The sequence below is a fragment of the Convolutriloba macropyga genome, unplaced genomic scaffold, assembly GCF_964194025.1.
Source record: "Convolutriloba macropyga unplaced genomic scaffold, txConMacr16.3 SCAFFOLD_636, whole genome shotgun sequence".
Lineage (NCBI taxonomy): Eukaryota > Metazoa > Xenacoelomorpha > Acoela > Convolutidae > Convolutriloba > Convolutriloba macropyga.
Window position 1 is genome coordinate 12,150 of NW_027453151.1, and position 72,089 is coordinate 84,238.

General features: G+C 36.5%; 2 protein-coding genes across 6 annotated transcripts; both read right to left on the minus strand.

The window, feature by feature from the left end:
- Positions 1 to 4,435: 4,435 nt before the first annotated feature.
- LOC142358084 (uncharacterized) lies at positions 4,436 to 27,993 on the minus strand. 5 transcript variants are annotated; one of them, XM_075409553.1, is made up of 8 exons: positions 27,882 to 27,993; positions 27,252 to 27,604; positions 23,453 to 23,979; positions 18,408 to 18,533; positions 11,140 to 11,319; positions 7,212 to 7,423; positions 5,848 to 6,218; positions 4,436 to 4,827 (listed from the first exon to the last, which is right to left on the minus strand). In XM_075409553.1, exons 2-8 carry the CDS (start codon positions 27,588 to 27,590, stop codon positions 4,672 to 4,674), a joined length of 1,911 nt encoding a protein of 636 aa, XP_075265668.1. In that variant the 5' UTR covers positions 27,591 to 27,604; positions 27,882 to 27,993; the 3' UTR covers positions 4,436 to 4,671. The 5 variants fall into 5 exon arrangements, with proteins under 5 accessions (XP_075265668.1, XP_075265670.1, XP_075265669.1 ...); XM_075409555.1 differs by having other exon boundaries at positions 27,252 to 27,607; XM_075409554.1 differs by having other exon boundaries at positions 27,252 to 27,616.
- A 17,014-nt stretch (positions 27,994 to 45,007) lies between these two features.
- Positions 45,008 to 71,678, minus strand: LOC142358083 (transmembrane 9 superfamily member 2-like). The gene is made up of 7 exons (XM_075409551.1): positions 71,365 to 71,678; positions 69,055 to 69,235; positions 68,383 to 68,669; positions 54,115 to 54,399; positions 52,012 to 52,260; positions 51,122 to 51,519; positions 45,008 to 46,607 (listed from the first exon to the last, which is right to left on the minus strand). Exons 1-7 carry the CDS (start codon positions 71,596 to 71,598, stop codon positions 46,283 to 46,285), a joined length of 1,959 nt encoding a protein of 652 aa, XP_075265666.1. The 5' UTR covers positions 71,599 to 71,678; the 3' UTR covers positions 45,008 to 46,282.
- Between the last annotated feature and the right edge of the window lie 411 nt (positions 71,679 to 72,089).

The following is a 72,089-nucleotide window of genomic DNA, read 5'->3' on the forward strand; positions in this document are numbered from 1 at the left end:
CTTGGAGGCTAAAACAGAATTGAACAAACATAAAGAGGAGTAAAAATAATTGACTGTGAAAACAACTGATTGTCCCATCATCTTTATAGACCAGTTTGGGGCTAACTAAATTAGAATGAATTGGGTCTCATTTTATTGATTTGTTAAAATTTGTTGCAGTGATGGCTCTCCGCCACTTGAATTAGATTTTATACATAACACCGTTTTTTTTAATTTAAATACATCACAATTTTTTCTCTATAAGCCTAGTTTTTCATCAATAAAAAGGGAGGAAACTTAGATGTTCTAAATGAGATTTATTTTTTTTTGTGCCGCTAACCGAAAAAAGACGGCTCAACTGCTTTTGTTTTTTACTGTCGGTCAAGCTGTTACAATTCAAAATGTCTGATGTTTAAAGACAAAATACGAGAACAAGTATACTTAAAATCGAGATCTAGTACAAACCATTCATGCAAAATGTTTGAAAAAGATAACAAAATCAAATCGTCGCCAGGGTTGAATTGTTAATGATCGTCTAAGAAACTTGGAGGCTAAAACAGAATTGAACAAATATAAAGAGGAGTAAAAACAATTGACTGTGAAAACAACTGATTGTCCCATCATCTTTATAGACCAGTTTGGGGCTAACTAAATTAGAATGAATTGGGTCTCATTTTATTGATTTGTTAAAATTTGTTGCAGTGATGGCTCTCCGCCACTTGAATTAGATTTTATACATAATACCGTTTTTTTTAATTTAAATACATCACAATTTTTTCTCTATAAGCCTAGTTTTTCATCAATAGAAAGGTAGGAAACTTAGATGTTCTAAATGAGATTTATTTTTTTTTGTGCCGCTAACCGAAAAAAGACGGCTCAACTGCTTTTGTTTTTTTACTGTCGGTCAAGCTGTTACATTTCAAAATGTCTGATGTTTAAAGACAAAATACGAGAACAAGTATACTTAAAATCGAGATCTAGTACAAACCATTCATGCAAAATGTTTGAAAAAGATAACAAAATCAAATCGTCGCCAGGGTTGAATTGTTAATGATGGTCTAAGAAATGGAACAAAATTTCATGACAAAAACGCACAAAAATTGCAAATCGGAAAGTGGAGGTACCAAAAACATTTTTTTGGGAATATTTAGAGAAATAAGTCGGGAATTTGGTACAAAGATGTATTGACTCCTTGCTAGAAAACTAGTTTGAACTCAAAATGTTTTATGATGTTGTTGGCGCTTTTTTGAAAATTTTCAGTTGAAGGTTTTGGTATCATGGTGTAATTCCTAGGACTTAATTTTTCAATAGAAAAGGTTTTATAAATTTGAGACAGATATTAACAAGTAAATAAAATTTATCATGAAATAGAGAGAAATTTAAGGTTCTTGTATGGTAATTAAGAACCGACTTTTTTGCTCATATTGCCCAATATATATTGGTTATTGGGGTGCCACAGCCGATTTTGAAATAAATAAAAGCATCAATTTAATTTGAATATGCTCATGTCAATCAAGTTCATAGCTAAAAATCCATCACATGTGAAAAAACTGCCAGTATCACAGCTCATTTTAAAATAAGCTAACAAAAAATATCAATGGAAATGGCTCATTCCAGCTAAAAGCAGTGCAAGTTTTTTTGTTAGAAATCATTTCGAGAAATTTAAGCTGAAAAAGAAAATACATAAAGAAAACGAAAAAAACATCAACTTAAAACAAATTTTGATACGTACAAAAACCCATGAATTTGAGATAAGCGGTTTGGATACAATGACTTGACTTTACAAAAACAATTTTAGGTTGAATGCAAATGTAAACGAAAAGCAACTTGTCTGTTGTGTCCATAAATTCATTCTCTTGAAAATCTTAGTTTTTGGATTTCTCGTTTACAAATTTATCCGTAGTTTTGGAAACCGCAACGTTTTTGCTTATTTCTAACTTTGTTTTACTTTTTAATGTCTGACTTCGAAAATGACGCTCAAGAGTTTTATTAGCAGTTGTTGTCTCAAAAAAGTAAACAATTGCAGCAGTTGTCATCTGTATTAACTGCTTTTTTCTTTAGTTGCATTGTTTGAATATAATATCGAGAATTATATCAAGTCTTCCACGAAACAAACCTGTTACGTGAACGAAAAAATTTGTGGCTGCAAAAATAGATACCAATCAAAATAAAAGTAACGACTATGTGCACAAATTTGGAAACGATCAAGTGTTGACACGAGTATCTATTTAATTATTTTCTTTCAATCCACGAGCAACCAATTCCAACTTTTTTTAGCTCTGGTTTTCATTTTATGCAAAAAAATTTGAGATACTTCAAGGTCCTTCAGTAAAAATAACAACTAAATTTTGCAAATTAATTGTTACCAAAGTTAAATAGCATTAATAAATTGGAAACCAGCGCTAGAATTTCTTAGTTAAAAAAAATCTTATTAGAGAAAATTATTCAACAATTGTTTTTTGTGGATTTCTACTATTACCGTATTTAATAAAAATTCGAGTCTGAGTTTTATTAGATTGAGCTTCTAGGTCGTAACCTTCCAAAAAACGCAACAAGGGTCAATTGGCAAAGGTGGCTATTTGGAAAACGAAGAAAATGAAAAAAATCATCTCAATTGGCTGCAATTAGTCCATTTTTCAAGAACTAGTATTGCGTATGCTTCCCTTTAACGTTAATTTTTTTCGCAATTTTTCTCTCGCTCGTTCTTAGCATCTGAATTTTCGGTGCATAAAAACAGTTGAGATTTTTTGTGGATTCAATTGTGTTCCCATATGGTTTGAGTCAAAAAATGATTATTGTGTGTAAGTTTTTCCTTTTACTTATTGCCTCAGATGGCGCAATTTTCTGGTTTGAGGCAAAAATTGACTTAGAAAAATGTCCGGCAACATTTTCAAGCGATTTTGTTGCAACGATTTTGCAACACTGATACAGAATTTCGCTCCAACAAAAGGAAAAAAACATTGCGTTTTATTTTAGATTAAGTTAATATAGAAGGCGTTTTCCTTGCCAAATTTTGATTTAATTAACAATTAAATGATATACAAGTTTAATTTAAGAAATAAAAAAAATCAACAGACGTCGAGCTAATAGCTCTTTTAACTGCTGGCGAATGGTTAGTTTCGTCAGTAGCTCGCTGCGGCTTATGAAATTTAGCTTAAGCTTAATTGAGGCGAGATGGGCGTGGATGAGTTGCAGGGGGACAAGTGAGCAGAATCACTAATGGAATCAGATGGAGGGGAGGGTAGACGAAGAAGGAGTAAAGGGGTGGCCATTAACCACTTGAATTGATGTCTCCATAACAGTTTTTAGACCTCAATTTTGCTGATGAAGAAAATCAACAATAAAGTTAGACTCGATTACTCATTTTGAAAATCGATCAAGCAAGAAGTTATTAATTCACACTTTTTCAAGCGTCCCACTTTTTTAAGATTTCACGCTTCCTATCACACTAGATTTTGAACTTAATCAGTTTTTTGCTCACTTCTCACACTTGTCTCGAAGAATTCAACCTTACAAAATGGTATAAAATGAGCAATCAATTGAGCAAATTTCTTGGGAAAAGTTCCTGGAAGCCTTAAGGCATGTTTCTTGGAAAATTTTATTGGAAGCCCAACTTTTTTGCATGAGACGAAGCATATACTTTCAGAGATAATTAAAAGAGATAATTGAAAACAAGAAACAGTCACAAAATATAACAACCTCGGCAAAAAAGACTTTTTAGGTCAATAATTCAGGCAAAATAAAGAAATATTTTTATAAACTGCTAATTTTTCTAAAAACCTTAAAGAGTGACAATGAGAGTGACACAACAGAGCTGGCTGACGACCTCTGCGATTTATTTGCTCGTACAATAATATAAAGGAATTTAGAGAAAAAAATATTTGGGTTGAGCGATTATTCAATTGTTGGATTGATTCGCTGCACGAGAATTGCAATATTACTATAAATTTTAATTGAATCCTCTCTTTGAGTTTTGAACAACGAAATTGGGGTCTAAATAAGTTAGCGTATAGTTCTGGGAAGCCTTCGGCAATTCAAGCTCAGCATCGGCGTAAGCTCCATCGGCTTTGAGCTCTAATTGCCTTAGGATTTCCAGAACTATACTCTAACATATACTTTTTGCTTACTGTGAGTTATTTGCAAAACTTAAAGACTACTATGTCGTACGTCTCTGAGACAACTTCTCAGCTATTTATTGTCCTCTGCGGTCAACATACTTATCCCATATTTGAATACAAAAAGCAAAATGGTCTTTTGAAAAAAGCAACCAGAGAAAATGTCGGTAGTTCAAAAAATGCATATAAATGGCCAGCAGTACTATTACAATTGCTACAAACTGCGATTGAGAGTAATTAGTAAATTTCAGGGGATAGAAATAAAATAAACTGTTTTTGTAGCAATGGCGCTCTTACTCCTTTCGCGTTCAATCAATACTAAAGTATTTATTATAGCGCCTGCGTAATCACAGAAAATGTACTCGTTGTAACAGCAGAAATTCATAAAACGGAGGTATTTTTCTTAGCTGCTTTTCAATGAAATTATTTTTTTTCATAGTCAATATTATATCAATTTTATTGAAACGAATATTTTTTTATGCGTAACAAGCGTGCAAAGTGGAAAAGTTCATATGTTTGCCAATTTTTGTGCAACAATATTAAGAATAGGGCTGATATGAGAATTGGAGTTTTTTGCCTAAAATATTAGGCACTGATTGCTGAGGTGGTCAATCACTGTTAGCATTCCGTCCGCTGTTAATGCAATGGCTGTCACTTCGTCTCCCTCCTCCCCCATGGGGTGAACAGAAGTGATCAACATCATGTCCCGCGTGAACAAGTGCACGCGGCCGTTCTGTAAAGAAACTATTCGATGGCAAAAATGACAATAGATTTGTAGGCGTAATTTTTTCAAAATAAAAGCAATAAACTAAATTGATTTTTTTTCTATTTACTTCAACCGATCCGTGCACTTGAGCCTATTTTTGCGTTCAATTTCTGCCACGGACAGGATGCCTTTAACTTCCGCTACAAACGCCGGAATATTCAGAAAAATAGTCGATTAGACGGATTCTGGTTAAAAATTTTTCTAAATGAAATATTTATCGAGCAAATAACGAAAATCTTCGCGATTATGAATAATATGTATTTATTGATTTTATATATTTCATATTACAATTCGCACTAAGTTCGAAAAATAAATATGTTGCCTTGCTCCAAAATTTGTTTCCTTTTAATTCAAAGAAGTTGCGGGGTTGCGTGAACGAGGATGTCTGATTTCCACACTTAAATTACATAGCATCGTCAGTCGTCAATTTCGAAAGAAGCGGATAAAGGAATCTCAACTTAAAAACCGAAACTATTGAAACAGAAGAAATTCTTGAAGAACGCCATGAGAGGGCATACACTTCTAGAGGGCATACTTCTATTCTTCTAGAGGCATTCTTCATACTTCTAGAGGGATACTTCATACTTCTAGAGGGCATACTTCTAGAGGGCATACTCACGAGAGGGCATACTCACGAGAGGGCATACTCACGAGAGGGCATACTCACGAGAGGGCATACTCACGAGAGGGCATACTTCTACTATAATTTTTACTTTTAATTAAAATTATATCGAAAACGATGGTGGAATAAAGATGTGGGGATCTAGTGTCCAGATGAACTAACGCATACCGACAATTGAGAAGAACAACAGTCGTATCAATCCATGTTGGTTATTATCATGAAACCAGGGCTAATAAGTCTACTCTTGAAAACTGTTAATCTTAAAGTTAGATTGTTGAAGTTAGATTGTACATACTTCAAAACTGATCTATTATGTTAGCTGCAAATTTCAGTTTTTTAAATTGTGCCTATCCTTTTTGACTTACTTTGGCGTCGGCTATTGCAATGTTTCCGTCTCCGTCAGAACATATTGCGACAGGTCCGTTGAATTTGTTCAACCCCCTTCCACTGCCCCCAAACCTGCCCAGTCTCTTGCCTCTCTTGTCCACGATGTAGACAAAGTCATACCTAATATCCCCTATTAGCAATGTCTCATCCATAGTCCAGTGTATGGCCCAAGGACAGCCGTTATCTTCTGAATCGAGGGTAGTTGATGACGATGTGGCTGTCAGTGCAACTGATGTCTGAGAACTGCCCAAGTTGGCGGAGTTCCGTCTCTCTGAGTAATTGGGACCCACTTTGAATTTGAAGAGGAAGTCTCCGTTTGACCGATCAAATGCTTTCACTGTTTCGTCTCCTGAAAATGAAAACAAATTCATAGGGCCGAAAAAAATTGATGAAAAAATTGAGAACAACTGCACAATTTTAACTTTGTTATTCTTAAATCAATTCTTAAAAACCGAAGAAAAAGCTGGAGTTTACTGAATTATACTCTTCAATTAGCCGATTACAGTTCCCTGTTGATCTCTAAACTGTTTTGCAAAAATTGCTAAACATCACCTGAGAGATCATTGAAAAAGATTTTAAGATTTTAAGCGCCGTTTCGATGGGTCGTTCCTAGAATAGTAGCATGACGCTAATATTTTTTCCGCGAGCTTTCGTTATAGCACTTTAAGCTAATCCGGATCTCTCGTGTCGTTGCCTCCAGTATGTTATGCACTCCAGATATTAAATACACGCCATTCATAATGAAAATTATGTTAAACGTCAGCACGCGTGCTTCAGGATAGCAAATAATGATATGCACCTAATGAGCTGCAAGGTGGGAAACTGAAATGCTTACCAGAAATCATCAGTTGGATGTTTTGAGAAATACTGTTTTTTAGCTCGCCAAATCCCCGAAAATTTATGAAACACGGTTATTTTGTGAATAGAAAGCAAAAGTTTTGTTTTGAAAAACATGGGATTTTTTTTGTTGTAGCCCCACTCTTTTGAATTATGGAAAAGGTGCCGTGGAAGCATGAAGGAACACGCGGAACACATCAATCATGGAACTGTTGCCATTACATAGTAAATCATTTTGATATACTGCAACAAGCTCGCTGGGCGGCGGAAAAAATATGCACCCACTAAGCTGGCGGCAAAAAATTATTTCAATAAATTATTGGCATTCGGAAGTTTTTAGGCTTACCAGGCCTTTGTCAAGACATCGATTTAGAATTACTAAATCTTGCCCAAGACCTGAACAAGACTGACAGGTTAAAGCGTGACATGATCATAGGTCGGAAACAGAACTGATATTCAGACTTGCGATAATATTGCCTTGGCATTATATCAGCGATTAATTCACCTGCATCTGAGACATACACCCTGTCTGGGCTGATGGCAACTTTGCCCGGCCGTATCAGTTTATGTCCCCTTTCTAAAGTGTGGTTGGTCCAGAGTTGTAGAGTCTGACCAGAGAGGAGGTCAACTTCCCTCACAGTCTGGTTGAAACTGTCCACTATCCACAGATGGGAGTCCCCATTGGATAATTGGATATCTGTGACGTAAGGTGCACATCTGTGTTAACACAAAACATCTTTCGGTACAAATTAGGGAACTGAAATTAGAGAGCAAGGTGTTGTTGCACAGCTAATAGCTCACAAAGTGGGCCGGTTGCGCAAAAAAACCCACGGAAAAAACTCACTTCATTTTATATAGGAAATAAACCCCCAGGGAAATAAACTCCCACATAAATAAAACGCCACGGAAATAAATCCCCACTTTACTATTAAACAGCTGCGCATTTAGCGCGTTTGGCCATGCCTCGCGGGCTATGGCCATACCTCAGCGGCCCGTGGGACTTGATATGAAACTATCACAACCGAGCAAATTGTCACGACCAAAATTCAATTTTAAAGTGGGGGTTTATTTCCGTGGGGGTTTATTACCTATCTAAAGTTAAGTGGGCAAGCTATTTTCAGGCAAGTTAACTACAAGTTTAAATTTTATTTGACAACACTTTTCACACAAAATTGAGGACTTTTCGACTCTTCATAAGGCAAAAATCTTTGCCAAAAACATTGGCGGTATGAAGCGTAAAAAGCTCCTCATAAATTACAAATTGGTTACTATTTTAGGTACTACTCATTTAATCAGTAATTTTGAGTTTGTCTGGTTAAGTTTTATCAAAAACATATGCATATCAACGTGACGTGAGATTTACTGTTAATTTAAAAAAATATATGAACTTAAAAGAATCAACAACAATTTTGACTTATCTTCATATCAAATGAAGCTTTATTTCAAAGGCAAAATACTAAGAAGGAATGTTTTTTCAGATTGTAAAACATTGTCAAGATAGGGCGAAAATATTGAACGCTGTTTGGACTCAAAATCTCAAAAACTGTAAATACGAAATTAAAAGTAAGACATCAAAAAACAAATAGAAAAATTCTGAAGATATACAACTATTTCAAAAATACAAAACAGAAAACCACAAACATTTCAACGAGTCACCAAGGATTGATCTTTCAAATAAAATTGTTGAAAAGGTCACCTAGAATTTGCGAAATCAGAATCATCTTTTCTGCACGCGAACAAATTGTCTCACCAAGTTCAAAAAATTGCCTTCTCATCCTAAAAAAATTAAGTACGAAAAAATTACATAGGTGACTTTTTCTTGCTTTGGCGTGACAAAAACATCTAAAAAAAAGTATTTTCAGCGAAAATTACTTCCTAAAAGTATGAAAACATCTAATGAATTTCAAAAATGAATTATAATAGAATATTTAATTTAAATTGGAAAATAAACTCAAGTAGAGTTTGACTACTACAATAATTGTAACAAAATATCACTTTAGAAACAGCAAAGTCTGAAACAACATTGCTGCAGGCAAAAAAATCTGCCAAAATTCTGAGAACTGAATTGTGATTCTAAAATTTAGCAAAAATATAAGGAGTGAGAAAAATAAATTCTCTTTTTGCAGCATTTATTTAAAGCAAGTGATACGCAAAAATGAAAGTTATTGAAAAAATTTCTGTTGCCGAACACAGAAAGATATTATTTTGCTATTAAGCCCGTTTGGAATCTTTTATATTAACTTGCTTAGAATGGCACCTTTAAGCGACAAAAATGGATTTTTTCGCTATAACAACTGGGAAAAAATTTAGTGTTCAAAAACTGTTGGCAAAACAATTTTTCGAGATGAATTATAATTATAACACACTTTACTTACTCATTTTTCTAAAATATGGAATAGGGCATCTGATCAGAAGTTAAAAATTGTTACATTTCAAAGCAGATAAAAAGCAACTATTCGTGCTTCAAAAAGTGATCAAGTGAGTTTTAATCGATTTAGTATTTACAAAATTTTTTAATCTAAAAAGTTTACCGAAATTGGAATCAGAGAATCTCCGGAAATAACTCAGACTCTTGCAAAAAAACACAAAAGAACACTGTCTTTTTAAAATTTTGATCGAACAATTCTACGAGAAGAAATAAAAACTGTACAGAATAAGCTTTCCCAATTTAATTAGAGATTGAGTATGGGTCAAACTGATGTATGGATAGGGGCCAAACCGAAAAAAAAACAAAATTGGTCAGACTGAACAGCCCAACTCAACTATGGGCCAGAAGAAGCCGCGTGACGGAAATTTTGTCTAGGCTATATGCTCGGCCGGAGAGGACACACTTGTGGCGACACAAGTCGAGGGCCACATGTTGGGTTGCGCAGCTTTAAAAAAATGTCATCTGCTGTATACAATAACGCGCATCTTTTTGTGAACACTCTTGGTAGATATTCTAAAATCGTTTATGCTTTCATATAAGACATATCTTAGTTTGGTCTTGTAATATTAGTACAAAACCGCATGAGTTTTTGGATCAATATGACCTTTGACCGATCTTTGAATGATTGCTAAGGATCTTTGACCCCTAACCATTCTTTTCTGTGGCTTAATTTCAGAATCAGTGCTTCCCACGCATCACCAATGGAAGACTTAGTGGCTCTCCCACAGGGGAATCTTCTTCAGAGTTAGCATGTTAGAAAAGTGTCACCATTCGAAGCGAGTAAATTTCCATATGAACATTTTGGCAACTTCTTAGACGGGTATCGATTAAAAAAAAGAACTAAAGAACATAAGCGGACGTATTTAAGTGCTCAAAAATATATAATATTGACAGCATCGCAACAGCTTTCATTGATTTTTTTCTCTTTAAGAATCTTGATCGATCTGTTGTGACATTCTAGGTTACTCGTAGAACTTTTATATAAGAATTATAAAGACAACTAAGACATCAGATTATATTGTTTCAGAGGCTAAATAAGGGGTTTGGACCATTTTCATGGTCCGCTAACTTATGCTTAATCATCGTTTTATGTTTACTGCGGCCGCATTTACCATCTTATAATAAGTATGCTAAAAGGATTCCATAAAACAGTTTATGACTCAGGATGATTTTTATGAATCATATATGAACTTGTAAATGGTTACTGGGATATTTTATGTCCCCAAGTTTAGGTCCAGACCCAAATTGAGCTATGATCAGACTATGCAGACTGAAATGACCTCTGATCAGACTTTCCAGACCAAAGTTACCTCTGATCAGACATTCTCGACCAAAATAGTCTCTGATCAGACTTTCCAGACCAAAATGTCCTCTGATCAGACCGAACCCCGACCACTGTCCAGACTATAGTGCGCTTATGATCAGACCCAAATTCAGACCATTGTACAGACTATAAACAGACTACGATCAGACCATCTTCAGACCATGGTCCAGACTCAATTTCAGACCATTGCCCAGACCTTAATCAGACTATGATCAGACTCAAGTGCGCTCAAAATAGTCTGATCAGAGAAAGATTTTAATTATGAACAAATCTCTTAATTTTGTTATATATTCATTTAAAAAAAACTGGTGTTTGCAGTATTAAAATCATCTAAGGAAAAGCCAATTCTGAAAACATTGCTAATGAAAACATTGGCGGAGCCACCATCCCTCAATAAAAAAACAAAAAAAATGAAAAAATGATGCACTCGAAATCAGACCTTCCAGACCGAATTGACCTCTGATCAGACCGAAATCAGACCATGGTCCAGACTATTGTGCGCTCGAACCGCTTTCCAGACCCTGTAATTTCGGTCTGGGAACACAGGGGTGTGCGCTCGATTGGGTCTGATCATAGCTCAATTTGGGTCTGGACCAAAACCTGGGTTGTTCATTCCTGGACATAACTGCCCATGGCATCGCTATTGCTTCTTGGCTATCAAATAACAAATTATTTACTCACAGGGAGTTGTGATTGTTGTGGTTCTCGTCCACTAGAGGCAGACTCCTCTGGTATCTTTGGTTGCAGTCGAAGAACTTGAGTCGGCAGATGTCACTGTGGTTGTCAGCTACAATGACCTCCCCATTGCTCAAAGCAGCCACACAATCTGGCAACTCTGTCACCCTCAGTCGGTAGTGGAACCTGTTACAATTGCCCAATACTTTAGCCTGAACTCCGATTGAATTCAGATTTTCATCTCGAGAAATTAATAACAAAACGAGCAACCTTCACATGACAATAAAAATCGGTGAAAGCTATATTCAATTGGTTTGGTGATCTATTTTGTTCGCCCTCAGCCACAGTCCTAGATAACCAGTCTTTCACCAGAACTAATTGGTCATTAGAGATCATTTATATTAAAGATGATAATTTGCCGGAGTTAGTAAGAATAGACGGAATTTTGCTTTCGATTCTCGAAGATTCGGTAAAATCCATTGAAAAAATCCAAATGAAAAAAATTTAAATTAATCCATTTAAATGAAAAAAAGGTTAAAGCACGCATTATTCATTGTCTGCTTAAATAATAATAAACAAAGTTTCAGAATATGGGGGCCCAATCAACACGACGACAAATCGAATGGACAGATTTTTTTCAACTGGACAAAAATTGGATGCACCTTGTAACACATTGTAAAAAATTGCTAAAACATTTCTACTTATTTAGCACGTACCTCAGCCAGGAGCTGAGCTTTAAAAGTTACAGACAATCATTCTTTTTGACGAAAGTGGGTTGGGACTTTTGGAAGTGGATTGGGATGTGTTTGGGGTGCAGTCTCTTGTCACACCATTACACAAGAGAAGAAATACGATTGGATCTTTCCAAATGCATCCCCTTTCCCAACCAATAACTCCAAGTTCTAGACACTCGGGGAATTGGTCTGCAGACGCCCATTACATTATCTCTTAGGTACCCTGTATTCAAAGCAGTCTGCAAATAAACATTGATTTTGGTCAGGTTGTTTTTGTAAGAGATAGAGTGAAAACTATATGAAAGCGATCCAAGGTATTATTAGAACAACGAACTCATCTGGCTATATCACTGTACTGAGTCATCAAATTGGAACACCAGTTGAATGAACACCACACAATCTGACCGAAGATGTGATTGATCCCAGAGTGCTAAACCCTATTGTCGATGTAATAAATGCCAACAGCACTGGCCTGACACACAAATGGCCTAGTCGAGAATACAATTTAATTTTAACATTTCCAGGCTTAATTTTGATGAAGCTGATTAATTATACAAAGTTCACCTTGACGATTAATCCAAAATTCGATACATTGGTTGGAGTGCAGAAATCGATTTCTGGGCAAATTCCAAATCCATTTTGGTCTATTGGTGTTTCAAACGTCAATCGAGCAAATGAAAAAAAAAATCACCAATGAGTTGTCTGAGCAGATTCGCAATCTTTTCAATGATGAAGATGGTTCATTTTGCCTTGACAACAACCTTCCGGTGTTGAATGCATCCAACTAAAGCATTAAATTTTTCGCCAATCATTCAATTGAATAGAAATGGACAGTTTATAGAAGAGCCGCAAGATTACTTGAACTGGAAAAAAATATTTTCTGCGGCCAAATGCATCTTACGAATAAGCAACATGTCGTAAAAAGCATAAGAGAAACAACGACCAGAAAAAGAATAGCTGGAATAGAGTGTTAAAATTGCGGAGATTTTGATGGTTTATGACTAGAGGCCTCATCTGTTAACAATTTGATTCGAGTTGAAGACTTAAACTTAGTACTATTAGAAAGTTTAACTTACCAAATCAATCTGACAGAGGTAAATTGATTAAAGTCACCAATACTGATATATATGAATCTTCAAGAAATGGTGCTTTGAATCAATACTCGGTTCAAACTGATGCTTCTAGATAACTATTATTAGAGTTAGATTAATTGATGTAAAATCTTCCCAGCATGTATTAAATGATTATGATATCTCCGGAAGTGTGAATGAATTCTTAGAAAAGTGCAAATGCATTCCATTTATGGTTCCCTTTGCGACTGATTTGCAGAAGCAAACCATATTGGATAACCCTTGCGACCCCAACTATAAATCATGGTGCTAAGATTAGTTTTGTATCTTGACTTTTTCACACTGATAATGGGTCTATATACAGCTGATTTTTGAGTCCTTTTGATCACCAAAATCAAATCACCATCTTGATCTAATAATCAAATCTCTCCTGTAAATATCTAAATTCTACTGTAAAATATCATTCTTGTTATTCTCTCATTTTGAGAAATTATTTTTTTCTACTTAGTTAAAAAACGCTTTTTACTCTGCTTGCGAAAACCCATAACCCAACATCTTAAGGGCCCAGCAATTTTCTAAGTCTTAAAACTAATTTCTAAAACAAAACTAATTTGTTGACAGCCATAATCCTTTTCTGCTTAGTACCTTTTCTTTTCACAACTGTTTTGCCTGCTCAAACTACGGCTGATAAACAGACGGTGAAGCTGCTGACCTACACAGGAAAGGCACAGGACTTTCCAATCTGGAGCACAAGATTTGTGGCAATGATGCAGACGAAGGGACTCTACAAATCACTACTTGGGACAGAGGAGCAACCCAACCACCATGCACCACTAGCCAATGGGGCGAGCAATGATGAAAAGAAGAACCACAAGGTGCTGAAGGATGCATATGAGAAGGAAGTTACAGACATCAAGGAGAAACGGAACAATTTGTGGTGCCATCTGTCACTGACTCTAGATGCAACAACCCTCATGCTGATGAGAATTGACTGTGTGGGAGATGACGGCATCGGAGATGGAGCAAAGGCTTGGAAGCTTTTGCAAGAGAGATTTCAGAGTGTGGAGACGCCGACAGTGGTGACTTTGGTGGCACAGCTTGCTCAACTGCAGCTCGAGGTTGCTGAAGATTTGGATAGCTTCTTCATCAGAGGACAGGAGTTGCTCACAAGGCTGCAAGCAGCAGGTGAAGCAGTCTCAGAGACCCTCTTCAACGCCTTGGTCCTCAATGGTCTGCCAATGAGGTACGAAAGTTTTGTTATACTGGAAAGATTTAACCCGGCACGAACTTCACAGAGTTGAGGAAAAGGCTGCAGAACTTCCATGAGAGCACAACACAGAGGCACAAGAAGGGACAAAGTGGTTCAGTGGCACTGGCAGTGAAGCGTGACTTCAAAAAAGGAACTAAGAAAGGAAACTGCTTTGTGTGTGGGATCCCTGGACACTTTGCCAAGGACTGCAGGAGGAAGGAGACAGCACAATGCAGGAAAAGTGGTGAGAAAGGTCACCTAGACAGGGCATGCAAGAGACAAAGAGATGGAGGCAAACAGGAGTCAGTGGCAATGGGTCCAACATTGGCATTACCAGACGAGGAATACTGGGCAGCTCTTACGCAGTGGAAGACAGCAGGCATGCTAGTGGACAGTGGTTGTACTGATCACATAGTGACGAATACCGATGCGTTCCTGGATTCTGTGCCCATTCAATCAGTGGTCAGAAATCCCAACGGAGAGGCTTCAAGAGTGGTGGGCAGAGGCTGTGTGAGGATCAGCATACCCTCAAACAAAGATGAGAATTCCAATGCGAACTCAAAAATGTTTTGTGTGTGCCGGAATATTCTTCAAACTTCCTATCAGTCTCAAAATGAACGGAGTGGGGACATAGCTTCACGTTCGTAAACAGAAAAAGCTGAGTAAAACTCCAGAAGGGAACTCGGGTAAAACTAACACAAGAAAATAATTTGTTTTACTTACCCTGCAGCGTTCTAGAATTCAAGATGAGTTCCAACAGCGTGAAACCTTACAGTGCAAGGAAGTGGAATAGACGATTAGGTCAATTGAATCGAGCAGATGTGGTCAGGAATGCACCAGAGACAGTGGGAGAACTCGATGATGTATGCAATGTGTGTGCATTGGCCAAGATCACAAAGACTCCAGTACCAAGAGTGGCAGAGACCCAAGCAGAAGAGAAGCCGGAGAGGATGTTCACAGACGTGATGGGACCTTTCAGAGTAGAGTCACTGTCAGGGTTCTGGTTCTGCAATGTGTTTGCAGACCAATAAACGAAGTTTTTGTTTGTGGATTTGCTTAAGGCAAAGAGTGAAGCACTGGCCAGCCTGAAGAAATTTGTTCTCAGCGTGGGGACGCCCAAGAAGCTGAGGCAAGACAATGCGAAGGAGTTTCTCTCAGAGCAGTTCAAGACATACTGCTTAGACGCAGGCATTCTACAGGAGAAGACCATACCAGAGACGCCACAACAGAATGGATTAGCTGAGAGGCGCAACAGGACACTGCTGGAGATGGCAAGATGTTTGCTCATTGACTCAGGACCTCCCAAGATGAAGTGGGGAGCAGCAATTCTTCACGCAACAAGGATCAGAATCTTGGTTTTGAGACGAGGAGAAGAAAAATGCCCAGCAGAGCTGATGAGAGGTATAAAACCTAACCTTTCAGTTAGTATACTATCTATTTTTGGTTGCACAGTCTTCATGAGGAAGCGGGACAGAGATGTCAGCAAACTTGAACCCAAGGCACTGGAAGGAAGGTTTGTGGGTTACACTGAAGGAGACAACGGATAACTGGTGTACGTACCCAACACACGCAAGGTTGTGGCAGTTCGAGATGTGATCATCAAGGAGTCCGAGGTGGGCTCAATCCCTAACAACACAGAGACGCCCGACCTACTAGATGAGGGGTCACAGCTACTGGGGATCTGGCACCCAGATGATGGTCATCAAGACGATGGCAACAGAGAAGAGCAGGGCACATCTACTGCAATAAAGGAAGATAGGTATGACGCAGAGAGCGTGAACACTCAAGAAACGACACTGAGACGAGATGCCTCAGATGTTGAGGAAGCAGCACTGGATGAAGAATCTACTGCAACAAGAGGGAGTCTCAGAGACTCTGAGCCACTGGAAGACAGTGAAACGGAGGACTTCTCACAGACAGTTGGCTTCTTTGAAGAGGCACTGGAGCAAGCGGACAGGGCACAGCCCAGACGAGGGACACGAGCAAGGAATGTTCCGCAATTTTTTTTGGAGAAGTCAGGAACCATCTTGCTGTGACTGAGGGTAACTATGTGGAACCCACAAAATAGTCTACGAAGCCAAGCAAGTTGACAAAAGGGACCAGTGGTACCGGGCAATGAATGACGAGATCAAGGCACTCCAAGACAACGAGACTTGGGACCTAGTGAGACCACCCACAGACAGGGACGTCATACCGCGGGCAAATGGGTCTACAAAGTGAAATTGGGACCCAGTGGTCAAGTCGACAAATACAAAGCACGCTATGTGGCGAAAGGCTTCAAACAAGTGGAAGGACTGGACTACTTTGAGACTTTTGCGCCTATCTGTAAGACGGAGACATTCAGGATTCTACTTCAACTATCAGCAAAGCAGGGTCATGTCATGCACCAGTTTGATGTCAAGACGGCTTTCCTGCACTGACCAATAGAGGAGGAAGTGTATCTGGAGCAGCCACAGGAGTTTGTAGAAGAAGGATCAGATAGGGAGAAGTTATTATGTCGACCAAATAAATCAATTTATGGTTTGAAACAGGCTGCTAACAACTGGTACAAAGTGCTGGCAAACTTCCTACTGAGACAGGGGTTGACCAGAAGCAGGAACAATCACTGTTTGTTCGCAAGATCAGAGGCAGAGGATCACACCTTCATCTTGGTCTGGGTTGACGACATCATAGTAGCATCAATAAATATGACAGTGATCTCCGATGTCAAGAAGGCACTAGAAGCAACATTTCACATGGAAGACAGAGGGAGACTACACAGGTTTCTGGGCCTTAGAATCAGACAAGAAGAGGAAAAAGTCACAGTCGACCGAGAACGCTACATAGAATTAATTCTTGAGCGGTTTCAAATGGATCAATGCAAACCCTCAAGAACTCCAGCTGATTTGAATTTGAAACTTAAGACAGCACAGAACGGAGGCGAAGAAGTGGACCAGAGGATCTACAGAAGCTTGGTTGGATCACTTCTTTATCTGGCCAAACAGACGAGGCCAGACATCATGTTCACAGTCAACATTCTGTTCAGACACATGAACGCACCTATCAATCATCACTGGCTATGCGGAAAACGACTTCTGCAATATCTTCAAGGTTCAAAAGGCCTAAATCTTACTTACACAAAAGAGGCTAGTTATGATTTAATGGGGAAAGTGATGCAGACTGGTCTGGAGATGTGAACGACAGAAAATCAACAACGGGATATTACTTCAAGCTCAACGGACGTGGCGCAGCACTCAGCTGGGGTGTCAAGAAGCAGGCCACAGTTGCTCTTTCTTCATCAGAAGCAGAATATCAGGGCATGGCAGCAGCAATTCAGCAAGCACTCTACCTGAAACAACTTCTAGAGGATTTTGGCATCCAACAGAAGAGTCCAAAAGCAATTGGAGAGGACAACCAAAGTTGTATCAGACTTTGCCAAAACCCAGTCATGCACAAGAAGAGCAAGCACATCGATACAAAGTTTCACTTCATTCGGGACAAGACGGAGGATGGGACTATTTCAATTCATTACGTTCCTACAGACAAAATGGCAGCAGACATCTTCACAAAGTCGTTACCCGTTCCGAAAGTGGAAACATTCAGAGCAGTTTTGATAGGAACAGACTCTACGCAATCAGCTCAAGTCTGAGTGGGGATGTTAGAATATTGATTCGAGTTGAAGACTTAAACTTGGTATTATTAGAAAGTTTAACTTACCAAATTAATCTGACAGAGGTAAATTGATTAAAGTCACCAATACTGATATAAATGAATCTTCAAGAAATGGTGCTTTGAATCAATACTCGGTTCAAACTGATGCTTCTAGATAACTATTATTAGAGTTAGATTAATTGATGTAAAATCTTCCCAGCATGTAAGACAAACTGAGCTGGATGAAAGTGTTAGGAGGACCAATAATTTGTTTACAAGTTCAGAAGTTCATGGTGCCGTACTCGAGCGTCAAGTTTTTGCTAGTTTTGCACATGATATTACTGAGCCTGATTGAGATCAAATACAGAGGACAGTCTGATCAGAGGCTATTGTTGTCTGAGACTTATTTATTTGACGTCACCTGGTGAGACGTTGATTACGAGTCACCTTACGGTCTCAGGCGCTCTGATCTGGTGTTATTTTGGTCTGACCTGAGTGAGATTGATTTCCCTCTGGTTCACTCCTATTTTTACACCATCGCTATCAATGATTTCACACTGCGATCTACCTGTTGTTCTAATACACACGTACCTACTGAGTACTCCTAGACTGTTGATAGCGAGGTAGTGGCTTGTGAGGATGCTTCTCTGCTCGGAGTGTCCAGACAGCTTGCCATTGATGAAGACACCCACTGTTGTGTGACTGGTCGAACTTCTTCTGAACAGACATTAAACACCCTCACTGACATAACAGTAATGCTATGGTTAAATAGGAAGATCATTAGTTAGAAGTCATTTAAAATGAGCACCCCTAAGAAATAAAAATTGGCCCGTTATGCGTTTGAGATTGCTTTTTTTATGCAACCCAAGCCCACACTTTGGTCACCAGATTTCACAAAATGACCTTTTCCCGTACCAAACCCTCACAACCTATCAGGCCTGAATCAGAGATTTTACAGAGGCCAAGTCTTGGCAGAGAGAGATGCCCAGATTTTGGTAGGGGAGCCAAAACTTGAGACCTCTCTGGGCAGAGAGACCCAAGACTTGGGATTTCTCTGTCAATAGAAACCTCAGAGATCGACTCTGGAGTGTTCTTTTAGCAGCCTTGTATTTGACCTGATCAGACTCTGAATCAGACATGAGACCTTCCCTGATTTTTTTCTGAATCAGTCGTGATTGTCTCTGTATGGTACGGGTTGGCATTTTTAATTTCTGAAAATTGGCGACAAAGCTTGTGCCTTCCATTCCACGATATAAATAGCTTGGTTCCACACAGATGGAAGCAAGCTCGTTAGTCAAACAAATACTAAGCAAAGCAGTATCAGGATTCCTATTATGACCGGTTGATTCAGCGCTCAGCTCAACCACTTTTCTATTACCATCTATCGAGATTTCATAACTGCTCTGATTCGAAATCTAAGAGCAGTTAATTGAATCATGAAGTGTTGGAAATAATTAAATGGGTTCCACATACCTAGAACTCATTTAAGTTCACCGAAATTATCGCCCCGGACAGCAACTTGAATACGATACGCGTTACAAGCGGTAAAGATAAAATCAATATTCCAAGACCTCAAAATTATGTTGATATCCAATAACAGACTATCAATATAAACAACAATCAGGAAAACAGGCGGTAAGTTTTTCAGGATAAAAAATAATGTTCGCTAAATCTTTATTCTAATCAAAAGATTTGTGTAAATATACGTTAATTGTGCTCGTATCTATTGCCATGAAAGTAAGAAAAGAAAAAGAATGACGAAAAGAAAAAGAGTATGAATAATTAAATTTAGCCCAACAAAAAGAGAAAAAGAATAGAGAAGTCAGCCAAGCAGCGAGACCTTAAACTGTTCATAATTGATGACATCAGTCCACAGCTTCAGAGAAAGATGACAACTATGTTGTTATTGCAGCAGCTCTGATGCGGTACACTTGTACACGAAGTTTTGTGTGTGTGTGTGTGTGTGTGTGTGTGTGTGGAAAGTTAAAAAAACCGCAAAAACGAATTTGGATCTAGCAAATTTGGCAACTGCAGATAAATTAGTTCAACACTAACATTTGAAATTTGTTTTATTTCAGTGTTGCTGGTATATAAATTGATAAAAGTAAATGTATTTTGCAAAGATGGCTATCTTTCAAAGGAGCTCAAAAACAAAATTACTAAAATTATGAAGGAGGCAGTCGACAATTCAAGAATTGGATTCCAACAAACAAATATTAGTTTTAATTGGTTTTGGACCTCTTTGGTTAGAATTTATTATGCCATAAATTTGCTAAAATATTCTCTCAAAGAATTGTACTTGGACCTCTATTGTTTTTCATCTATATCAACAATATGATTTCTGTGCTGAACAACACAACAATTTCTTTATTTGCTGACAACGCAGCATGTTTAAATACATGTTCGTCAGCCGACGATAGAACCAAAATTTATCTCAGATCTAAAATTGGAAAAGAATTTTTCACTTCCCATAAAGTTGAGGTGAATGGTGGTAAAACCCAAACAAAGTCAAATCACAGTAGTCATTTTGCGCTCTCAAAGACAAAAGAACAAGTCTAACCAGAACTCAACTTGAAAACGGGTTTTCACTACAAAGGAAGACAATAATATATTTTTTTAATTCTTGAAAGACTGCGTTTACACGGTGGATTTTATACTATCCAATGAAATTCCATCAAAAATTTTGGACTGTATTTGCATAATTTTTGCGATAACTACATTCAAAAAAATATACAACAAACTATAATGTTTTATACAATAAAACAAGGAGGCTCGTTAATGTGCGTTAGCACATGATGTTCTGACCCGAGCTCATCGACATTTTTGACCTAATTGTCAACCAAATGAAGAGATAATCAAAAATATATGTTTGAGTTAAAACAATCTTTTTAAACCCAAACTACTAATTGAATTACATAATGTCATGCTTCATGAAGGCACTCACAAGATCTGCCATTAAGAAGACTACGAGAAAAAAAACAACAAAATCAGCAACAACAAAAAGAAACTCAATATCTAAACTTAAAAGCAACCTGTAACAACGTCAAAATGCAATCAGATAAAACCTTAGCTACACAAATTTACTCTTTGTTAACTACACAGCAGATGGAATTTTTCCTTAATGGTACTAGGTAACAAGTCGACACAAAGAAATAAAGAGGCAAACTTCAAAAATCGATCAACATTTCAAAAAACAATTCATAACCTCATACGTCTAAAAAACCCTAAGCCCTTAATGAATTTATTCTTGATAAAGTTACGAAAAAGTCTTTAAGAAACCGATACGACCTGTATTTGTGTAGAATAAGCCATAGAAATGAACTAAAGTTGTAGAAAATCAAATTGCAAAAACAAATTACAGAAGCCATCAAAATCATAAGATTTATCTGAAAATTGTTTCTCTTATTTCAATTATTATCTATACTATATCCGCTGAAATTTCACTGAACGACAAAATAAATTCACTTGGTCTATATTTGAAAATCATATGTATCTGTTATTACGCGAAAAAAGATCATTCTAGAAAAGAACAACAAAAACAGAAAAAATTAAAGAACTTTGAAAACGAATAATATCCTAAACTTTCGCGGTTTTCGCTGTACACTGACTGCATTGAGTGAAATCACTAATTCGATCCTCAACAGGCTGCTTATTAGACCTCTCAGCGTTTTACGACTACAAGAAGAATAAAGAACAGTCAAAAACAGCAAAGTAAAAAAAGAGAAAGAAAAGTGTCGAAGCCATTAAAAAGTGAACTTTTCAGTAAAAGCTTTCCCTCTTTAATTGTTTTATAACAGCAACAAGATGCTTCCTCGTTCCAAAAGCTGACTTCGAAAAATCAACAAAAGCGAACAAGCATATCAAAACCACGAAATTTTTACGAAAAACACGTAAAATCAACGCCAATGAATTCAATAACTTTCAAATGAAATCAATAAACACGCTAAGTTATGCGTCGATGGGAAGACTATGATGTTTGTCATTCATAATTCATCAATAGGACATCAGAATAAGTCCTATGGTTAAGAAAACAACAACAACAAACACAGGCAAAAACCAAAAATTCTTTAGAAAAGTTCGAGAAGAAATTGTGAAAACTCGTGGCATCGAACTCATAAAACCAATAGTTGGACGTCAAACGGGGTAATCAGATAAATTAAGGTTGCAGTAGAAAAGAAAGAGGTCTTGTCATTACCGAAAATGATATAGAATTCAAAAAATAGGTTTAAGATTGGTTAATGTTCAAAAAACAATTCGAAAAATTATTTTCAATATCTTAACAACCATTAGCTGTCCACTCAAAGCATCAGATAGTTTCACTTAATGCTCTTTAGGGGCCTATTACAAATTTAGTCAACGCGTCTAAGCTATACGATTAGAAAAATGTAGAAAAATCTCAAAAAGAAAATCAAAAGTTCAGTAAACATTACGAAAAAGTCATAGAAGCCAAAAGAAAACAAAAGCGATCCCTCGAAAACCATTTTTTTCATTGGGCTTCAATTGTCTGTAAGTGAAGTTCGTCATTAACGGAATCTTGATATGGAAAATGACTAGGCTATAAGTAACTTTAAGAAACAAAAAAATGCAAAAAAATTTCTAAAAAAACAGCCCTCAAAGAGATTTCGATTTTTTTTGTAAAATTACCCATGAGACCAAAACTATCACTTTGTCGTCTTTCGTTTATTAGGAATGACAAAATGTTTCATTTAGTAGCGTGAAAAGTGGTCTTGATTTGATATTTTAATAGAAACAATCTTAATTTGAACGAAAATTAAGCTACAAGTGAACAAAATCATGCCAAATGTCCTGTGTTCACACAAAAGTTTAAACATCGATAACTCCTCGGAAAAAAAGAAGTTCAAAAAACTTTTTAATCCCTAACCTTACGTTGCACGTGCTTTTTAATGATACCACTCACATTTCTCTACGATGAATATATCGATCGGCCAAAATTGTCTGAACAAAGAAAAATCCATTTGAGTATATAGTTGCTCCCCCCACAAGTGGGGTCGGAGCAAAAATGACAGCAAACCTTGCACTGCCTTCCTTGATGTGTTTCTTGCAAAACCTCCCATAATTAATTTTTAAAGTTCTACGGCTCTCCTTTGAAAAGCATTGCGCTTTTTAAGAGTCTGTTCCGAAAGAAAAGACACTTTGTAAAAAATTCTTCATTTAAATTCAATTTTTATTATTATCGAGACTCAGCATTTTCAAAGCCATTCTTTATTACATCGAATATCTAGAAAAATGTGTATAAGACTAGCGTTTACTATGCAAAACCATTTGATTAGTTACAAAATCCAGTTCGAAAGAATTAACAAAATGTTTCCAAAATCTCCAAAATCTTAAAGCAGGACAAGTATTATTGCTAATGACAATGCTACAACGAGAAATAAGATTTGGTTAAAACCATCAATTCAAAACTCAGAAGTTTGATTCTTTTTTTTTGCACAGAAATGAAGTCAAAATGTGCTTTTGCAACAAAAAGTAATAAATTAATAGTCCTTATCTAGAATAATGTTTTAATACATATCCACATTCTTTCAACGAAACTTTAAAACGCAGACAACGACCCATATTTAAGATTACAAATTTATTTTTCATAAATGGAATAAATAGTTCACTCGGACACTTACCTGTCGTCCAACTTGTCAACTATTGTGGGGGTTGAAATTAGAGGACTTTTTGCCGGAGATTTGCTGGTACTGTGACGTCTTTGCAACAGATTGGCAATGTTGGGTGAGCGATTCCTAAGATCAGCTGGAATGTCCGGCAGGTTGGGAACGTCAGACAATGAATGTTCTTCATCCTCTTCCGCGTCATCCTTTTCATCGCCAATTGTGACGTCATTGTCGATAACTGATGAATCCTCGGAGTGATCGCGAGGACTGTTAGACACTCTTGAATCCGGATCGTCAGTAGCAGACCAGTGATCCTGGGCTAGTTCTGAGTGATAGACACCGGCATCTTCGCTTTGCGTTGTCTGGTACTGCTCATTTGCGTCAACATCGTCAGTAGTGAATTCATAGTTGATGTTTTCTGTCCCATTCAGTCCGGCTGGTTCTTGATAGCTGTCTCTGTCTGATGTCACAATGGACTCAATGTCAAGTTGACTAACCCTCGATGGACTTGGAGCAGATACTTCAAGCGAGTTTTGGCTACGCTAAACAGTGAAACTCTTTCGTTTTCAGATTTATCATTCAATCAGCACTGCAATCTGCGTTTCCAATTAAAATGAATTATTTTTATTTGTTTTCGAAAACTGCGCTAGCCATTTAAATCGATCACATTTGTGAGTCAGAAATAATTTTTTTTCACTGCGCACAAAATATACGGAGTTGTATTTAATGTTCCAACATTTTTCAAAATCGGGAAATATATATATGCAAGGCCGGCATTTTTCATCGCATGTAGAGATAGAGAAGCGATAGGGAAGCTTGAAAAGAAAAACAGGAAAAGGAAGAGAATGGGTGTGGGGGTAATAAATTATATATATAATTTTATTGTGATAAATTGTTAATACGTTATAATAATGCATAGGTTGTTATAAAAATCAAATGTTCCGATGACGTCTTAAATTTTTAAAAAATAATTGGAATTTTCTATTATTTTAGATGTTCTTCAGCTATTTACGAGCTATTTAGCAATTTGACAGAGTATTTTTCTACAAAAAGGTAATCAGAAGCTTGCACATCAAACGTCGGTAAAATGAAAACTAGCCAAGAGTTACATAATATCAGTTTCGTTTCACGGATCAAAATTTTTGGATCAAGCAAATGAAAAAACTTCAGAGAAAAAGGTTTTAATTCACACGTTCAAGCAGTCATTTTACTGATTAAGAATACAATGATTATCTCCGATCGGCAAATATACTCCCAATCTCATAACATATCTTCATGGATCTTGTGATGTTAAACAAAATTGTGGCAGGTAAACTTCCACTTCCGGCAGTGCAATTTTGGGAAATAAAAAATGGACATCTCAAAACACGATCTAACGAGAAGAAATTTTAATACTTTTCCAATCGAAGTCCATATTCAAGTCCTTTCAAATTTAAAAGAGAAGTCAGAGAATACCTATTTGATTTAGTTAAGCAAAATTTTAAGTGTAAATCATACCCATACGGATACACAGTGTGTGAAATAAATCAAATTAAAAACCTGTTAGCCACTCACTAATCTTGGTGAAAACAAGTACAGGGAATTTTATTATTATTATTGTTATTATTATTATTATTATTATTATTATTATTATTATTATTATTATTATTATTATTATTATTATTATTATTATTATTCTTAATGTTTTTGTTTATATTATTAGCCATTTCGTTGTTTTTTTTTTTTGCATTCATTGGGATTTGAGAGGACGCTTTTTCTCAAAACACTTCTAGTTTTGAGAATTTTGCCGTTTTTGTATTGTAAAACAGTGTTTTTTTATTGCAGAGAAAAAACTAAAAAATCACAATTTTCTATTTTTCGCCTGTTTCAGGAATTTTTCAAAATTTTCTTCATTAAAGGAAAATTCGAGGAGCGTTGAAAGGTTGAAGGACTTTTGATGCTTTAAATTGCACAGAAGAGAAAACAATTTTCTTAAGATGTTCTAGTATCTTAAAAAAATCAAAGGAATTTTTCATTTTTTAAATTAGTCGTGTTTATAAAAAAATAATTTTTCTTTTTTTTGGGTGAATTTTAAAAATTTTGTAAATCAGTTTATTAAGTACTAGTTTATCGAAAAACTGTGTTTTTGTCATAGAGCACTCTTCGAGTAAGTTCCCGAATTCATCCAACTATGTTTTCTTTTTTCATTGAACCATTCAATGACGTTTTTTGTTTTCACGTCCAATTTCCGACTCAGCTAACTTCTTTTTTCTACTGAGAAAAAATTTAGAATATTTGCACATTGCTTTACGAAAAGTAATGTACACAAGCCTATCCAAAGCAACAAAATTAAAAATAAAAAAATAAACTGATAAAGCTTGCTCATTAGGTCACAGCGCATTAAATGATCAAAGTTCATTTGAGCAAATTGTAGAGTCAATTATAAAAGCTAAAAAAAATCCATTAGTCAAAAATTGATTATTCAAATGTCTTTTTGAAACATGGCATCAAAAATCATGTCTTTAAAAAACAAAAGCAAAAAAATTAACACATTTTCAATAATTTTTTTGACGGGCTCCTTCGAAACAAGTACGCTGAAAACGAAGAAATCGAAAAAGAAAGTAAAGTTTAAATTCTTCGTTTTTATTAATTGGATTCTTAAAATATTGTTTGAAAAAATAATGTTTTATAAAACTATTGTTTCTCCGTTAATTTTGTGCCTGAATCTGGATCCAGTTGAACAACTGCGATACTCCTGATGTACAACAAAAATATTTTAAAAAAACTAATTTTTCAAAGAATTAATAAACGTCTAAACAAAATTGAAATACTGCATTCATATTTTTGCTAAATTCTTTGGCTTGCTGACCACGATATTTTTGTACAAATTCTGTGCTGTATTTTGTAGATTTCTCGAATTAACCAAGGCAGTACTCCAAAATTAATAACAATTTTCCGTTAAATGGATTTATCAAACAAAACCAGTTTCTGCGAATATTTATGCTAAGCACACAACCAACAGGTCCTTTGAAAAGTGATATATTTAAAATTTTACGAAGTTTTTAAATTTTACATTTTTTTTAATATGGGATACTTGTGAGCGGAACAACAGAAAATCTATCTTTCTGAGAAGAGAGGAGAAGTTTTTTTTCTAGTTTCTGTTAATTGCTCTTTATGTTTCAAAAGAATTCCTAAATTAAGCTCCCAACTGTGTTACAATTGAGCAAAAACTTCACTTAATTAAAAATACCAAAGAGTCACATGTATGTTTTTGATTTCTGGTATATTTTTGCTTTTAAAAGGAAAACAATTTTGCTTTTAAAAAAGAATTTTTTTTTGCTTTCTTTTGCTTTGAAAGGTTCCATTTTCAGCACCATTTTTAATTCAAAAAGTCTTGCAGGATTCTAACTAAAAAACATAGGTTTTATTTAAATACATAGGCTATAACAAAACGGATGGAAACTTTTCAGAAAAGCTTAACAAAGCTTCAAAATTGATGCTCAAAAGAAAAAAAAAATGTAAGAAAAGTGATGAAAGTGTAGCAGTTATGCAATAAATGGACTGAAAGTGAGATTCTCAGCTCAATTTTTACATAATTTTCACCAAAAAGTTCGTCCTGTGATCGTGACGCAGACAATATTCTTTTGTCACAATTATACCCGTACTTAACAATGAATTCGATTACAATTTTGATTCGAAGGCAATGTCAAGTGATTCATAGGAACTGTGAGGTGCCCGTCAAGTTTTACGCCATTAGTTTTATACAAGACTACACCACATTTGAATATATAGAGAAAAATATAATTAAATTCTTTTTTTTTTGAAAAAAAAATACCGGTTGTGACTGTAACTGAGCACTGGTTGCGACATTTTGTTCTCTGTATTTCGAATCATCATTCACGTCAACTGTAAACTGATTTTGATCTGGTGTCCCCGTAACAATTCCGTCTGAATGTGTTTCTACCTGGGGTGCTAATACGTCACGACTTGAACGCGAGGCATTCTCCCAATCATGTTGCAGTCGCTCGTCACTGCCTCGAATCCTCTCCCCCGATTCCCACATTTTGTTCTCTTCACTCCTACATGATTGGCTGACATCCTCTGTTTGATTTGGAACTTGTTCTCGTTCTGTCATGCCTTCATATTGTTGTTCAGAAAACATATCGCTCAGCATTTAATTTGTAGTCACTGCTTTCATTGCTTACGTCATTGTTTACGGCAGAGGCATTTATTTATTATTTGTTTGTTTTCTTTCAAATTAAAAAATTAGTAAATATGTAATTTTAGATTTGAGTGGTTCGTTTACATTATAATCAATTTATTCTGGGGAGAGGGCAGCTATATTGGGAACAGACCAAAATTCTATGCAATTGTTATCAAGATGCAAGGCTGACTGCATTTAAATTATGAGAAACTATTTTGAAAAACTCAGAATTCATTGCATAAAACAATGACGTCTTCATACTTCTTTGCAGCTGTATAATTAAAACATAATAATATGGTTGTATTTGATTCAAAGTAAAGAGAGCAGTACACATGGTTAAGAATCAATACAAGATTTTAAGTTTTGTAATAACGTGGTGAACGTAAGTTCTCAAGAAAGGTGCTTCAATTACTGTTTATGCGCCACCAATTACGTTGTCGGTCCAGCTGGTAACAATGGCACTTTCAGAAAAACTTAAACAAAGAATTTAAGAAGTTGCCACAAAAACTGCAAGCAACCAACGCTGGTTTAGACCTCGAGTTATAAAAAGACCACGCCAGAGCCAAGATGCCTAAAAGACCATGCACGACCCAAAATATTTATGAAAAGATCTTTGTTCGATTCAGAAAAGACTTTGGAGGGCAAGACTTGAAAAGTCGAGCCCTAAACCTGGGAAACGTTCAGCGCAAAGTCTTGCCCGGGGCAACTACTTGCAAAGGTCAAAAGTTAGTTCACAGAATTTCTCAAAAACTCCGATAGGACTCTTCTGAACTGACGAAAAACACATCGGAACACTCGGAGCACATTTTGGTCTGAAAAGGTTTGATTAAATCAAGCTGAGAAACAGGAGCAAAATGACCTCTCGTTTTGTGCACACACAATCCCTTCGATACAGGCTCCAATCACAAACCCATTTCAGATCAGAATTTCGCGCGCTCATACCCAACTGATCAGATTATTCGATAGAAAACGCCTCCATGCTGACTACAGTTAGCTCGAAAGCTTCATTGATCAGACCTTTAAACACTATTGAATAGACGTTTCTGTACTCGAAACTCCAGTTTAATGCACTTCAATCGAAGATTTTACGAGATTTCGTATTTCATTTAAATCCGCTCCTGATCTAAGTGAGGTGCGCACAAATTGCTCTCCAAGTTATCTTCATTAAAAAAACTATTCCCTAAAATACTTCTGAACAAACTATTGCGCGCCTTTTGATCAATTCTTAGCGCTGTTGAACCCTTTTGTGTGTTCCCAATGATATTGGGAAATCAAGACAGGAAATAATGGTGATGATTAAGCAACCCGTCAAAACTATAAAATTCACTCTTTCTCAAAACAGTTGCCGAGAATTTGCAACTACACAACTATAGCTACCAAAAGAGGAAATCAAACAGACTAGAATATATGTTTATCACATAAATTTGGAGACCTACCTCCGTGATTAAAAAACATTGTCTACCTTCTGAAACGGAACTCTTTTAAACAAAGAGGTTGACATCACACCACAGACAAAAAGGGTACGCAAAAAATGTTCTGTAAATCGGTAAATTCAAAAAATCGTTTTTTGAATTATCGGAAAAAAATTCAGACAGATACAAACCCAACTACTGAATTGAGGTCCCCCACTTGTAGCCAATCGAGTGTAACGTTATTGCTGTCCATATGTTACAATTGGTTTTCAAATTGCAAAAAACGCAGAAAAACCGTTTTTAGATCGTTAAAATCGAAAAATGTTTTTTAAATTTCAAGACAAAAAATTCAGGCAATTACGAGTAAACCTTTTGAATTAAGTTTTGCCACTTGAAATAAATAAAGTGCAAAACTTTTGCTACTCTTGTGTTATAAATGGTTCTCGAAGCGCAAAATAACGCAAAAAGATGATTTTAGATAGTTAAGTTCGAAATGCGTTTTCTGAAATTTTAGACATAAAGTTCAGGCATTTACAGAAACAAATAATGGTTTGAGTCTATTCACTTATACAAAATTTAGAGCAAAACTATTGATAGCCTTATATTACAATTGGTTCCGAATTGCAAAAATAACGCAAACAACGTTTTTTTTAATTAGAAAATTAAGAAAAAAAAATTTTCTGATCTTCAAAACAGAAAGCTTAGGCACTTACAAGTTCAACTATTGAATTCAATTTTGGAAGCTGCAAAAAAGAACTCGAAATTTTTGCTTCTTTCAAAAACAGATTTTCAAAAACTGCATTAAAGATCAGAAAATACGAAAATCACTTTCTGACATTTAAGACAAAGATCTCAACACTCAATGAAACAAAACTACTTAATTCAACATCTGTAATGGTTCTAAACATCCCTATAATTCTATAAAAAAATTGCAATTGGTTTTTTGAAATGTAGAAATTTGCAAAAAAAAAACGTTTTTTTTTATCAGAGAGTTCAAACAAAGTTTTTCTGAATTTAACAAAAAAGTTAGTTGAATACTGAACAAATCCAAATGTTGAATTAAAGATATCCACTTTAAAGTAAATCTTTAAATGCGTTTCACAACGAACAAATTGCTGTAAGTTTCATCGAATCAAAAGAAAAATCTGGAAAAGACCGCTTTTTCTTTGAAAAAAAATGTTGCATACTACTACCCTCTAGCCTAGTCAATTGGGTAGTATTTGTACTTTGGAGTGAAGTTAAGTTGAATCTGAATATATCATCAGATTCTTCACATTTCATTAGCCGCTTGTTTAGTAAATGGGGTTGTATGAACTGAACAAAAGCACAAACAAAAAGCAAAACTTTTGAGTTTTACGTAAGCAAACAGAAGGCAAAAATTTCACAATTTTTCCTTCAGATATTGTAACCTTTGAGCGCTCCTGTGAGACTAACACCCCTTTTTTTATTCAATTAAGCTCCTGGTCTCAGAAGCTGCCAAAATAAGTCACTTTCCTCCCTCTGATCTCAGTAGTGGTCAATCGAAGAGAAGAGTAATTTTTGGGTCTCATTAGTCAGCAATTGAAGAGAAAAGTTATTTTGTGGTCTCTATAGTCACAGAAAAGTATGAGCAATTAACACGTGTCAGAGGTTAGCAAAAAGCAAACGGAAGCAGTTTGATGGTAGCAATCGTCCCTAATTGGAAAGATTTACAAATTAAAATAATTCTTTGGAGAAAAGTTCCGGAATAGTGTCATCATTTAAACAACCACTCATCACTTCAAGTCATTAGCTCACGATACCTTGTCTAATTGCAGTGCCTTGGAAAAATGTTAAAATATGATATATTTCTACGTTACAGTTAGTTTGTTTGGGCCATCAGGTTTGAGTATATCAAAAGTCTTGAGGAAAAAAACGGAGCCTACTTTAGTTTAATTGTCCCGGCACATTGATTGCGACACAAGCTAAATCATTCACACGAACATTGAAGAGGCGAATTGGTAAACCCGGAAAATTAAAACCAAAGCCATTTTTTGTTCTTGTTCTATATGTCAGCCATACACACGCGATAACGATTAACTTTTTAAATTTTTAGCTGGACAACTTAGCTAGGCTTAGCACAAAAATCGTGGCTGAATAGACACACATAGCTGGCGTCATTTTTTTCAAGTTTTCTAAAAACCTTAATTGCTCCGCTCTTTATCTTTTGCCTTTTAATCCGTTCTTGACCTTTTAGTTCGAAGAATACTTTTGGACAAAACACTTTCTTCAGTTACGGAACGATTTTATAACCTTCTGTCGAGCTTAGAGAAATTCAAACACGAAGTTGGCAGTCTGGATGACGATGAACTGCACAGCCAATCCTCAACGAGAATACGCGATGACTTGATTGTCACACAAAAACTTCAGCTCTCAAGAATTTTAGTTTTTCAATACAACAGACAATTAAGAATCAGATGCATACGCCAACAAAAACACATCAGTGGCAGCAATCAACAAAACGCTGCCAAACAAGAAATGGTTACCACCACACAACGCTTCTTAATCCCAGTAAAAGCATCAAACGTCCAACAGCTGCATTTGCTACCAGCAACCCGGCTCGTTTAAATAACATTCGTCCAGAAAACCACTCAGTCAAACAGCAATCTTAACCAGGAAATACCAACAACACAGACATCTCATCGAAATCACAAAAGAGTCCCTACGGACAGTCCATTACAGCAAGAAACAGGAATCAATTTCGACACACACATTTGAACAATATTTCTAGTTAAAATTTTAGTGTGAATTACTTACATTCTACACCCAAAGAATGGCTTGAACAACTTCAGCTAATTCCAGTCTCCTTATTAAACGGAAATGAAAAGCATTCAATACGTACACCTTGATTGACTCAGGAAGCCATTTGAGTTTCATTCCTGAAAATATTACAGAGTTTCTTACTCTTCCCTGTAAAGCTCGAGAACCAACATCTCATTATCCTAACATCGAACACGAGATGCAAACTTCAACAATTGCACAACCATTGACTGAGATATCAATTAAAAATTTGGACAAAAAGTTTCAAATAAGAACCAAGTACAGCACGCGCTTTCTAAACGCAACACCCACCACTAGATTTTTACTCCACCAGATATGCGATGCATTCAAAGAATTTCGTCGTGTTAACTTCCCAGAAATCGCGGAATGCAAAATTGGTGCGCTTTTGAGAATCAACAATTTTTTCTTCACGCACCCATTTCAAGTCAACCCTGCAACAAAAAACCAGCAATTTGCTGTAAAGACGAAGCTTGGATGGACACTCCCTGGACTATGTGAACAAGTCCTGAACTGCAATGAAATTAAACAACGATCACAATTACAGAAGCCTTACGTATTCCATGTGCCAGGGCAACGCTTACACGAGTTACTGAAACAATTTCGGAAAATCGCAACCAAATTTACCCAGCCCCAAAACAAAATTATGGATGCTAACAACAGAGAAACTCATGACACATTGGAGAAGACAAAGAGCCACATTGGCGAAAGGTACGAAATTTGATTACAATGGAAAAACGCATGGAGATCCAAAAGCAACTTTCTTGTATCTTTTATGCGATACCTGTGTAATACTTGTTAAATGTTATCTTAATTTACTGCAGTAAATCTTATACAATGCTATAATTAGTTCCTAAAGTTCTTAATTATTAGCCATTCACACTTCAGTTTTAATCAAACAATATTTCATGTTTCCCGCTTGCAACTTATTACTTGTTCAGGGTTATTTCGTTTCCCGCTACGTCATTAGACATGTCTGTTCACTCGATTTTATTTTGTTGATAAGCACTTCAGTTCATAATCTTGTCTTGTTCAATTTCAGTTGTCACAATATCTTTCGATTTCACTCCGCAAATCATGCTCAGAATTAGGTAAGAATTTCCCCTGGCGAGATCCATCATTATTTCAAAAGCCTGTATTCGCGTAGTGACTTCGACAGTAAACTAATAAAGTACGACATGGCACAATCAGCAAACGAACGAACTCAATTGGGAATTGTTGCCGTTTGGCAACCTCTTTGATGAAGAAAGTGGAAGGTACAAAACAAATTAAACTCACTCGCCGAGGAGAACATCATATTGGCTACACATCTTGGACCTAAACCAGAAATGATACCCCTGGAGTTTATATACGAAGAAGTGATCATCGGTTCTTCGGCGCAATCGGAACGTGAACGTAATGCCTGAAACGAACAACAAGAGATAAATCAGCAAAATAAATGCTAAAGACACATCGAAGCTGGAATAGTATGTCGAAAAGAAACATGGCCACTCGCTGATCAAAAAACGTCTCTCTACCCCATCTTAGTATTGATATGGAGAGGCGTCGGATTCTCAACAGCAGAAATGCAAACATAATGACAGACACTCTCACTACAGCAGAATTTTGGAAGATTGTGGAGGACGCATTCATCAGACCCCGGAACATAAAATTTGACAGGTACGTTTTCCTTATCAAAAAACAACTCCGGGTTGAAACAATTGAGCATTTTATGGAAAACTTAAAGAACTAACGGATAACTTACTTTGGAAACGAAGAAGAAACACTAATCAGAGACGTTTCAATCACCAACCTACTCCATCCTGAAATATAAAAAGAGCTTTTGAAACAAACAGTGGAACCGATGGAAGCTCTTGAACTGGCTATCAACAAAGAACACTGGATGCGAAATCAGCATCAAGTAAAAATTCACAATAAAACCCTCATTCCGGCCAGCGTCAATGAATTTCAATACCCGCCCAGCAGTCGCTTTTCAAACTGGTCCCTCAAAAACAATTTCCACAGACAAGTAACTCGACCACCACCTCTACACTGATCTAATTGTGAGGCACCATGGCTTCCTGGACATCGAGACAAGTGCATTGCTAAAGGTAAAATTTGTAACAACTGTGGCTGATAAATCATTATGCCAAAGTTTGCAGAAAACAAAAAAGAAAGAAAGCACTGAATCCAAAGAAAAAATCGGACAGAAGATGATTGAAGAACAAGTAGTTAAGAACTAAACTATAGCATCGTATAGGATTTACTGAACTAAATTATGAAAACAATTAACGACTATTTCACAGGTATCTAAACTTTGTCAACTGAAAATCCTTCACAGGCGTCTCAGGAACGACAACCGCTTGAAAGAGATGTATGAAGAAACACATGAGTCAAATCTTCAGAACTGCTACGTCATATAAGTTGAAATGCTACAGTCTGAACCCGAGAAAACTTCGTATCTGCCTCATCATCCAGTAGTTAATACAAAAAAACCGGTAAACTACGCAGAATAGCAAATGCTAATTTCCAGGCCAGTCCCTGAACTCAAATTATTTACCGAAACAGATTCACTTAGCAACTTAGACGGAATGCTTCAGAGGTTTTGCGAAAACCCCAATTGCCACAATTTGTGATATCAAGGACATGTTCATGCATTTAGCAAAAAAGCATGAGGAACAACCTGCGCTACGGTTTCTTTGGCCCAAAGAAAAATTGTTCAGCCATTATCAATTCCCCAATCTAACATTTAGAGCAGCTTGCTCTCGTTTTTAAGAATTTTTAAATTGGAACCGTCGCAAAGACAATAAAATTCAATCACATAAAGCAGTCTATGCGATAATGAAGAACATTTTTTTAATGGAAAACTATATTCAGTTCTTTCCATCTATAGAAGAAGCAATCGAAACTGTTCAACAGACAAAAACAGCCTTGAGGAAGTTGGGTTTCACCTGACTCAAATTGTGTCAAATGAAATTGAAGTTCTAACTTTTAACCAAGAGAGCAAAAAAGACGAACCGAAAGAGACATTGAGAGTTCCAGCTCTGAAATAGAATATCAAAAATGGCCGTTTTCTAATTAAGACTTTATTGCCGCCTATACGCAAGGGCCTATACGCAAAGAGAATTAAAAACAATTTTTGACCAACTACAAAAACTGTCTCCACTCGCAATCTGAATAAAAATGGTTTAACAGCAAATATTTATAGAAAGCAATCTGAAAAATGAGATAAACCTCATTTTTTTAAACTACACTTCACATTGCAAAAAATACCAGTTACTTTGCAATGCCAGATATCGAAAACCCCAGATGGTTAAACACTTCAACGAATCGGAACGTAACAACGAGCTTCACGTTTTTGTCGTTATTTCAACTGTTGCATTGGCAGCGGTTGCCTACATTCGCATTGAGGAACAAGAGCTTGAAAAGCAATGCTGCAACAGTTAGGCAAATTAGTGGGCCGAAATTAGATCTTGAAGCTGTCGCGTTATGTTATCGCCTCCGTATATTAGTACAAAACGAAATGAAACTGGATTTTGGAAAATTTTCCTTCTGTACGGAAAGCCGTATTGTTTTTGATTGGACAAGCTTGACTAAAATAATAAAATGTTTTTGTTTCAAATAGACTACAAGAAGAAAAGACAAGTAAAAATGAAGAATGGAACAGCATCCGAACTAATAATAACTCAGCAGACAATAGAAGGCGTAGCTTTGAGTCATCAAAAACTCAACAGAGATGGCTAACGTCACCAAAAATTTTACAGGACAGAGTGAATTCTTGAAAAGATATACGAAAATTTTCAACCGTTGGCGCCATAACTAGAAAACAAAACAAAACATTTCAACCTGTTATTGACCCCCAATCTTTTTATCTAGAAATAGACCACTTTTAATCCTCGCAACAAACTTTATTTTGATGTTCAGAGCCAAAAAGCATCGTTTAGACAAATATAAATGCACTAGAGATGATGTTTGTTCGTCATGAAAATATGAGTTCAAACTATTACAGAAAAGGGCTTGCTCTCCAATAATCAGTGTCTTCAAACGGAAAAAAACTGAAGCAAAAAACAAATTCACAGATTGAGCCCAATCCTTTACCAGGATAGACTTTTTAAATCAAGTGGCGGCCCTATTTTTGCTCCAACAGAATTGCAGATCAAAAAGTTTCCAATAATTCTAGATGCAAATGACAAAGTCACAAGACTAAATGTTGAACAAACAAACAACATTTAGGCTTCTCAAGCAAAGCAAGCCGTCAAGGCTTTTGTGCAACCGTTAATTCCTCATCGGACTAGTAGAGACGCTGCTTACAAAGAACCACTGTTTTCTGTGCCACTTTTTTTCAACACTCGGAACCTACAAGCAATTATGGCCCTACTTCTGCAATTTACTTTCTAACAGAACAGACTAAACTCCCATTCGCCAACACGGGACTGGATGTTTTCGAACCGTTTTATATTGAAATCAAACAGAGTCAAATCGAGAGACACTATGGACTCATTTTCACATGCCTCGTTAGGCTTGAGTACTGAAACCGTTTTTCAATACTTTTCGGAGATTCACTTGCCGCAGTTGTTAGCAGAACTTCCTTCACAGTGATTACGGAAAAATGTTTGATGGCGCATCAGAAGAGTTACAGAAGTGAATAAAGACTTTAGGCAAAAACAAAGTTCTCAAAAAAATGGTTGCAGTCAAACAGCATAGAATTTCAACCCGCCTAACGGTCTTAATTTTGGTAGGCTGTGGAAGCGTTTGGTTCGCAGCGCCAAAAAGACGCTGTTGATCATTATAGGATCTAAACGGCTCTCCCTCGACATCTTCCAGAAAACAATGGCTGAGGTTGAAGCAATCCTCAATTCAAGGCCATTGAAGAACAATGAAGATCAGCCCCACAACGAAGAGCTACTAACTCCGAACCAGTTCCTCATTCAACGACCGTTTAGTTCACTGCCACCTGAAAACTTTGCAGATCAACAACAAGGCTATTTTCAAGAACTGGAAGCACGTTCAGCAGTTGATGAATCACATTTGGCGAGGCTTGCTAAAGGATTACCAGCCGACTCTAATCAGGAGACGGAAAAAAAAACAGACAGCAATCAGCTTCCTTTGAAAATTGGAGATATCGTCTGGGTGCTGCAGGATCTGACTTCGAGAGGTATTTGGCCAACTGGAAGAGTCGTGGACACAACCCCTGGAAAATATGGCAAAGTACGAGTTGTCAAGGTGAAAATGGCTTAGGGCTCGTTCGTGCATCAGGTCTCCGACCTCGCTCGGGTTTTTTCCGTAGCGTTTGAATGCATTTTTGCTCCGGTTTCAGGCAATATACGCTACCTCCATTTTCAATTGATGTTACCAGACCAACAAAATTTCGTTTTTTTGAAAACTTTTCAAGTCTGATGACAATCAGGATCGCATCCAACTTTTAAGGCCGTGCCCTTTTTCTAAGGGCATGTTCCCAATGACATTGTGAATTCAAGACATGAAATTGTGATGATGATGATGGTTATTGAGCAGCCCACCAAAACTATAAAATTCACACTTGCGCAAAACAATTGCCAAAAAGTCGCAACTACACATCTATAGCAACCAAAAGAGGAAACCAAACAGACTAGAATAAATGTAGAACATTGTGATAAAGCACAAATGGCGGAAAAAAGATCTTGGCACCAGACCCATAGAAAAGATGATAAAATTTTTAACTGAACAGATTATTGTAATTGAACACATATGGAGAATTATTATAGTTTTCACAATCAGTTATCAGAATTATTGTACAGCAATCACGCCCATTTAGGTGCGGCCAAAGTGGATGAAATTGTGCTGGCTGCTCGCCCGGAAGAACCATTTTGATTATATGCCAAATAGATTCAATTGTCGTAGATCGTAACTCTATAAATTTACATGCCGTCTGATAATGTTCTTAGCAATATTTCATTGCGGCCGAAGAACTTAAAACCAATAAATACCTTCGATTAGAAAAAGTTGAAACGTAAACTTAAAATTTTCTCATCTGCTTTGCCTGCATTTTTGCTCCGTAAATTTGCTTTTGAGATCACTTCTGATCACAACAAATTGCACTCAAAACTGCAGCCAAACTACTCAGCCAAACACATATCACCACTGACTGAAGTCCCCCCATCTTTATTTAAAAAAACGTCTGGTGGAACAAATTAATACCCCAAGTGATGAGGTTAACTTACGAAGAACCGTTTTGTAGGTTTCATTCAAACTACATTCAAAAAGAAATTTATCCCAAAAAAACGCAAACGCATTCATACAAAAGTCTAGTAACAAAATTTCCAAAACTTTTCATCAAAAGAAAAAATGGCGCAAAAGACGGTATTTTCTGAAGATATTACCAAACTGCACAAAGACCAAGTTGAACCGACAAAAGGAACAAAACAATGTTATGCAGGGCGAGAAATAATTCTCAACCGCTACAAACAAGTGTAAAGTAAAATTTTTTACTAATGTTTACTTGGCTTTTTAGGGGCCTCTGATGTTCGCAAAATTGAGCCGTCAGATGCATACAACCATTTTGAACCAGATAAAGATAAAAAAGAAATCTTTACAATCAAAACATCCATGTGCAGGCTACCATTTTTACTTTTTCAGAAACCCGTCGGATCAATTTTCAAAGGAATCATGGGTGGTCTTCTTCGAAAACAATCTTCTATATATGGAAAAAGAAACGAGCAAAAACAGAAAGGAATGCCTGTGGTCAGAAACCAACTCCGTCAAAAGTTTTTTTAACTCAAAGGGAAAGACATTCATCTCAGACGTTAGAGTTAATGATTTATCTGATTCTAAAAAACGAATATACCGCCCAATTCTTTCTATACATGATGAAAAAATTCAAAGAAGAAGAAGAACCACTGTTAAATTGAAACATCTAGATTCTGTTGTCGGATCAAGAAAAACAATTAGGAAAAGGTGCAAAAATCTTTTGATAAAATTAAAAACGAGTTAAGACAAAACTCACTAGTGCAGCCTAATGGCACGACACAAGCAGACCTGACAACAAATGAATCAAAAAATCAATAAGAAGGCTTCTCCTACATCGAAGACATTCTGTGATTACGGTTCTAGAAAGACGTTAAAAAATGATCCAATAAGGAGGGAGAGGCACACGTGGTTCCAATTGTGAAATTAGGTCTAGACTGCATACTGACCACAAACCTCAAAATCATCTGCTTGCAAGAAGACGTATAAGCTCTGATGGGATTTGACTTCCAATTGATAAAAATCTATCAAGAGGTAAAATCCCGGCTTTGATGAATTGAGAAATTAATATTCTGACTCCAGCGATGGCAAAGACCCATGATTCTTTGCATTAAGAAGTATTTTGTCCAATCTGACATTGTGATTCAATCAAAACTGAGCTGGAAATGTGCTCTGCCACCTCTCAGCGAAATCAACTTTCATTGCGTTGTTAGCTTCACAGGCTGAGGTGCCAGACCGAAAGTCGATATGTCCAGACTGTCCCAGACGGAAAGTGCCTATGTCCAGACTAATCCAGACGGAAAGTGTCTATGTCCAGACCGTCCCAGACGGAAAGTTCCTATGTCCAGACTATCGTGCGTTCATAACTTTTAGTTCTTCGGTCTGGACATATCGGCCTTCGGTCTGGCACCTCAGCCTGGGTTTAATTTCATTCAGACAACCAACTGTCTTAATGGAAGAAATTTGGGAGACCATCCTGGGGAACTGTAAAGAAACATTGTTGCAAATGGTAACCCGACATCAGTCAACATCTGTTAATAACTGTAGGGAATGTTAAGAACACAGACCTCGCTTCGGCAAAATAGCTTTAACGAAAACAAAAGGAAGTTTCGGAAAGGCTCCATGTCGACTAAGTTCAATTCAAGGATAGAGGTCAATTTTTTGTGATCGTCGCGGCGGAGTCAGAAGGGATAGAAGTGAAAAAATGTGAAAAATGGAACCTCACAGGAAAACTTTGCGAGAATTGGGATATCGAAAATGCAATGCGGAGCTCTTCTACTGCGAGTTTTCATGACACATCGAAAGACTTCAGACTTCCAAAACAATGAACAGAAATCTTTTCCAAATAATGTTGCGCCGCAACGGCCACTGATCTTTATTTAAAAGCAATAGCCATGCTCAAAACGACAACCAGTTCAACACTTCCAGGCAGCGTCTCTATCTGCAAAGTAATTAATAGTTCGTTCATCTTTTTGGATAATTCAAACAGTACAGAGTTGTAAGTGACAAATATATTGCACGGCTGTTAATTGATGACATCAAAACGGAGTCAACCGAACTAACAGCTGGGACCAGTAGGGCCATTATAGAAGTAGCATCGCCTAACACCATTGAAGCACCTTCATCAACTTAATTCAAGTTTTTCAGGGGCACGCGACTCTCAACCAAATATGAGAAACATTTTCAAAGATTTGGCAAAGCTATCCTTACAAAGTTTTAAAAAGAGGGAGGATATATATATATATATATATATATATATATATATATATATATATATAAATATAGATATCAGTGACTAACAACACAATGACGATCCTTAGATTTCACACTGAAATGGACTAAAAGACCCGGGAATTTTCAAAATACTTTTAGGCCTTTATTCAAAAAATAATTGAAATTTTTCTTTGCATTCGTACTCTCAAGCTAAACAAAGCTTTAAAAAGCTTTGATTTATCGGGCTCTTTCTATACAAGATTGTTTTCTTGAAAAAAAATATGATCTCTTTAAGTCGCTATTTTAAAGCCGAAGTTGAAATGTAATTCGTTTTTGTACACTAACTACTAAGGTGTTCCATAGAGCAGACAATTAAAACAATTATGATAACCTCATTTCTGAGTTCTTATTATTTTAAGAATTTTAACAAGAACGACAGTTTTATGATAAGTTGTGTTCAATCATATTTTTTCAAAATGGGCGACCATATATGGGAGGCAGTCTTTTCTTCTTCAGTCAAATATTCTTTTTCAGAATTTGCATCATACAGAAAAAATGCTATTTTGTTTTCCCCGGGATCCAGTTGTATTTTATACAAAAGTTAGCAGAATTTTAAAAAAAGGAACACATCAAGTACCGTTGTGTTTGAGCACCTCAAGCTCGTCTTCCATTGCCTGGTGCTACTGGTCACAAAAAATTCCTTGCTTGGCTTCACAGACTCTCTTAATTTCCAAAGAGTCACCATCAGTCACAGCAAGACGGGGGCTCAGTTTTCATGGTGAATTATTCCTTGATCGTTTCTCTCGTTAGGGATCTTTACTTTCTCTTTGCTCCTGTGCGTTTTATTGAAGCTAGTTTTCTATAAGGCTGAAAATCTTTCACTCTTACTGTCAACTGCTGACTCTGAGTCTCTTTGACGCGTTCTCTCTGACCCTCTTCCCGCAATAAATCTTTTTTTTTCAGTGCTGCTTTCTCAACTTCTGAGATGTGCCCTGTCTCTCTGTGTTTCCCTCGTCCGGATGAAAATCATCTCGGTGCCAGAGCCCCAGTTGTTCAAACCTCTGGTTTAGTAGGTCAGTGTTGTCAAGATTTGAGCCTGCATCGGATAAATTGATAAAATCTCGAATTGCCATCACATTGCTTGAGTTGGTTATGTACAGGAGGTATCCGTTATCACCCTGAGCATAACCCAACTTTTCTTCCAGTTCCCCGGATTCAAGTTTCCTGAACTCTGTCCCTCTTCCTCATGTAAACTGTGCCATCATGGGCAGAATTTTTTTTTGAAAGCTTAGGTTTTACACCTCGCATCAGCTGTGCTGGAGATCTCTCCACTCTTCGTCTCATAGCGAAATCTCTGATCCTTGCTGCATAGAGAATTAGTTTCCCACGTCTTGGCAAATCGTGACTCAAAGAGTAAACTTTATGCCATCTTCAGCCATGTCCCGTTGCACCTCTCAGCTAAAGGGTTTTGTAGCATCCCTGATATGGTCTTCTTGTGTAGATTGCCTTCAACAAAGCAGCACGTCTTAATTTTCTCCGAGATAAACTCTTTTGCATTTTTTTGTCTCAGTTTCTAGGGCGTCCCCACTCCCCGAGAACAAACTGCAGGCGGGCCAGTACTTCACCCTTTGCATTAAGCTAGTTGACAAACGCAAACTTGGTGTACTGGTCTGCAAGCACAGCGCAAAATCAGAACCCTGACAGTGACTCTGCTCTGATCGGTGCAGTCACGACAGTAAACACACTACAGTTTCTCCTCTGCGTAGGTTTCTTAGACTCTTCGTACCTGAGGTTTTGTGATCTTGGTCAATGCGTAAACCCTTAGCACTTCTGCGAGTACTTCACTGGCTCTGGTAAACTGCTTACCACATCACTTGATTTAAAAGACCCAATCGTCTGAGCCAATTCCTTGCACTGTCAAAATTCAGGCTGTTGAAAATCTTCTTGAAAACTAGAACGCTGCAGGATAATCAATACAAACTTTTTTTGAGTAAGTTTTACTCGAGTTCCCTTCTGGAGTTCTATGCAGCTGGTGTTTTTCTCAAAAGTGAACCAACGTCCCCACTATGAGCATCTCTAGACTGATAGGAGGTTTGATAAATATTCTGGTACAAACAAAACATTCTTGAGTTTGCATTGGAATTCCCTCTTAGTTGGGGGTGTGCTGATACTCAATTAGCCTCTGCCCAAAAATTTAGAAGCCTTTCCGTTGGTTATTCTGAACATTGATTGAATTGGCACAAAGTCCAGGAACTCATTGATGTTTGGAACTATGTGGTCTGGACCACTCTCAACTAAAATACCTGTTGTCTTCTCCTAGGTACGAGCTGCCCAGTACTCGTCGTCTGGTATAGACCTTGTTGGAACCATCGCCAGTAATCGCATGTTTGATTCCTTCTCTTTCTCCTGCATGCCTTTTTTAGATGACCAAAGTAAAGTGTCCAGGGATCCTACGCATAAAGCAGTTTCCGACCTTTGGTCTTTTCATGAAGTTACGCTTCACTGCTAGTGCCACTGAACAACATTGTCCCATATGCATCTGTGCTGTGCTCTGATGGAAGTTCTGCGGCCTCTTCCTCAACTCTTTCAAATTTGTCGATGGATTGAAGCTTTCCTGTATAACAAAAATTTCATGCCTCATTGGTAGACTCTTGAGAACCAAGGCGTTGAAAAACGTCTTTGAGATCGCTTACCCTGCTTCTTGAAGACCTGAGGGCAGATACCTTCCTCGAACGAGGAAGCTGTACAGATCCTATGATTCTTTGAGCTGCAGTCCAGCCAGCTGTGCCACCAAAGTAGTCACTTTCGGGGTCTCCACACAGGATTAATTCGTGCAAAAGTTTCCAAGCCTTTGATACATCACCAGGGCCTTCATCTCCCACACAGTGATGTCTCATCGGCATGAAGGTTGTCTTGAGTCAGTGCCAGATGGAATAACTAATTCTCGCCTTGATGTCTGAAACTTGCTTCTCATATGCATCCTTCGGCACCTTGTTGTGCTTCTTCTCATCAATGTTTGCCCCATTTACCAGTGATGCAGGCTCATTGGGTTGCGCCTCTGTCACCGGTAGTGAGTTGTGGAGACCCTTCGTCTGACTCATCGCCTCAATTCCCCTGCTCCAGATTGGAAAGTGAGAAATGTGAGCCAATAGGTCAGCAACTTCACTGGCTGTTGATCCATGGTTGAGCGAGTCAGCAAAAACATTTGCGAAAAGAGAGGTGCTTAACAGAAAAGTGTTATGACTGTCGGTAATAATTTAGTTTTGTTCAAAAACATTTTTTATAAAGGTTTATGACAGCTGCTGGTCCCATAAACTATTGGGTTATGGACTTTAGCAGGCGGAATGCAATTAGTTTCTTAACTAAGTACGAAGAACTAACTCTTCAAAAACGAGAGAATAACAAAATGATAGTTTCAAATAAAATTTTGGTTTACAGGAGATGTCTGAATAAAAGATCAAGATGATTTCAATTTAAGGATTCAAAACGCTCAAGAATCAGCTGTATATATACCTATTATGAGTGCAAAGAAGTCGAGATGGCAACAAGATTTAGTGGTGGTCGTAAAAGTTACTAAAGAATGTTTGCTACTACAAATTTCCTAGAAATCATTTGCAAGGGATACCTTAAACAGTATCCATTTACACCTTGCTGCGAAATCGTTCACAATTCCAGTGATAGCATAATCATTGAACACATGCTGGAAATTCCTTTACATCAGATACTCTCGCTCAAATAATAGTTATATAGACTCATCATTTTGAACCGCATGATTCTAAGGGCTATTTCCTGAAGATTGATATAACAATTTAGTGAGATGAATCAATGTGCCCTTTTGTGATTACACTGTTAAGTTAATCTTTGTGATATTTCTAACAAATTTAAGGCTTTAGTTTGAATCGAAATGCTAACAGGCAGTGTGTTTGCGTGTCTGTGTCTTTGAAATTGTACTACACTTATCTTTCTAGAATGTGCAAGGGAGTTCTCGTTTTTGTTTGCCGAAAAAGGGCTTATTTTAAGGTTCAAACAGTACAAGTAGTTTTCGCCAATGCATATAACTTGATTTCGGAAACTCCCAACGGGTTCTCTGACAGAAATTATTGGTTATTTTGCAACCTTGAGCTATGTTGAAACATAATGTGCTACGCGCACTCGCACAAGCCATCTTTTGTATTTTATTACTGTTTTAACATGGTTCCAATTGAAGTCGACTGATTTCTTAAAAGCAATTTTTCTCAATTTTTGTATCTGTAAATTAATTCATGCTCAAAAACAATTACAAAGTTATCCATGAGTAGCAAAAACCACCTCACCAAGGATCCGAAAGTTTTCTATTGTAAACAGTGTAAAGCTATTTTGTACAAACATGACAACTATTGTTCTCCATCACACAATGAATTAATGAAACAAATGCACTAGATGACGTTTAGCAATTGCTAGCTATACCAGATGAGGTTGTGACTTTTGTAATAGTCAACAACTCGGCAATCTTCCTAATGTGCTTGAATCTGAGCGGTTTTGCCTTATTTTAGCAAGATACTAGAGGCGAATCACCAATTCAATATTTATCATGCTGCTAACTCAACCTTCATGTGCGCTGAGATACAAAAAATGTCCAATTTTTTCACTAAATCCTTCAATAAAGCTTAGGAGAACTAATACATACCTGTCAAAATAAATAATTGCTAAAATTCCCTTCGCACGCTGGTCGCGTTTTTCAAAATCTGTACACACCGCTCTCATCTTAAGAGTTTCGAAAACATGTTCAAAACACCAAATTGAATTGTATAGTGGCAAGGCAATAAAAGTGATTATAATGGAAAAGGATACTTTATTTACAATATGTAACAATTGCCTTTTTTATGTAACTCCTCGAACCAGAGAGATCTATCTCAATCCAAATTGAAGTTCATAGTGTAAACTATCAATCTCTTTGATTCCATATCGATGTTTCTAGCATCAAAATATACCGCATACATATAATACCTTCATGAAAAGTGAAGTTACAGCAAAAATTAGACGCAAAAAGCTCAAATTCAATTTGAAATACTATAGGGATATGTAACTTTGAAATATTCTTCGCTCACACATTCTATACACTCAAATTTTAGTACAGAACGTATCCTTTTATCAGCAAAAATGATCGATATACAAAATGGTTATGAAATGCGACGCATGTTTACTCAATTTATGCATATTAGTTTGACTGCAGCAATACACACACACAATGATACGCCTCTTTAGCAAACAAGTCAGTTTTCACCGTTCAATATGAAAGCCAAAGGACATTCAATTTTGAAAAATTATGAATGTATACCACCAAGAGTAATACATACCACTGAAAAGACAAACAGCCAAATACAGATTTACATCTCAAAGAGGTCAGGAACTTTTTTTCTAAATAAGGGCGATGGTTTTCACTATACAGCAGAACAATATAAGTAATGAAATAGTTATTCTTCAGTTAATGCGGGCGTTACGTGACTTCAACTACTAATATCTCCACATTCCAAGTTTTCATATTAATTTCACCTTTGAGAAGTCGAAACACTTACTAATTATTGCCAATTATTAAAACGTTAGGCAATGTAATAGAGCAGACTACATTAGTAGTCAGGTCAATTCAAGGACACGCAATTAACCCGGAAACATGAAAATGAAACTTCTACAATCAAGTTAAGTGTTGTATTAACATATGACTGAGTTAAAATACACAACTGGTGCATCAGGATGGGTAAACTACAGCATTGTAGCAGAGGGGAAGGAACTGATTAAAGAACTCAGCTGCCTCATAATGCTGTACAATACCGACTTCCACATTAATTCCCTACTTGTTCAGTCTAATTGCATAAAGGGTTCCGGATCCCCTTCTTTGGTTTTGACACGTGTAGTTGGAATTATCTGTGCTGTGCACTGGTGTTTAGCATGTTAATAATCCTGTTACAATTTAGTTGCTAAGTTCATGTTATGAAGGCCTCGAGTTTTCTGACTTTTGATAAATCGCTCTCTCATTTCTATCCACGTGTAATAATGGTATGTTTAGTCCACCTTGACAACGCTGTAGATCTTGCGAATGAACCAGAAACATGCTAGGAATCCAATGGTGCCGCAGAATATCATGACCAGCACCACCATGATCATGCTGTAGCCAAAGTAGAGCACGGTGCTGATGAAGCCAGTGACGGCCATCTTGGTCTGGAAATAGTTCACACAATAGAGCAGGAAGTAGAATGCGGTGGATCCCGAGGTGAAGAAAGATCGCCACCACCAGTTGTAGTCCTCTGCGCACAGGTGGAAGTAACACAGAAGAATCGATGCCTGTGCACATGTCATCATCAGGATCATCGCCACAAGGAACAACAGGCTGAAACAAAACATCTGTCAGGAAAACATGTCAACGGACAAATCGTTTAAAAAATCAATGAACGCTGGCACAAAAGTTATCTTCAGAAAAACTAATGAACGCTGACAAAAAGGTGGCTAATTTGATCTCGAATTACCACGAAGACTGCTAAATTTTCACATTAATAATGGCTCTGACAAATTTTGACTAGACTAAAAATCTAATGTCAGCTAAAACCAAAAACTTTCCGTGTCCTTCTCAATAACAAGACTAGCAAATTTGACAATTTTAGACAGCAAACACCAGCTTTAGGAACGTCATTGAAAATAAACGACATTAAAGTCAGTGCACGCAACTAAAACCTGAACTATCAAAAGATATTTGAAATATCTATCAAAAGAAAGCATATATCAACTTTAAAGGAAACTATTGGGGGACTGCGCAACAACAGTAGAATCAAAAGCAGGCAAGAACCAAAAGTTCATAAAAGTTCAAAATGCTGTCAAAGACAATAAAATAATAACCCATAAACTTAAACGTTTGAAGAGATCCAATTATGCCTTATTGCAGCGCAATTAAGACCTATCATTGAGAGTAACCGACAGGACAACAAAAAATTAATTACCAAAACGTTCAAAACACAAGAAAATTACTGATATTTTTAAACGCAAGTAGTGTTAAAGTTATAGAAAAGGAAATATATGTACAACACCAATTAAAATATCGGTCATTATTGTGACTAATCGACAGAACAACAAAAACAACAGGATCTCGCAAAATCCGAAGAAAATTTCTAATAATTCTTGACAAGTCGTGTTTAAGTCGTTAAAAAGTGCAGTTATGAATTCAAATGAGGAGAAAAACCCAAATAATCCTAAAAAAGAGCCAATTAGACCTATCATCTATTATATCAAGTGACAAAAACTACAAAAAAATCCAAAAAACAGATTTTTTGAAAGCAAGTGTTTTCAAAGTAATGAAGACTGTTAAATGCTTTCATACAATCAAAAAGGGATTCATAAAATCCCCTTAGAGCAATCCATCCACAAAAAACTAGAAAAACGGAAAACTCGCCGATAAATTTTGAAAACAGGTAGTGTCAAAATAAACAAAAACCGTTAATTTCAACTCAAGTATATTAATTCAGACATGCCTCGATAGATTCATGAAGACCTCTAACTGACGAGAGTGAATAAAACGAAAACAACAAAAAACAAAAAGCAAAAATCACTTTTATTTTATGAAGACACGTTTTTGAAAGCCATTAGTTACTTTTGAGGGGTTTAAACAATTGAACCTATCATTATTAGAACAAATGCATTGCCTTTTAAAAGTATTCAAACAAAATTGAGCATAACCAACACCATTTTCTCACCCCACTTTAACAATTCATGCCCTAAAACTATGCGCTTTCGCTCTTACTACTTTAGCGTGACTAAAATCACTAGTCCAATTTCACTTCTCATCGACATGAAGGGGTCAAAAGAAAGTGTGAAAAGATCTTAACAAACATGAACCGAAGAATTCCGGAAAAAACTTGAAGTACAAAAATAAGCATCCTTACACCAGATGAGCATACTAAATAATTACGAAAAACCTTTTAAAATAAGAACAGGAAAAACAACAAGCGTAAACTTACCGACAAAAACTGAAATTGCATTTCGTAAATTTTACTTTCAGTTGCAACTAACTGTTGGCAAAAACTATTTAGAAATTGGCAATACGAGTAGTTTCCAACAATATTTTACCATCAAATAACAGGCTATCTAATATAATGGTTTCATTAAGAGAAAACAGAGGAGCGAAAGGAAATTGAAAAACAAAATCCTCTGTACAAAATGCCAAGAACCAACTTTCCAGCCAATAATCAAGACTGAAACTTTTCTAGAACAATGATTGGAGAGTTGTGCCGTAGTTTTAATTACATAAAAGTACATTAAATACAGGTAAATTACATATCCTTGGGTCTAAATTTTAGTTACATAGCCTGGTATATCAGTCTACCACCGAATACTTACAGTAGTAAACAACTATTAACATACGCTTAGAACAAAAAAGCTAAAACTTAAAAAAATGGTACAATTTATTACAGTGAAAAGTGCCATCTCTAACCTTCAAGTGTCACTCCAAAGGAGCAACACAAAACAACATCCCTTAATTGCAAATTGACCAAGAGGAACTACACCGAAAAGCATCAAATCAGAAGAAATAGGCAAACCCGTGAAGCAAAAATCGGCACGAAATTACAATTTTAAAATTTCTCCAACAGAAATAACTCAAAAATCAATCAAGTTGAAAGACCAGTAAAACTGCTAGAAAAACTATAGAACTGCCACACAACCCACAAACTCCATAAAATTGAAGAATACAAAACTGCTGAGATAGTTTTAAAACGTGGCAAAATGGTAAAACATAACGGACTAACGTCGGGCGAATTGCTCTCAAACGACCGGCGAGCGGTTGGCTTGGTCAGTAGCTAGCCACGGGGGGGGGGGGGGGTGCACCGGGGGCTGATGGGGGCAGCACTGGGTGGGGGGTAAAAGCGCGGTGGGGGGGTGGAGCCAATAGTGGGGGTGGGGGCCAACAAAGGGGGGGGGGGTGTCAACCGCCCCTCACACCATAAGTATAAGTCTCCAAGACAGTTTGAGCTGATACAGACCTGAAAGGCTCTAAGAGCACATAATGCCCGCTGGGCGCTACCTGTTTATCCCGTTTTTGAGGACGAAAAGTCAAAAGCGTCAGACAAAAAATTGGTCAAGCGAAAAATCGCATAAAAAAAAGACCGACAGGACTAATATAATTGCTACAAACTTCGTTTGAGAGCAATTAAAAAAAAATAGCTGGAAATTGGATCTAAAAGTGGAATACTTCATTCAGATGGTCAAAAATAACTACAAACACGCTCTTACTGTTTATGGTTAATAAAAACTTTTGAATGGAAAATTTTGAGTTAAAAACCAAAGAAAAGCCTCAAGTGATCGAAACATATCGCTCACTTGGCAGGAACTTTTCGCAAATCCCGCAAATGATAGAACATAGCCGGCACATTGCCGGATTAGCTGCAAAAGAATAGACTTGCGTGCCGTATAAATGAGATAGAAACAGATAAAGATATAAGTTGAAAACGTTATCGACGCCGCTCAAAAAGGTATGTAAAAAAATTCAGCGATAATATAATAAAGCTTGTTAAAATTCATCGCGCAGAAGCCTTTTCATTAGGGACCTTTATTACATATATGTGTTCATTTGAACTAATCCAAATAAAACATAAGTTTCAAAACGCAAAAGTCATTTTATTGAGTGAGGTAAGTCACGTATGACCAAAATCTAATCACGCAAAAAACTCTTGAGATGACGTCACAAGAGCGAAAGCCGTTAAGGAGAGCAAGAAGCCATTTCAGAATTTTTGACTTTTCAGCTTTGCTGTTTGAACAACTGTAAAACGAAAAAGAACGTCAGACGACTAAACAAAAACTAAGAACACCGCAATATAGCTCTGATCAGCTTTCAGCTTTGCAGCTATAATCAATCGCTCGATAGCAAAAATTTTTACACTAATTTTTCCTTCTCCCTCTAAATTAGTTTTCAAATGCAGCATTGATTTTCACGTTTTGTTTTAAATACACTCCAAAAAATAAATCAAAAAAGAACACGCTCCACCTTTGAGTAGTTAACAAACAGCTCACCAATTATCTAAAATGAACTATAGAAAAAAAACGAAGAAAAACGCAATATAGCTACGCTCATCTTACAGCTTCGCGCATAACTGACGTCGCGCGATTGCTCTCAAACGACCGGCTGGCTTTGGTAGTACACAGCTGGGGTTCAGAGATGCTCTAGCATTGGAGAGACGAAGTGGATGAATGAGCTGAGTAGGTGCGCAGGGGGCGGGGGCGTCAAGCTATTGAGGGGGTATTGAGGGGGGGGGGGGGGGGTTGGGAGGACTGGGACGAGAGGGGGTTCCATAACCGTCAGATGGAGGAGGGTGTGGACTGGGGTGTGTTAGTACTTGTGTGTGTGGTGTGTGCGCGCTCGCAAGTGTGTGTTTGCGTGTGTGTGTGTTGTGTGTGTGTGTGTGTGTGTGGGGGGGGGGGGGGGTTGATAGAGTGGGGGGATGACGGGGGGGGGGGGTCACACTTTTAAAACTAAGAACCGCCTTTCACACCATGAAATTGTCTCCTCAAAAGTTTTGGTTCATCGCATTCTTAAAGTCTGGTTAGGTTAATGCCTTCCGAGCGTTACCTGTTTATCCCGTTTTTGAAGACGAAAAGTCAAATGGGTCAGACGAAAAATCAGTCAAGCGATAACTCGCAGAAAAAAGACCACGGCTAATATAATTGCTACAAACTTCGTTTAAGAGCAATTAAAAACTTAATTGCTTGCTCCTAACATATAGCTCGACATCTTTCAAATTTAGTAGCGAGATAATTATTAACGTGAGACTTTTAACACCTCAAAACAAAAAACTTTGGCTGGCTGGTTTATCTTCTGGCCAGTGCACTGTTCTAGTAGGTGACTATTAAAAAAAAACTTACGTGAACATGTAGTAGAACATGTGAGACCAGATGGAGTTGAGAATGAAGAAGAGCTGGATGAAGATACAACCGAAGGGTAGCACGCCTCCCATTAGGATACTTGGCAGGGGTTTCGTCCAGAAACTCTGCTCCGGGATGGTCCTTGGAATCGGGTTGGTTCTCACTGGGTACTCAATCACGTGCTTCTTGAAGCCAAAGTAGGAGCCGATGAATGTAAGCGGCACCGATATTCCGAACCAAAGTCCCACAAGGGCACAAAGAGTGACGAAGGGGACAGCAGCCGAACTGCCTTTAGACCACAGGAAAATGTTGAGGAAGAAAACAATGCCAAATGCCAATCCGGGACACAGGAAGGCAGTCAACAGAACATTCGAGTACCACTTTAATCCTCCAAACACCTGCAACGTAAGCTCCAATTTACATACGGATCGTTTATATATAATTTTTCACTAACCACGGTCAAGATTTTTCCCACTTCAAATTGCCAAACTCTGTAAAGCCTAACATTGTCACCCTAGTTTGGTAAGGATGTGACCAACTTGAAGCTATGGTTAATTGAGAGCTCATCCTCACAAAGAAAACTAATTGATAAACAAAGATTATTGGTTTGGAAAACATAAACACGCCCATTTAGCAGGCTTGAAAAGCCATTTTTAAAACTTTTCCGACATTTTTCTCTGCGTATAGCTTTCAGGGTTCAACCAAGTTATATGTAAGCTAACAGGTCACCTTTTTATCGTTAAAAATCGGAAATCAAACAATTAGCGAACGTTCTCGCCAATCAGGCGTCCATAGAAAAATTTGTTTCATATTCAATGCTAGTCCATTTTCTAGAGAAATGCTAAGACACAATACTACATACATAACTAACAGTCAAACAAAACTCAAACCTTGTAGAGCCTGGCCGACACGTAACCGGCTATCATTCCGAAGACGACATAGAGCACAAGCGAACATGTCATAAGAGCGCCCCGATTGGCGGGCGAGAGGAATCCGAGACAGGCGAACACGAGGGTGACCATGGTCATGGCCAACACTTGGGATCCGGTGCCAATCAAGACTGAGAGCAGCATCCCATACTTGGGAGCTCGGAACACATCAGCATGAACTAACTTCCAACCGTATTCCTCGATCGCATCCTTTAAAAACGAAAAGTAGGTTAGTTATTGAAGAAGAGTGCCAATTACTTCCTTTATTGTTCAGAGCCACATTAAGGGGGTGGAAAGGAATACTAAACAGGAATTTTCATTTATTCAATTTCGCCTAATATTTTAATATCTAAGATGACTTGCAACTCTACGAAGCCCTCTAAGAGCAGATTGTTTTAAATAGAATTTTTCGAAATTTTGATACCTTCTCAGAATACACTACCGAAAAAAACCCTTTGCAATCCTGACATCAAAATAAATAATTCGTGTTTCGAACAAATAGTTTTAAGTTTTGCCCATCATTCTTTAGCAGAGTACTTTCTTCCAAAGTGTTTGTAGTTATGCAGAAGCGCGCAAAACATTTGAGCTAACAGTAATCAGGAGTGTGCTTTATTGGAAATCCAAAGTAGCTTTTGTGGTAAACTTAGACAAAACCTAAAAGCAAAATGCCTGAAATATTTTAAATGTTTCCAACGATTTTGGATTTTTTCTGGAAAACTGTGCTTACTCGAAATCACATCAACGAAAGTCAATCTAGATGCATGAAATTGATATTTCAGATGGCTTAATCTAATTATAACGAACCGATAGGTGGTTAATGAGCAAACAATTCTTTTGGATTTTTTTGCAATACGCCCGCTTCAAACATTTCGCAAATGCTTTGTACTTTGATTTTTCAGGCATGCTGTCAAACGCCATGTTAACCATCGCGTGATATTTCATTGATCGAACGTTTGTGCGACAACAAAACCAGTTATAGTTAACGTTTTTTGAGTATCTAATCGTGTCTGAATCTAAGCAACTCCAGTAACTTCTTGATACATAACCAACAAACCTAGGGGGCATTGCTTTGAAACCACTGGCGTGGCCACAGCGGCGTGGAAGGAGGTGTCTAAAGCACCAAAAACAATCTCTCCAGCCATGATTTTATGTCTGCTTGTAGCTTCGTTTCGTACACTTAGAGTAATCAAGCTTTAAGAGAGCTGCTCAGAAACAATGTCCTCGGGGCTTTACCTGTTAACTCCGTTCTTGAAAACAAGTCAAAAGCGTCACAAAATAATTGACCGAGCAAAAACTAATGTAATTGCTACAAACTTCTTTTGGGACAAGAAAATCTTTGGCGTGAGCTAGCTTAGCTTAAGGCTATGTTGCTAGGTAACTGACTCAGGGGTGCAACGCAAGGTGGGTGTGCTGCAAACATTTAAAAATTGCTCTTTAATTAAATTCAAGCCTCTGCAGCACTTTCGTTCATCAGTATAGAAAAGGATTAAAAATTAAGGAAAAACTACTAACCAGCTGCCAAAAATTGAAGCTATTTATGTAGTTTCTTAATTTTTTAAGATGCCGCCTAAAAATTTTATTTAATTCCAACAAATACTATTGTTCAAGAGTGTACTTTCAGAATGATCTCACTGAAACTATCTTTTATCCTGCTACTATAACAAACTTATCCAGCTACTGAAAGAATACTTTCCTGAAGCCAATTTTTGTAATGTTTGCCCACAAATTTCCCTAACACAATATTAAGAACGAGGCAGTTAACTCCAACCCTCTTGTGAATCAAATCGTATAAACTTATTACATGGCTTTTAAATCATTAATCGCATGGTCTTTGCAGAACTGCTGTATTTTCTTTTCCAATCTATTATCAATATAACGAATATCTAGTATCAACAAAACGAAAATTGTCTTCTGCTACCGATACACTATATTAGCAGAAAACTAAGCAAACCAGATTGACTTTTACGAATTATAAAATTACGGATTGCTTCTGGAAACCTGAAAAAAATATTTGACGAACCTTTTTGCTCCAAATTCTGCGTAGTCATAGAACTTGTTTCTAACCTCGGCATTGTCCAGCTGGTTGTACTTGGCGATGTCTCTGTGAAGAGTGCGGAGAAGAATCATGGACACCATTCCGGACAGGAAGAGGACAATGACAACACTGTTGATGATGCTGAACCACTGGATCTGTGGCTGCGGCATGCTGTCCAGAATGTAGTCCCATCGCGAGGCCCAACGCACCACCATGTTCTCCTGGAACCTCACACTGTACGTATAGTCGAACGTCAGCTCTTTGGAGGGAGCAATCGGCACTTCTAGCACTGGCTCTGCGGGCTGACATGATCCCTAAGATAAACAATGTTTAAAACGTTAAAACAAAAAACAAAGATAGCCTGCGCATAAAATTATCTTTTCAGGCATTCAACACTCAGGTTATGTTCACTTTGACACACAATATACTAAATTGTAAATAAAATGCGCTCTAACTCAATATACACTTTAAGTGAATACATTAAAGACTAATCAATATAAGCCACGCATTTCTCATTAGTTCAGTGACACGTCATCAAAACGCATGAAAAAAGCATACAGCTCGCTCGCTTAACAACATCTAAATAGCCAGCTGCCACGTTCATTCAACGTTTTCATCAACGTTTAGCTCGAACTGTAAACAGGCGATTCACTTGAAAAGCTTTAGCCATTCGATGTCTAATTAATTAAAACTGAAGTTAGGACCATGCATGTTTCAATTTCATACAAAGCTTGTTATCGATAAAATGTAGTAACAGAAGACGTAATAGACAAAAGAACCGTACGATACTACCATTCAGCGTTATGATTTTGTTTCAATAAAAAGTCAATAGAGAAAGAAACTATAATTCTGGCAGAGCAGATGCGCATACAAATACCCTCAAATACAATTCATTCAAGTATTCCCATCACATTTAAAACGCACATTTCCAATATTTCGGTAAATACATATCCTCAACAAGACCAAACAAAGACTAACACTTGAGAGAAAGGGATCAGAACTAGGGCAACAAATGACACCAAGTACGTAAAGGAATTCAATAAAAAATACAATGAGGGGAAAAGTCAGTGTCAGGCAGAAATAAGAGCATCACAACAATCGGAACATCTATCGGACTGAAATCTACGATCAAAATAGTATCTGAGTAATATTATATTTCAGCAAAACCACCCACGGTGAAACAAGAATCATTCACAGATAATGCATATAGGAGCTATAACAATCAACACAGCCAAAAAATGCTGGAGCACAGTACAACACTTGTAGACTTATAACCGGACCTCTTTATTGTTCCGACCCACTTGTGGGGGAAGAACTATATACTCAAATGGGTTTTTTTTGTTCAGTCAATTTTGGCCGATCGATATATTCATCGTAGAGAAATGTGAGTGGTATCATTAAAAAGCTCGTCAAGCGTAGAACTCAAAATTAAAAAAGATTTTTTGAATTTCGTATTTTTCGAGGAGTTATCGAGGTTTAAATTTTTGTGTGAACAAGTGGTATTTGTTCACTTTTAGCATGATTTTGTTCACTTTTGGCGAAATTTTTATTCAAATTAAGGCCTTTCTATAAAAAAAATTATTTCAAAGTTACATTTCACGCTACAACATGAATCCATTTTGTGGTACAAAAAGACCGATAAAAAGGCTAGTTCTGGTCTCATGTAGAAGTTTACTATAAAAAAAAGTCCAGTTTAATTTGAGAGCTGTTTTTTTTAGCAAAACTTTCCTATTCATCATTGTCATTTTAGTCACTTAGAGACTAGTCACTTTTCATATCGAGGTTCTGTTAATGACAAACCTCACTTACAGTAAACTGATACCCAATGAACAAAATATCTGTTCTCAAGGGATCACTCATGTGTTTTTTTTGTATTTAATTCTGGGTTTTTGAAATTTTTAATGAAATTTTGATTTTTTTGAGATCTTAACAAATTTTGGGAGTCGTATGGTATAGACTCACTAACTACAAGGGAGATTGACTTCCAAATGTGCATTAGGTAAACCTACATAGTTCTATGAGTGGACAGCCAAAGTCTTCTAAGACTTTAAAAACAATTTTTCATTTTTTTAAACATTAACCGATATTAATCTTATATTCATGAACAGTAAGCCAGTCTCAGTAATGGCAGGACCACGTTTCTTTTAAAGCAAGCGAAATAGTAAGTGGTTGTATCTGCTAACTATGCCTTTTATGACTTCGAAGACACGAGTTTTCATAATAAAAAAATCGATTTTTTTTTGTAATTTTGGTTCCTTTTGAAATCTAAACTCATTATCCTAAGTTGATAGTTGGCTTAGAGAAGACGTCCAATGGATCATAGGTAAATTTTTCAGTGACAATGTTATGGTTTAAATGGCTTCCACACTTTCTTTTCGCATTTCTGCTGAATTTTTTTTGGTTTTTGCCTGCTTTGTCGTTGTTTTCATAACCATAGGACTTATTGTGATGTCTTATTGATAACATATTGATGACAAACATTCGTGTCTTCCCATCGAGTCAAAACGTAGCGTATTTTTTGGATTACAGTGAAGGCTCTTGAATTTAATGGCTGTTAACACTTTAAAAATAATTTTTTCGGATTTTTTTGGACATTAATCAACCTGAAACTTATTTTCGTTAGCTGTAGGTCAGTCTCAGTAGTGATAAGACCTCCATCTTTTCTATTGCAATTAAAACTAATCTGGTAAGCGGTTTTATCTTCCAGAATTTTTGGTTTTTGCCTGCTTTTGTTGTTATTTTGATGACCATAAGACTTATTGTGATGTCTTATTGATGATTTAAGATTGACGAACATCTTTATATTCCCATTGAGGATTAACTTTGCGTATTTACTGATTTCCGCTGAGAGCTATTGAATTTAGTGGCTGTTGACTTTAAAGAATCGAAATTTTTTTGAACACCAACCTTTATTGAACCTACTTCCATGATCTGTAAGTCAATCTCAGTAAAGATAGAAAACCTCTCCTTTTTTTGCATACAAAATTAATCTGTTAGTGGTTTTAACTACTAACTTTTGGTTTTATGACTTCGATGTCACGAGTTTTCATAATTTCAAAAAAATGGTTTTTTTTGTAATTTTGGTTACTTTTGAAGTGTTATCTCATTAACCCAACATTGATAGTTCTCATTGGCTTAGAGGAGACGTCCAATGGTTCACAGACAAAGTTTTCAGAGAAACCCTTATGGTTTCAATGGCTTCGACACTTGCTTCTCGCACTTTTCTAATGAAGTTTTGTTCTTTGCATGTATTTGTTGTTGTTTTCATAATTATAAGACTTATTGTGATGTCCAGTTGATGACTCATAATAGACAAATTTAATTTCTTCCTCATTGAGGTATAACTTAGCGTATTTTTGACTTCCGTTGAAAACTATTGAATTTAATGGCTGTGATATAACTGTTTTACTCAAAAACTTCGTAATTTTAATATACTTGTTCCTACTTTTAAAGTCATATTGTTAAGAAAAGAAAAACCCCAATGCTGTTAAAAAGTATATGAAACTAGAAAAAAATTTTTATTTCTTCGGTTCGACAGCTTTCTCGCTTAATTTTTTCTGAACTTGCTGTTTTTGCCTTTTTTTTATTTTTATTTTATTCGTAAGATGCTAACAGGTCTCATAGGTTTCCAATTAAGGATTGAAAAAATGATGTTACTCAATGCAGTCAGTTTATAGCGAAAATTATTAAAGTTTATGATATTGTTCGATTTCAAAGACTTTTTTATATTTTTCAGTTTTTGTTCTTTTCGTCAACTTGTAACTTATACTCATCAATGAGAGGTTCCATTCCTTGTAATTCAACAACCATTTTTCCATTGATATCATGTCGTAACTGATGTTTTGTTTGTTGGGTTATAAGCGTTTTTATAAAAGTTTTGTGAGTGGTCAATATTTGTGCTTCTTTTTCTCTTCTTTTAGCACATTCGCTAAAAAAAATTATGTTCTTGCTTATTTTGTTGTTTGTTTTTTCCTCGTAGTGTTTCTACTCGCAGATTTTGTGAGCGCTGCATCTGGGCGGGGTGTCTTGTAATTCAGTTAGTAGTGCGCTGGTGTTACGATTTTTTAAGCTCAAATATCTATTTTTAATTATCTCATCAGGTTGACAATTAAGTCAAAAATGTCGATGAGCTCGGGTCGGAACATCAAGTGCGGACGCACATTAACGAGCATCCTTGTTAAGGAATCGAAAGTTTAATTAAACTGTTATATAGTTAGCTCAAGAAATTGTTTGCTCAAAAAATACTGGACACCCTTTGCTCCGTTTATTAAATGGACCATTTCTATTCAACTAACATAGCCGGCACATTGCCGGAATAGCTGCCAAAGAATAGACCTGCGTGCCACATAATAGATAGAAACAGATACAGATCTAAATTGAAAAATCGACGCCGCTCAAAAAACTGGGTAAAAACCATTCAGCGATAAATTAATAAAGCTTGTTAAAATTCATCCAACAGAAACTTCTTATTCGGGACCTTTACTGGACATTTGAGTTACTTTGACCTTAAACAAAATCAAATTAAACTTAAGATTTAAAGTGCAAAAGTCATTTTATTGAGTGAGGTAAGTCACGTATCAACAAAATCTAATCACGCAAATAACCTAAAAACTTTTTCTAAAGCGAATGGAAAATGACGTCACGCGCGCAAATGCCGTTAGTGAGAGGAAGAATTCATTCAGAAAATTTGACTTTTTCAGCTTTGCTGTGTGAACAAATGTAAAACGAAAAAAGAGCGTCAGACGACGCAACAAAAAACATAGCCGGAAGAAATCCGGAAGCGACTCGAAGCGTCAAAACGTCACTAACAAAACCAAAATTGCAGCGGAAGTCACTACCTTTGTATTAAACCATTAACTACTTCTCCAGTTCTGCTCTAAAATATGGTGAAACTTAAACCGCTGTCAACAAGAGAAACAAAATGCAGCAAAATTTTATATTATTGAAAACGTTTGGTAACGTTAAAAAATCCAAAATAATTAATGTGGTCAAAAACGTGATAGTCTGAAAAAGCTCAAGGTTATCAAAAGCCCTCAAAAAATTCATAATTCTAATGTAGAAAAGATCGCGAAAGCAAAGGGCAGATAATAATCTTAGAAACTAAGTTAAATCTTTTGAAGCTCAAATTTAAGAATCAGAAGACACCTATAATTACACTTCTAATCACTGCGATTAAGACAAAAAACAACACACACCTGTTACTTGTTGTACATATGATACAAAACATGATTTCATACTAAATCAAAAACAAAATTTATCATAGAAAAGACAAGCAGCAGAAGAATATTCAAAGGCAAAAAATCGTTTAAATTAGTACCAAGGCCGGAAAAAAGCTGTAGTAAATAGTCATAAGTGGAAATTTTGGAAAAAGCTTGCCATCAAACTCTCAGTACTGACGAAAACCTAAGAAAAAGCTGAAATCATTCTTTTACAACTGAAAAAATCAATATACCGAAAATAAATGTAGGTTTCAGGACCAAGCTAGCATGACACTGACTAGAATATGAAAAATATGGACACAATGTAAGAAACACCGTAACAAAGAATTTCTTGATTTTTGAAAGTTAAAAATCAAAATAAAAAGAATACATTTCATTGGTCAGCATTCGTGACATCGAAAAGACAACGAGTCCTCCGAGAAAAAAATGCATCCTCCTGAACAGAACAAAAAACTAAAAAGCAGAATTCAAACAGACGAAAAGTTGGAATAAGTTGGAACAAAGGTCAAAAAACTTTTAAGACTGCATTTATGAAAATAATCTGATTTTCAAAAACTTAAAGCCAAAAAATGAATGAATTTTTATTGAAACGAAATTAAAGTCCCTTATACTGAATAAAAATACTATTTCTAGTAATTAAAAACAAAATAACATAGCTGGCAGATTGCCAGAAAATAGCCGCAATAGATTCGTAGATCGGCAGTCTAAAAAACAGTTAAAAAAGACAGACCAAAAAATTCGTCTTTTCATTGAAAGCTGATCTCTTATATTTTGATTAAAACTCTGTATAAGTTATTGCTGCCTCTATTAGCTGATCTCAAATAACTTTCATTTAGAGTGACACACACCCATTTGACCTTATCTCTTTGAATTAAAGTAAATAAAAGTCAATTTCAAAGTGAGGAAGTCATTTTTGAGAGTGAGGTAAGTCAAGTGTGACCATAAATTTAATCACGCGCATGAATAAAAAAACTCGCTCCACTAAGAGCGAAAAATGACGTCACACATGCAATTCAGCTGAAATTGCATGAACGAATGAACAAAAAATGGCTGTGACGTCATATGGTCGTAACAAAAATCATGACGACGAAATAAAAAAAAACCAAGAGAAGGCCAATAATAGCCCCAGCTATCGCTGTGCGGCTATTAATAAACAAAAAACTGACAAAAATTGGAAAAAATACTACCAAAATATGATTAGCATATGTACAATTGTATAAAAACAAAATTACATCGAGGTAGAAAAAGGCGTTGAGTAAGGGAATTATAAAAGAGATTTACCATATTAACTGATTTTTGACAAAAAGACGGCTGAAAGATCCAAAAATGAAGATATTAAAAGAAAAAGGCCAAAAAATAGCTATAAAATGAAGATAAATGTGCCAATTTTGAAATTGAAACGCATTTTCAGGCTCTGCAAAACACTGTGGTATCAATTTCCGAGGTTTACATTTCAATATAGAATCAAATAAAAATTATTTTAACAAAAAACCAAATTACAAGCAAAAAAGACGAAAAACGGCTAAAAACGGTTATCTATATGTGCCATTCAGTCAAAACTACTTTTCAAAGTCAAAAAGTCATTCACTAAACGCAGCGTATGATCAAAAAACTTCTCTCGCTTAGCGAAAATCTGTTCACCAAGACAGCTTTTCTCACTTTTGCTTTTAGGTCAAAATGCCGCGTGAACAAATCTACTTCCTGTAAAAAAACGAGAGAAAACCAATACTCCTCTATGAGTCGTAAAAAAAACCAAGAGCACCGCAACATAGCTTCACTCAGCTTACAGCTTCGCAGCTATAAAAACAACATCGCTTCGAGGGTGCGATTAGTCACTAGCGATTAACTTATTTCTTCACGTTAAAAACCTTACAACTCGCTCAGCTTTACATTAAAAAACTTACAACCCACTCAGCCTTACATTAAAAACTTCCTAAAACGGGCAATACGTTATAAATGATGAAGCCAACAGTTCCAATAAGACCTAGCATAGCCATTACACAAATTGTGACGATAAAAACTAGAAGAGAACCGGAAAACAGCCATCATTGACACACTTGACCATCATTGCAGTTGAAATGGGCAAAGAACAGCAGAAAACAGAAATCGAAAGCCGGTTTTTCAGAAGTTCAAGTGAGTTTTAGGAATATAGCCCATTGATCATAAAGTTGATTATGATGTACTCCAATCACCGCCAGTTAGAGTTCACCCGCTACGCTAATAAAAGTTATTTTCGCGTTAAGGCAGTTCACGCAATATCACCAATAACAATGCCAACTAGCTAAAATCTACGCTCGAGTTTCGCAAATGTCATCACGCATACAGTTGTTTGAAATAACATGCACAAAATTACCACTTTTTGCTCAGAGACAATATCAAACAAATGACTCAAAGCAGACAACGAACTACATTATAGCTGGAGAATTTGCAGAACGACTTGACTCAACACCACCATATCATAAATGCGAATAGAGCAAAACAAATTGAGTGCTTTCATCGCTAGATTTACAGACATAAAACCATGAAAAAATTGACTAAATTTGTTTAATTGCTCTCGGATAACTAGTTCGATTCTGTTTTAGTTGTAGTCTTTTTATTCCGGGATGTGGGAGGGGGCAGGAGGGATGCGACGTGGCTAATTGTGGTGGAGGGCCCAAAAAATAACTACGGGACTTTAAATCACGTTATTATAGGTCACTATAGAACAACAAACATACCCGGCAGATCGCCGGAAAATAGCCACCAAGCATTGATTCTCATAACTCCGATTGGGATTGAAAGAACAGAAACAAAAAAAATGTATAAAAAATATTTTTAAAGCTCGAGCTATTTTGATACGATTCCGTAGTTGTTCCGGTACTATTTTGATATATTAATCGTCTAAAGTTGTGAGTGGTATCACTAGAAAGCCCGTCTAGCGTAGAATGAAGAATTAACAAGATTTTCTTGAAATTCGTTTTTTCCACGTAGTTATCGAGGTTTAAAGTTTTGTGAACATTTGACTGACTGATTTTCGTTGTTTTTGTTCACATTTTCCGTATTTTTTTTTACCATTTACCGCCAATTTTTTTGGACAATTTTGCTGAAAAAATATTCAAACTGATAACGATAGTGTTGTTTATTTAACCTCTAACAATAAAAGTAATATTGAACTTCTTGATCAAATTTTTCACCCAAAATTTTAGCCAAATTTTTCAAAATTCAGCCTTCTTTATTCAAAAATTGCTCGAAATTAGCTTCTTTAAACCACTTTGTTGAAATTTGTCAGACTAATAAACCCTAAAAACCTCAGGCAAAATTTTTGTTGACTCCAAAGAGGTCTAGTTTTTGCACTTCCAGTGAGTGTTTTTGAATCCAGTTTTTTGCTAATTTAACTCAATAATTATCCAAAACAATCATTTATTTTTAATGTATAAATTTCTCTTGTCCGCGCTCACAATTGTCGGAAAATTTTGACTTACTAATGGACGAACAGCAATTGCAAGGCTAGTTTTGTTCTGACTTGTGTTTTTGCAGTACAAAAGTAATTCGGATTGTAATCAGTCGCCATCTTTCATAAAAACGTTTTCGCATTTTTTGCTTTGGTTCATGTTAATTACAGAATAGTACAATTCAAATCAAGGCCTACCAGTAGCAGGTCCAATTGGCTTCTTTGGGAGTTTCAAGGAAACATATCTAGTTTTTTAGTCGAACGCTTATGGCCGTTTTGACTTTGAAAATACTTGATTTCAAAATAAACAATGGATTATTGACCTTTGCCTCTTTTTCGGTCAACTTGTAGCTAAAGGTAAGCAAAGACAGATTGCATCCTCTTTCTAATTGAATAAAAAATAACATTTACTAAGGCTTTACGTTTTAAGCAATGGTTCTTCAGCTTTGATATTACAAGTTTTCATTTTTTAACGATTTTTTTGATATATCCCCTCTTTGAGGTTCTTTTCTTGTCTTGTCACATTACTAACAGGTCATATATCACAATATTGTGATATATGACCTGTGGGCGTCATTGTTATAGTGTGGGTGTCATTAAAAACTCCCCTATGTTTTTTTCTAGTGAAACATAGATAAATTTGTTAAGTTCAGATATTATTTGACATTTAATGGCCCTCTGATTTGCCATTATTTGATTTAGTTGATTTGAATGGGAAGCATTTTTTTATCCACCAATTATTTTTGAACAAAAATTGAATTTTTGAAAGTTTTCTGTCTGTTCCTCATTTTGTAGAAAATAAAGCAAACTGTGGATGAGCGAGTGTGAGTGTCATTAAAAACTCCCCCTGTTTTCTTCCTAGTGAAACATAAATAAATTTCTTAAGTTTAGATGTTTGACATTTAATGGCCCCCTGATTTGCCATGATTTGATTTAGGTGATTTGAATGGGAAGCATTTTTTATCCAGCAATTATTGCTGAAAAATATTTGAATTTTCGAACGTTTTCTATCTGTTCCTCATTTAGTAGAAAATAAAGCAAGCTGTGGATGAGCGGAGTCGGAACATTATGTGCGCACGCACAATACTGAGCCTTCTTGTAAGATTGTTAGACAAACTCCTGATTTTCTAATTCTGATTTAATTTTTTGATACACTGTTGATTCTGGTTCATTGTGCTGGGCAACTGTTGCTTAAAAGCACTTAAAGTGAAAGTAGAAACTAGCTCGTTTTTGCAGCCGTACGACATATTCTGAATAATGATTGGTCTCAATGTCCTCATATGGAGGTTCATGTATAGTAAAATTAATCCTAATTAGGGATTGCAGTTGATATCTAATAGTTGATATCATTATTTGAAGTTCTTCGAACAACCTCTTCTCACTACTTTAATTTAGAGTGAAAAAATATCGCGCTGCAAAGTTAATCGCTTGTTCGCTCCACCTCGTGTCTCGGCGTGACCAAAATAACTTCTCCATTTCATCCCAAAATCATGAAAATGAGTGAACAGATCTCTTCTGTGTGAACAGAAAAGAACGCGCCCCAATTCAAATCAAATTCTTTGAATTGTAAAAAGGGCCACTATAATTGGCTGAGAAGATGAGGGCGGCTATCAATAGGATTTATCAATAAAAGTTCGTTCGACAGTTAAAAAACTAAAAGACACTCTTTTTACAGCAGCAATTTTATTTTGTTTTAATGCACCAAACGATCGTACAAAAATGATAACCGAAATTAAAAAAGACTTGCAGAACTAAGGGAATATTAGTTCCCGCAAAAATAGCGACAAAACTTAATAACGAACACAAACAACCCACTAAGTTGGGCAAACCGCTGTCAAACAAACAGCGAATGGTTGGCTACGGTTGTAGCCAGCGGGTGCTTAGGTATGCTAGAAGTAGTGTGTGCATGGGGGGGGGGGGGGGTGAGCTGAGTGGGGGGTTTCAGGGGGAGGTAAAGGCGAGGGATCGGAGTTTGAGATGGCTGCACGAGGAGGGAGGGTCCAAAGCGCCAGTTTGAGGAGGGTGCACGCCATGAATTTACGTCTCTTCGACAGCTTAGGTGATTGGCATATTTAGAGACTAGTAAAGCTACAAGAGCTTCTCGTCCATTTAATGCCCTCTGGGTTTATCCCGTTTTTGAGTACTAAAAGTCAATAGTGTCAAGCAAAAAATCCCATTAAAGACAACATGACTAATGTATTTGGTAAACTTTGTTTGAGAGCAATAAGACAAAGACCAAACCAAAATCTACAATACTAAAATTTTTATAATTCTTAAAACTTCTGGAGTACAACCAATAATAATTTACGCCGTATTAGTGGAAAAATCTTTGAAATTTCTCGCGCACAGCCTATTTGACCAAAAAGTTAACACTTAAAGATGTTAGAAAAGGCAACGAGCTTACCGGGAATCAAGAAATTCATTAACCATCTGGAATCGTATTATTGCAAATAGTTCTCTTGAAATAACCTTTGGTTCAGAACGTATAAAATGCAGCTGGGACATTAATTTAAACTACTTCGTTTTAGACTAATTAAACATAAAACTGCTCAAAGATTAAAATACGTGATGCAAAAAAGGTGTAAAAGAAAAAAAGGTAAATTCTAGATTTTGCGTAAAATTTTCTCTCTTTGAACAACATTAAACGTTTCTAAACACTCACAATCAATTGCTTAGTGCAAGATAATTTTTGAAACCGAATCATATAATAAATTATCTCAAAAACCTCTATCGGTTTGAACGTGATCGAAATAAAGCTAATGACATCCTGCTGTTCATACAAGCAACATATCAAAACATTAGATTGTGGCTTTATTGAAGGATTTTAATTGTACAGCCAAATGTGCTTATAAACCAAATCCAAACATACCCGGCAGATTGCCGGAAAATAGCCGCCGTTGATTCCAATAAGCATGATTGGGATTGAAAGAATACAAGATACTGAAAAAAAAAAGATTTTTGTACAAAAACATTTTTTAAGTCCGATTTATTTTGATGGCATTTCGTAGTTGAACATAACGATAGCGTACTTCTGTTTCTTAGAGAGAGGCTACAGGGGCTACTATCAATACCAATAAGCATTAGAGATGGTAACTAAGACTTATAGGAACGACGTTTAAATAGCGGGCATCTAAAATTGGGCTTTATGGGTTTATCCCGTTTCTACTTCTGACTTCAATTTTTTATACTGACTCTGTTCATTTTGAATTGCTTTGCTGAGCAACTGATGTTCAAAATCACTTTTAGCAGAATGAGAGAAGAGAGAAACAAGTCCTGACGTACAATTCAAAGAATTTTCATTGACTAAACAGAAAACTAGACCAATAATGGACTATGAATGGATTGGGAAAACCATTTAGAAAAAAAGCCGATCCAAAAATTCGAAAAAACTGTAAAATCAAAGTGAAATTGCCGCATGACATAAAACCACTAGCGAGAAAGCGAATTTTCGTTCAAACACCGTTTTCTCACTCTACATTGAATTTAGAGCGAAAAAATTTCACGCCGCAAAACCACTCGCTTTTTCGCTCCACTTCCTGTTTCGGCGTGACCAAAATCACTACTCCAATTTGACTTCAAAAATCATGAAAATGTGTGAACAGATCTTAAAAAAAAACATAGCCGGAAGAATTTCGGAAACGACTCGAAGTGGAAATCTACTTAAATGCCGTTCAAATGCTCATCAGACAAAACGTGCCTCCACTAATTTAGGATTGTCTTGAAACAAAACCATAAAACAAAAAAATAAAAAAAATCAAATCTATTAAATTGTGATAAAAAATCAGATCAAAATTTGTCATCAATTGATAGCCCGAAACATCTATCTCTGTCAAATTACTTCATCAACACAACTAGTACCTACTAAAATCACTAATGAGAAGTTTTAAAGAACATAGCTGGCAGATTGCCAGAAAATAGCCGCAATAGATTCGTAGATCGGTAGTCTAAAAAGACAGTAAAAAGACAGACCAAAAAATTCGTCTTTTCATTGAAGACTGATCTGTTATATTTTGATTAAAAATCTGTATAAGTTATTGCTGCCTCTATTAGCTGATCTCAAATAACCTTCATTTAGAGTGACACACACCCATTTGACCTTATCTCTTTGAATTAAAGTAAATAAAAGTCAATTTCAAAGTGAGGAAGTCATTTTTGAGAGTGAGGTAAGTCAAGTGTGACCAAAAATTTAATCACGCGAATGAACAAAAAACTCGCTCCACTAAGAGCGAAAAATGACGTCACACATGCAATTCAGTTGAAATCGCATGAACGAATGAACAAAAAGTGGCTGTGACGTCATATGGTCGTAACAAAAATCATGACGACGAAATAAAAAAAAACCAAGAGAAGGCCAATAATAGCCCCAGCTATCGCTGTGCGGCTATTAATAAATGATGCCAAATCATGAAAAAATAAGCTCTTACAAACAACTGACTAAAAAAACTGGAAAAAGTTTTTTAATATTACAAAAGCACATAAATCCAAAGAAAAATTGTTTTCAGCCAATATGGTATACAGACGATCGCAAAACAACAGGCCAGTCAAAAAAAGCTAAGAAATTAATCCAAAGAACAAAAAAAAACCAAAAACTGCAAAAAATTCAGAAAAATAGTTCCAATCTTTGCTATTTTTCGTCAAATTTCTCAGCAAAAAATTGCTTCATATTCACAAAACTGCAACTGTTTGTTAACTAAAAATTGCACAAGTAATAGGGGTGTTTTCAATACCCATTTGAGGCAGTAAAGCAAAACAGAAGTAAAAAAATTTAGCCCAAAAATTAGCAAAATACATGAAAAACCTCCAAATTAGCATAAAATTCAAATATCTTTCCAGAAACCTTCAAACCACTACCCAAACCAGCCTAAAATTTAATGAAAATCATAACCAAATCTCTTAACCAAAAAAATTGAAAAAAAAAACGCTTTAAAATGCCGCACGTGAAAAAAAAATTTCACTCGCTTACAGAATTTTTTTTCACACCTCAATTTCTCACTCTCTAGAAAACAGCGATTTGAACAAAAAACCACTCTCTTTTCGCTCCACTCTTCATTTTATTCAGCAACAAAATTACTCCAAATGTTTTCACGTGTTTCATTTCCCGCTTCAAAATTCACTCCAATAAAATTGATTAAAAAAAAGGACTTCTCCAATACTCCTCTTCGAGTCGTAAAAAAAAGACAGCGCCCCAATACAATTCAAATTCTTTGAATTGTAAAAAAATAGGAGCGCTATAATAGCCGGCTGAGAAGATGAGGGCGGCCATTAGTTATGATCTAAATATGGCCCCTTAAAGGGATCAAATTTTTAATTTCGTAATCAAAATATCGCACCTCAATTTCTAACTAGTGGGATTAACAATTGAACCTTACAGGCCATCTTCAGGTTAACATGAGCGGCGACCAAAGCCTTACAAAATGACCCTCGATTTAAAAACAGCAGTTTCAAAGAAACCAAGCTTTTTGATTTCCTAAAAAATTCACCTCTGCCCCAATATTTTTTGACAAAGGCATGCTAGTTCTTCCTAAATTTATCAAAGAGAATATGGTCGAAAACTGATCACGGTGGCAACAACAAATCTCGAAGATAGAATGCAGCGTATTTCGGTAGCAGCTATCATCTATCGCAGCTAATGACTTTTGAAATCTTACTTGTGTCTTGATACTTCTCGGAGAAATCCTAGCTTGCACCAATCGCACTGCCCCTGGAACGGGCTCGTCCACCTTGTGGTACTCGATGATGATATCGACGTGGTTGAAGATGTAGAAGTTGTTCTTGTTCGTCATTCTGGCATCCAAGCCGCATGAGGTCATCTTGAGTCCTACTGAGTTGACATAGCATCCAATTGGGAATCCAGGGTAGCAGAACTGCTGTCCATTCTCCACATCATAACACCAAATAACAGGCATGTTGTCAATGATCCAATGGTTTTGGTAACCTTAAACAATTAACAACCATCTTCACTTGTTAGTTCACTGATGCATGTGATATGCGCTTATAAATATCGCTGTTTAGTTTGTTTTTGATAATTTGGAGTTTCTTTTCAAAGGGATTGATCACTTCTATTTTTGTTTGAATGTCTTCTAAAAGTAATTAATAACTTGACTCGGTATCCAATTTTGTGGAGTGACTTTGCTCAATCATATTGATTGAATCACACAAGCCCGCGACTGGATAGTCATAGTAATTGAAGTTTAGTTTGAAACTTCAAAATAGAATGCTAATTATTCTGTAAAACTGGATTGGAGATGTGCTAAATACCTACGTTCATTCAGCATGTAAGACAGTAGTGGCTTTGACGGTACCTATATGACGGCACCTACCTTTGATAATAGCCTCCTGCAGGAAATGTAATTTTCTCATCACGGGTTTGTTTCCAGGTTTGTAGGTTTTGGTGCATACTTTGACACAGTTTGCATCCTCAAACTTGAAGGAGTAGGCCGATGCTCTAATTCTCTCTCCGAACACGATCTGACCCAAGTTCTCACTGGGAGTGTCTTTTCCCTGCAACAATAAACAAGTTTTGGCAAACACAAATAATATTTCCAGATCACTGATACAATATGTTGACACCGTGAGCAAGTGAATAGCTCCTTATGCTCGACTAGAAAAAAACCATTTTGAGGAAAGCCACTGCCTAAAAAAATAGTGGGTCAACTCGGGGCTGTAAGACAACCCTTTTATTCAAAAAGTCGGTTTATTCAAAAAATCCTTCCAATTTAGATATGATAAAATTCCCCACGGAAATAAATCCCCACTTAACTAAGGAACCATGAATTATGCTCGAGTGTATTAATGAAGCAGAAAAAAAGCTGCAGTTATGGTTACGTAAAATGTCTATGGTTGAAAATAACAGAAAGGAAAGCTGGTGAGGGTTTCATTCAAAACACGAACAAAAGCTAAAAAATAAAAAAACAATAGAAATCATTCAGCCGTCCCTCTTGAGCAATGGCAGAGAACAAATTTTTGGTTGATTCGCTTTTCGCAGTGACCGACACCCTCTGCGGCAGAGGAAACAGCTTCTAAGACGAGCGAAATTTATCGTTATCTGAATGACAAAATGACGCCGACGTACGTTTCTTTGCGCTTTTCGATGATCTTAGCGGCAATCGGTTTAAGAGCTCTTACTGCTGTAGCAACTGCACTGCCGACGCAGGCAAGCACAAGCGAATTCAATGGCAACGTTAATTACGAGTTGTTTGAATTTCGTTTTTTAAACAGATTCGTGACACTTGGCATCTGGCAAGCTTGACCAAGATTTTGAACATCTTAACATCGAGGAATGTTATGACAAAGTTCTTCCATAGACCTGTGGTTTTGATGTCAAGTCTAGCATTATCATCAGTACTGTTTGCCTTACTCGGGACGGTCTCGCCATCGAGTACCTGAAGATGGGACTCAATTTGAATATTCTGTCATATGTCGTCTAGGAGACTGCAAAAATGTCTAGCTCCAAGATTGAGGCGAAAACGTTAACAGTTCATGGGATAATTAACGGAAAGTAATAGGAAAAATGCAGAACTAGCCCATGACAAAAATGCAACACATATGAACAATCTTGACAAGCAAGGAACGTTCCAACCAGCGCTCCATGGAAAAATGTCGCATCTGCCAAGTAGATTTATAATAAAAGGAGTAAAAGAGTTTGCTCCAGAATAATGTCTAGAGAAGTAATTCCAGTAGAACTCTCGCAATCTCCTTTGGTCCAGTTTTGTTAGCGAACCAAGTTTGAGTGGTATATGAAACAATTGGGACAAATCCTGCGTATGCATAAGCTTTGGAAGTTAGCTTTGTAGACGACAATGTGTTCTCTTTAAAAACAGAACATTTTAAATGCCCTAGAGCAAATTTTTTCAAAATTACGTTTCCAGTTCAATTTCGGTACCATTTCAATGCTTATATCTTTTTTGCTTCGGTACATAACCAAAAGGTTCACATTTGGAAATTTACATGGGTTAAATTGTAAACAAAGATGATGAATAAAGGTGGATCGAATAAAGATCCTTGTGGTACCCCACTTGTTAACCTGTACAGTTTCTGACTTACAATCATTCAGTTTTACGAACTGTATTACTTTGCATAAGTAGCTGGCTATTATTGTTATTAAATTACCGCCAACGCCCAGTAATTTAACTTTCCGTAGTAGGAGGTTACGTGGGACATTATCAAATTGTTTTTTGAAATCCATATATAGTACTGAGAGCTCGCCATCACCACCAAATTTGTTAAACAGATGATTTAGAATAGAAACATCATCTGCGTTGAATAGAAACAACACCTGGGTCTTCTGAAACCACGCTATGCGATGCGTAGCGTCGTTTTTACTATATCATATTTCATCAAAAATAACTTTCTCCAAAACTTTGATGCGTTTCAGAGTAGGCCTATAGGCCTGTACTTGTCTACATCTGATCTGTCTTCATATTTAACAATGGGGATATCTTCACTTATGATCCAATGTCTTCACTAATGTTCAAATCTCTCAAAATCACCATGCGTTTATTAGTTTGAATCTCATTTCTCTAGGTTGATCTAGTTCTAAACCACATCCGTCCCAACTTCTCTCTTTTTCGACTTTGGATGAAAACCCACAAAATTAATTAATTAAGAAAAATAATTAACTCCCTGTTGACCTCGGGTGCCTCGCAGAAGTCAAATTTGTGGTAGTCATATGGGATCACAGTTTCAAACGAGTCCAATCGGTTCACCAGCACATCAATCGTATTTTCACACCCTTCGGCTACATCCCCCTTCTTGCAGAAACTACGCGGAGCTATTCCAGGAAGATAAAATTGGTAAGAGCAACCAATACATGTTAGTATTAGGGAGAGCTGAAAAATGCGGCTAAACTGCATTATATCTTTCATAGCAAAATCTGAAGCAATATAAAATTAAGTATCAATTATGCACAGTAAAATACAGATGTAATGTACGGAAAATATTTTCTCATCTAAACTATGCAACAAAACATACTATTTGAAAGATTGCGTACGCAGCATATGAGTATTATTTCTTCACAACACTTGCGCTACCAGTCAGCAAGCTAGGAGATTCAGAAATTTATCTGTTGCATAAAACACTACATCGCAAAGAATGAAATTGTTCTAGTTGTAAACAGTACCAGCTTCGAGCATCAATGAAACCACCTTCGGTGCTGACTGGTTAAAAAAGAAAGACAATTCCCATCTATTGAAATTTTAACTTTTTAGATGAAAAAGAAACCAAGCATAGAAAAACAATTAAATTTGTCTACTTCTAACTTCTAAGCTCAAAATGATCCATACATTTTTCCTTGCAACTTAGCAATGAATTCGTTTCACTGACATTTTGCTGCAACAGCGCCTTACCGTTACAAAAA

What these genes read in the sequence shown, in the direction of transcription:
- LOC142358083 (XM_075409551.1), bottom strand. Translation starts at nt 71,598, where the DNA reads ATGAAAGATATAATGCAGTTTAGCCGCATTTTTCAGCTCTCCCTAATA. An exon ending in CGAGAAGTATCAAGACACAA is followed by an intron (nt 54,400 to 68,382) that starts GTAAGATTTCAA and finishes TGTTTATCTTAG; the next exon opens with GGATCATGTCAGCCCGCAGA. An exon ending in ATGTTCTACTACATGTTCAC is followed by an intron (nt 46,608 to 51,121) that starts GTAAGTTTTTTT and finishes GTTTTGTTTCAG; the next exon opens with CCTGTTGTTCCTTGTGGCGA.
- LOC142358084 (XM_075409553.1), bottom strand. Translation starts at nt 27,590, where the DNA reads ATGCTGAGCGATATGTTTTCTGAACAACAATATGAAGGCATGACAGAA. An exon ending in CTCAGTTACAGTCACAACCG is followed by an intron (nt 23,980 to 27,251) that starts GTATTTTTTTTT and finishes TTCACTGTTTAG; the next exon opens with CGTAGCCAAAACTCGCTTGA. An exon ending in TTGCAATAGCCGACGCCAAA is followed by an intron (nt 4,828 to 5,847) that starts GTAAGTCAAAAA and finishes GTTTCTTTACAG; the next exon opens with AACGGCCGCGTGCACTTGTT.